Source organism: Coregonus clupeaformis, chromosome 8 (genome assembly GCF_020615455.1).
Source record: "Coregonus clupeaformis isolate EN_2021a chromosome 8, ASM2061545v1, whole genome shotgun sequence".
Classification (NCBI taxonomy): domain Eukaryota; kingdom Metazoa; phylum Chordata; class Actinopteri; order Salmoniformes; family Salmonidae; genus Coregonus; species Coregonus clupeaformis.
This window is the reverse complement of record NC_059199.1, coordinates 7,088,943-7,159,364: the sequence shown is the minus strand read 5'-3', so window position 1 is coordinate 7,159,364 and position 70,422 is coordinate 7,088,943.

Here is a 70,422-nt window from a genome sequence, read left to right as displayed (position 1 = left end):
GTGTATAGGGGATAGATTGGAGTGGCACCAACTTCCAAACTTTAATGGTTGAGCATTTTGGCCAAGTGTCCTTTGGTCTGTTTTGTTAATGTCCTTTGGTCTGTTTTGCCATGTCCTTTTGGTCTGTTTTGCCATGTCCTTTTGGTCTGATTTTGCCCTGTTGTCATGGCTAAGGTTTGGAAGCCGCTGTTAAAGCCTCTAGAAGTGAAAGTGATATAATAATAATAATAATAATAATGCTATAGCAGGACGCTTTATCCAAAGCGACTTCCACAGTCATGTGTGTATACATTTTTTTGTATAGATAAACCCAGGTTCACCTACAGAGGTTCACCTCTCTGTAGGTGATGGCTTTGTTATGGAAGGTTTGGGAATCACTTCCTTTTAAGTGGTTATAGAATGTAACGGCACCTTTCTGGATATGGATAATTAGCGGGAATCTGCTTCAATTCTGGTCCGCGATGCATTATTTTGTGTTTTTTTGTTGTACAAGGAGGATATTTTTGGCATAATTCTGCATGCAGAGTCTCTTGATACACATGGGAAACTGTTGTGTGTGAAAAACCCAGCAGCGTTGCAGTTCTTGGACACAAACCTACTACCATACCCTGCTCAAAGGCACTTAAATATTTTGTCTTGCCTATTCACCTCTGAATGGCACACATACACAACCCATCTCTCAATTGTCTCAAGGCTTAAAAATCCTTCTTTAACCTTTTCACCTCCCTTTCGCCTCTCCCCTTAATCTACACTGATCTACCTGATTCCCCTGGTCAGTGCTATGTCATGGAAAGAGCAGGTATTCCTAATGTTTTGTACACTCAGTGTATGTCTCTAATATTGTCATACATTTGGAGGTTATGAAGTGTGCAGCTCATTTTCCACCTCATTTTGTGGGCAGTGTGCACAGAGTCTGTCTTCTTTGAGAGCCAGGTCTGCCCACGCTGCCATACTCACTAGCGAGGCTATGCTCACTGAGTCTGAACATGGTCAAGAATTTTCATAATTTTGGGTCAGTCACATTGGTCAGTGCAGTAGAGTACAGTGGTCAGGTACACCATCTCCCATCCTCTCAACCCTCTCTCTCCGTTTCATCCATCTCCCCTGTATGTGTGTGTGTGGGGTTTGATGTTAGCCACTGTGGGGATGAGTGCCTCTCACTCTCTCTCTCTCTCTCTCTGTCTCTCTCTCTCTTCTCTCTGCTCTCTCTCTCTCTCTTTCTTTCTCTCACTTTCTCTTCTTACTTTCTCTTACTCCTTCTCTTTCTCTCTCTCTCTCTCTTTTCTTTCTTCTCTTCTCTCTTCTCTCTCTCTCTCTCTCTCTCTTTCTTTGTTTCTCTCTCTCTTTTTTTTTTTCTTCCTTCTCTCTCTCTCTCTCTCTCTCTCTCTCTCTCTCTTTCTCTCTCTCTCTCTCTCTCTCTCTCTCTCTCTTCTCTCTTTTGCCCCTCCCTACTACTAGCTAACATTAAGCAACTCTTCATGAATCTACCATATTACACTCTTGCGTAAAAAAAACAATTCACAAGCATGTGCAGACAATTAAATAGTTTATTTTCACGTCTGTACACCCATTACATTTTAGCTTCAAGACAAAAGCACAGAGTTCCTGGGCACATACACACACATTCACAATCCTATGTCTCAATTGTCTCAAGCTTAAAATCCTTCTTTGACTCCGTTTCCTCCCTCTCATCTACACTGGCTGAAGTGGAATTAACAAGTGACACCGGTAAGGGATCATAGATTTCACCTGGATGCACCTGGTCAGTCTATGTCATGGAAAGAGCAGGTGATATAATGTTTTGTCCACTCAGCCTCTTTTATAAATAAGGAAACCAACAAAACAAAACAGAAACACATGAAAGAGAGAAATAAACTGAGGTATGGTTTTAAAGCTGATGTTGTTATATAAAAAAGATGGGGAGATATATGTTACAGCGGGAACAGACAGTATCCTGTGGAGAGAGGGGGGGGGTGATGGAGGAGGAGGAATGGGGGGGGGGGGAGGGGGGTAGAGACAGGAATAGATGAATGGATTTTTCACTGTCTCTTTTAGCGAGAGATGATGGGAGGGAAGGGTGGAGGGCGGGAGGCACACGGCGGGATAGGGTTCTTATTACTCCCTCTATTGTGAGGGAGATGGAGAGATAAAAGCTGGAGAGATGAGAGATGGATGGATGGAACAACACAGCGGGGGGAGAGAGGGAGACAGTGATGGAGTGGTAGATCGACAGATACGCTGGATCAGCCCTCTCCTTGTCACATAGAGATTGTAGCCAAGACTGATGAACATAGATATGTACAGTCGTGGTCAAAAGTTTTGAGAATGACACAAATACTCAATTATCACAAAGTCTGCTGCCTCGGTTTTGATGATGGCAGTTTGTATAATACTCCAGAATGTCATGAAGAGTGATCAGATGAATTGTACCAATTGTAAAGTCCTCTTTGCCATGAACATGAACTTAATCCCCAAAAACCTTCCACTGCATTTCAGCCCTGCCACAAAAGGGACCAGCTGCCATCATGTCAGTGGGATTCTCTTGTTAACACAGGTGAGAGTGTTGACGAGACAAGGCTGGAGATCACTCTGTCATGCTGATTGAGTTAGAATAACTTTTTTCTCTCTCTTTCTTCTTCTTTTCTTTTCTTTCTCTCTCTCTGTTCTTCTCTCTCTCTTTCTTTTTCTCTCACTTCTCCCCTTTTTTTTTTCCTTCTTTCTTCTGTCCCTCTTTCACTTCTGTCTCACTCACTCCTTCACTCCCTCCATCTCAATCCTTCTCCTCATATGTGAGGGAGGGGGGGGGGAGGGAGGGAGGAGGAGGGAGGGAGGGAGGGAGGGAGGAGGGAGATAGAGGGATATATGTAATATATCCATGTTACAGATCTGTATCTATGGTCGACCTAAACTATACATAAACAACACTAGACACTATGGAACACATCTCATCCTGGAATATACAAGGTCTGAGGTCATCTGCCTTTGGCATAAAGACAGGAACCCAGACTTCACAAAGAAATTGGAAATACAGACATTGTCATCCTACAAGAAAAATGGTATAGAGGAGATGGACCCACTGGTTGCCCTCTAGGTTACAGAGAGCTGGTAGTCCCATCCATCAAACGACCAAGTGTAAAACAGGGAAGTGACTCCGGGGGTATGCTAATTTGGTATAGAGCAGACCTAACCCACTCTATTAAATTAACCTCTACGGGATCGGTGTCCCGTATACTGGAAGGTTGAGCTAATGTGTGTTAATGTGATTAGCATGACTGTTGTAAGTAACAGCAAACTCCCCCCCCCCCAATCCAAGTAACTGACCCCCCCCCCAATCCAAAAAAGTGGAAAATCCTCTGCATTACCATTAAATTGAGACTAGTACATGTCCTCAGTGAAAACAATGTACTGAGCAAATGTAAAATTGGCTTTTACCCAAATTACCGTATGACAGACCATATATTCACCCTGCACACCCTAATTGACAACAAAGAAACCAAAGCAAAGGCAAAGTCTTCTCATGCTTTGTTGATAAAAAAAGAAGCTTTTGACTCAATTTGGCATGAGGGTCTGCTATACAAATTGATAGAAAGCAGTGTTGTGGGGAAAACATACAACATTATAAATCCATGTACACAAACAACAAGTGTGCGGTAAAAACTGGCAAAAAACACACACACATTTCTTTCCACAGGGCCGTGGGGTGAGACAGGGATGCAGCTTTAACCACACCCTCTTCAACAAATATATCAACGAATTGGCGAGGGCACTAGAACAGTCTGCAGCACCCGGCCTCACCCTAAAATAATCTGAAGTCAAATGTCTACTGTTTACTGATGATCTGGTGCTTCTGTCCCAACCAAGGAGGGTATACAGCAGCACCTAGATCTTCTGCACAGATTCTGTCAGACCTGGGCCCTGACAGTAAATCTCAGTAAGACAAAAATAATGGTGTTCCAAAAAAGGTCCAGTTGCCAGGACCACAAATACAAATTCCATCTAGACACTGTTACCCTAGAGCACACAAGAGGAGAGGTGAGGGAGAGGAGAGGAGAGAGGAGAGGAGAGAGGAGAGGAGAGAGGAGAGAGGAGAGGAGAGGAGAGGAGAGGAGAGGAGAGGAGAGGAGAGGAGAGAGAGAGGAGAGGAGAGGAGAGGAGAGGAGAGGGAGAGGAGAGGAGAGGAGAGGAGAGGAGGGAGAGGAGAGGGAGAGGAGAGAGAGGAGGGAGGGAGAGGAGGAAGAAGAGGAGAGAGAGGGGAGAGAAGAGAGGAGGAGGGAGAGGAAGAGAGAGAGGAGAGGAGAGGAGGAGGGAGAGGAGAGGAGAGGGAGAGGAGAGGAGGGAGAGAGAGAGGAGAGAGGAGAGGAGGGAGAGGAAGAGGAGGGAGAGGTGGGAGGGAGAGGGAGGTGGGAGAGAGAAGAGAGAGGAGGAGGGAGAGGAGGAGGAGGAGAGGAGGTGGAGAGAGGGAGAGGAGAGGGGAGAGGGAGAGGAGAGGAGAGGTGAGGGAGAGGAGGAAGGAGAAGAGTTGGAGGGAGAGATGGAGCGGTGGAGAGGTTGCGTTAGAGTAGATGTGGAGGGAGAGGAGAGCTGGAGGGAGAGGGAGGTGGAGGGAGAGGAGGGAGAGGAGAGGAGGACAGAGAGGAGAGGAGAGGTGGAAGGAGAGGAGAGATGGAGGGAGGGAGAGGAGAGGTGGGGGGAGAGGAGTGGAGAGCTGGAGGGAGAGGAGGAGAGGAGGAGAGTTAGAGGGAGAGATGGAGAGGTGGAGAGGTTTCGTTAGAGGAGAGGTGGAGGTAAAGGAGTGATCGGGAGAGGAGAGGTGGAGGGTGAAGTTAGGTGGAGGGAGAGGTGGCGTGAAAGGAAAGGAGAAGTGGATGGAGAGAAGAGGTGATGGGAGTGGAGAGGTGGAGGGAGAGGAGAGGTTGAGGGGGAGGTGAGGTGGAGGTAGAGGAGAGGTGGAGGGTGAGGAGTGGAGAGGTGGTTGGAGAGGAGAGCTGGATGGAGAGGAGAGGAGAGGTGGAGGGAGATGGGAGATGGGGAGAGGAGAGATGGAGGGAGATGAGAGGAGAGGTCGATGGAGAGGAGAGGTGGAGGGAGAGGAGAGGAGAGGTGGAGGGAGAGGAGAGATGGGGAAGAGGAGCTGTGGAGGGAAAGGTATGATGGGAGAGAGGAGAGTTGGAGAGTGAGGTTTAGGGCGAGGTGGAGTGAAGGAGAGGTAGGGGGACAGGAGAGGAGAAGAGGGAGGGAGAGATGGAGGGAGAGGAGACGAGAGGTGGAGGTAGAGGAGGTGAGGAGAGGTGGAGGGAGAGGAGGTGGAAGAGAAGTGGAGGGAGAGGAGAGGTGGAAAGGAGATGGAGGAGGGAGAGAAGAGATCAGGAGAGAGAGGTAGAGAGGGAGGAGAGGTGGAGGGAGAGGAGAGGTGGAGGGAGAGGAGAGGTGGAGGGAGAGGAGAGGTGAGGGAGAGGGAGAGGAGAGGAGAGAGGAGAGGTGGAGGGAGAGGAGAGGGAGAGATGGGGGAGAGGAGAGGTGGAGGGAGAGGAGAGAGGGAGAGGATGAAGAGTGAAGAGGAGAGAGTGGGTGAGGAGAGGAGTGAGGAGAAGAGAGGTGGCGGGAGAGTAGTGGTGGAAGGAGAGGATGAGAGGTGGAGGGAGAGGAGAGGAGGAGTGAGAGGAGAGGAGGAGACTTGGATGGAGAAGAGAGTAGAGGTGGAGGGAGAGGAGGAGAGGAGGTGAGGTGGAGGTAGAAGTGGAGAGGTGGAGAGGTGGAGAGGTGGGAGGTAGAGAGGTTGCGTTAAAGGATTGTGGAGGGAGAGGAGAGGTGTAGGGAGAGGAGAGGAGAGGGGAGAGGTGAACAGAGGAGGAGACGTGAAGGGAGAGGATAGAAGGGTAGAGGAGATGTGAGGGAGATGGAGAGGTGGAGAGGTGGAGGGAGAGGAGAGGAGGAGACTTGGACGGAGAGGAGAGAGGAGAGTTGGAGGGAGAGGAGGAGAGGAGGAGAGTTGGAGGGAGAGATGGAGGGGTGGAGAGTTTGCATTAGAAGAAATAAGAGGTAGGGAGAAGAAGTGGGATTGAGAGGAGAGGTGGAGGGAGAGGAGAGGAGAGATCAGGGAAGAGGAGAGGTGGAGGTAGAGGGGAGGAAAGGTGGAGGGAGAGAAGAGGTGGAGGGAGAGGAGAGGTGGACTGAGAGGAGAGGAGAGGTGTAGGGAGGGAGAGGAGAGGAGAGGGGGAGAGGAGAGGTGGAGGGAGAGGAGTGGTGGAGAGAGAGGAGAGGAGATGAAAAGTGAAGAGAGAGGAGATGAGGGGTGGAGGGAGAGGAGAGGTGGAGGAGAAGAGGGGTGTCGGGAGAGTAGTGGGGAAGGAGAGGAGAGAGGAGGAGGGAGAGGAGAGGAGGAGGAGAGGAGAGGAGGAGATTGGATGGAGAAGAGAGAGAGTTGAGAGGAGAGGAGGAGGAGGAGGAGAGGTGGAGGTAGAAGTGAGAGGGTGGTGAGAGGGGAGAGGTTGGGAGTTAAAGGATATGTAGGGAGGGTGAGGAGAGGAGAGGAGAGGAGAGGTGGAGGGAGTGGAGAGGTGGAAACAGAGGAGGAGACGTGGAGGGAGAGGATAGAAGGGTAGAGGAGATGTGGAGGGAGATGAGAGGTGGAGAGGTGGAGGGAGAGGAGAGGAGGAGACTTGGACGGAGAGGAGAGGAGAGTTGGAGGGAGAGGAGGAGAGGAGGAGACTTGGAGGGAGAGCTGGAGGGGTGGAGAGTTTGCGTTAGAGGAGAGATGGAGGGAGAGGAGAGGTGGAGGGAGAGGAGTGGTGGAGGAAGAGTAGAGATGGGGAAGAGAAGAGGTGGAGGTAAAAGAGTGATGGGGAGAAGATGAGATGGAGGTTGAGGTTAGGTGGAGGGAGAGGTGGAGTGAAAGGAAAGGAGAGGTGGATGGAGAGAAGAGGTGACAGGAGAGTAGAGATGGAGGGAGAGGTGAGGAGAGGAGAGGTGGAGAGGAGAGGTGGGGAGGGGGGAGGGGTGGAGGGAGAGGAGGAGGAGGAGAGGTGGAGGGAGAGGAGACGTTGAGGGAGAGGAGATGTGAGACGGAGGAGAGGAGAGGAGAGATTGAGGGAGAGCACTGGAGAGGTGGAGGGAGAGGGGAGATGGGTAGAGGAGACATGGAGAGAGATGAGAGGAGAGGTGGATGGAGAGGAGAGGTGGAGGGAGAGGAGAGGAGAGGTGGAGGGAGAGGATATGTGAGGTGAGGTGGAGGGAGAGGAGAGGTTGAAGGAGAGAACAGGAGAGTTGGAGGGAGAGGAGAGGAGGGGAGAGGAGATATGGAGGGAGATAAGAGGTGGAGAGGTGGAGGGAGAGGAGAGGAGAGGTGGAAGGAGAGGAGGAGAGGAGAGGAGAGGAGAGGAGGGGAGAGGTGATGTGGAGGGAGAGGAGAGGAGGAGGGTGAGGAGAGGAGGAGACTTGGATGGAGAGGAGAGGAGAGGTGGAGGGAGAGGAGAAGAAGAGGAGAGGTGGAGGGAGAGGTGGAAAGGTGGAGAGGTGGAGAGGTTGCATTAGAGGGTGAAAACATTTAAGGTAAAGAGTGAAAAAATGTAATGTAAAAATCAATACATAATAGCATACGATAAACAACCTCATTTACAGACCGTCAACATTCCGATCCCCGTTGTGCTCCTTGTTGCTATTGACAACAGCGATTAATCACTATCATCACCATCATCATCATCATCATCACCACCACCATCATCATTATCATCACCATAGTCGTAATCATCATGATTATGGTTGGCAAAGCATCAAAGCAGGGAATAAATGCCTTGGAATCAGGTTACATCCTAAATGGAAAACTATTACCTATTTAGTGCACTACTTTCACCAAGGGACCATGGCGCACTACATGGGGAATATGCTACCATTTGGTGTGCATCCTCACAACAATGGGGGGTAACCCACAATAATACAACACTGTCAGGAGCGGAAGACAGAGGGAGGGAGTCATGCTGAGAAATGTTTACCGTATTTAGTGACTTGATGAATAAAGCAAGAGTCATAGAGGAAATAAGAGAGAGACTTGGAGACAGAGTTTCTTCTGTGTCTATCTCTCCCTCCATCTCTCCCTCCATCTCTCCCTCCATCTCTCCCTCCATCTCTCCCTCCATCTCTCCCTCCATCTCTCCCACCAGCTCTCCCTCCATCTCTCCCTCCATCTCTCCCTCCAGCTCTCCCTCCATCTCTCCCTCCAGCTCTCCCTCCATCTCTCCTTCCATCTCTCCCTCCATCTCTCCCTCCATCTCTCCCTCCATCTCTCCCTCCATCTCTCCCTCCAGCTCTCCCTCCATCTCTCCTTCCATCTCTCCCTCCAGCTCTCCCTCCATCTCTCCCTCCATCTCTCCCTCCAGCTCTCCCTCCATCTCTCCCTCAATCTCTCCCTCCATCTCTCCCTCCAGCTCTCCCTCCATCTCTCCCTCCATCTCTCCCTCCATCTCTCCCTCCAGCTCTCCCTCCATCTCTCCCTCCATCTCTCCCTCCAGCTCTCCCTCCAGCTCTCCCTCCATCTCTCCCTCCATCTCTCCCTCCAGCTCTCCCTCCATCTCTCCCTCAATCTCTCCCTCCATCTCTCCCTCCAGCTCTCCCTCCATCTCTCCCTCCATCTGTCCTTCTATTTCTCTTTCACCATATTTTCCTCTTTTCTCTGTCGCTCTTCTTTATCTTGTTATTATATTTGTTTTCCTTTTCTCCTTCTGTGCTTCACGTCTATTCTTATCGTTTCAATTATACCTCTGCTTCTCTGCCTGCCCCTTCCTTCGCTCTCTCTCTCCTCTCTCTCTCCTCTCTTCCTCCTCCCTCTCTCCCTCCTCTCTCCCTCCTTTCTCCCTCCTCCCTCTCTCCCTCCTCTCTCCCTCCTCCCTCTCTCCCCCCTCCACCCCTAGTTGTTGATTTGTCTTTGCAGTTTTTCCATTTTCCTCCACACAATGATTTCCAAACATTCTTATAGACCACAGCATTCCACCTCTCTCTCTCTGCCCTCCCTCTACCTCTCTCTCTCTACCTGTCTCTCCAATGTCTCTCTCTACCTCTCTCTCTCTACCTGTCTCTCCAATGTCTCTCTCTACCTCTCTCTCTCTACCTGTCTCTCCAATGTCTCTCTCTACCTGTCTCTCCAATGTCTCTCTCTACCTGTCTCTCTCTACCTGTCTCTCCAATGTCTCTCTCTACCTCTCTCTCTCTACCTGTCTCTCCAATGTCTCTCTCTACCTCTCTCTCTCTACCTGTCTCTCTACCTGTCTCTCCACGTGTCTACCTTCTCTCTACCTCTCTCTCTACTTCAATTCAATTTCAATTTCAATTCAATTTCAATTCAATTTCAATTTAAGGGCTTTATTGGCATGGGAAACGTATGTTAACATTGCCAAAGCAAGTGAAGTAGATAGTAAACAAAAGTGAAATAAACAATAAATATTAACAGTAAACATTACACTCAGAAGTTCCAAAAGAATAAAGACATTTCAATTGTCATATTATGTCTATATAGAGTGTTGTAACAATGTGCAAATAGTTAAAGTACAAAAGGGAAAATAAATAAACATAAATATGGGATGTATTTACAATGGTGTTTGTTCTTCACTGGTTGCCCTTTTCTTGTGGCAACAGGTCACAAATCTTGCAGCTGTGATGGCACACTGTGGTTTTTCACCCAGTAGATAAGGGAGTATATCAAAATTGGGTTTGTTTTCTAATTCTTTGTGGATCGCTCTAATCTGAGGAAAATATGTGTCTCTGACATGGTCATACATTTGGCAGGAGGTTATGAAGTGCAGCTCATTTTCCACCTCATTTTGTGGGCAGTGTGCACTTAGCCTGTCTTCTCTTGAGAGCCAGGTCTGCCTACGGCGGTCTCTCTCAATAGCAAGGCTATGCTCACTGAGTCTGTACATAGTCAAAGCTTTCCTTAAGTTTGGGTCAGTCACAGTGGTCAGGTATTCTGCCACTGTGTACTCTCTGTTTAGGGCCAAATAGCATTCTAGTTTGCTCAGTTTTTTTGTTAATTCTTTCCAATGTGTCAAGTAAGTATATTTCTGTTTTCTCATGATTTGGCTGTTTCTAATTCTGTTGCTGATCCTGTCCTCTCTGTTTAGGCCCGAATAGCATTCTAGTTTGCTCTAGTTTGTTCTTTCCAATATGTCAAGTAATTCTCTTTTTTTTTTCTCATGATTTGGTTGGGTCTAATTGTGTTGTTGTTGTTGTTGTTGTTGTTGTCCTGGGACTCTGTGGGGTCTGTTTGTGTTTGTGAACAGAGCCCCAGGACCAGCTGACTTAGGGGACTCTTCTCCAAGTTCATCTCTCTGTAGGTGATGGCTCTTCTCTCTCTACCTCTCTCTCTCTCTCTCTCTCTCTCTCTCTCTCTCTCTCTCTCTCTCTCTCTCTCTCTTTCTCTCTCTCGTTCTCTCTCTCTATATATATACCTCTCTCTTTACCCCTTTCTCTCCCTCTCTGTCCTCCCTCTACCTCTCTCGCTCTAACCTTTCTCTCTCTATCTCTCTCTCTACCTCTCTCTCCACCTCTCTACCCTCTCTCTACCCTCTCACTCTTCCTCTCTCTCTCCACCTCTTTCTCTACCTTCTCAGTCAACTTCTCTCTCTCTCCACTCCCCACTTCTCTCTCACTCTATCTCTTTACTTCTCTCTCAGTCCTTTTGCTTTCTGTCTCTGCCCCTCTCTCTCTCTCTCTCTCTCTCTCTGTCTCTCTCTCTCTCTCTCTCTCTCTCTCTCTCTCTCTCTCTCTCTGTCTCTGCCTCTCTCTAGCCCTCTCTATCTCTGTCTATGCCGGTCTCTCTCTCTACCTCTCTCTCTGTCTCTCTCTCTCTACCTCTCTCTCTCTCTCTCTCTCTCTCTCTCTCTCTCTCTCTCTCTCTCTCTCTCTCTCTCTCTCTCTCTCTCTTTCAATTTCAATTTCAATTTCAATTTCAATTTAAGGGCTTTATTGGCATGGGAAATGTATGTTAACATTGCCAAAGCAAGTGAATTAGATAGTAAACAAAACTTTGTCTCTCTGCATGTCTCTTTTGCTCTCGCCCTCTTCCATCATATTTTCTCCTTTCTCTTTTTTTATGTTCCCCATATCTTGTTATTGTTTTTGTTTTCTTTTTCTTTTTGTTTTTTTCCTTCTGTGCTTCCCTCTGTCTATTCTTATATTTTCAATTATACTGCTTCTCTGCCTGCCCTTCCTTCCATCTCTCCCTCCTCCCTCTCTCCCTCATCTCTCCCTCCTCCCTCTCTCCCTCATCTCTCCCTCCTCCCTCTCTCCCTCATCTCTCCCTCCTCCCTCTCTCCCACATCTCTCCCTCCTCCCTCTCTCCCTCATCTCTCCCTCCTCCCTCTCTCCCTCATCTCTCCATCCTCACTCTCTCCCTCATCTCTCCCTCCTCCCTCTCTCCCTCATCTCTCCCTCCTCCCTCTCTTCCTCATCTCTCCCTCCTCCCTCTCTCCCTCATCTCTCCCTCCTCACTCTCTCTGCTGTTTTGTTTTTGCAGTTTTTCAACTTCTGATTTTCCTCCTCACAATGATTTCCAAACATTCTTATACCCCACAGCTTTCCACCTCTCTCTACCCTCGTTCTACCCTTTCTCTACTTCTCTCTCTCCACCTCTCTCTCTCTCTACCCTCTCTCTTTACTTCTCTCTCTCCACCTCTCTCTCTCTCTCTCTCTCTCTACCCTCTCTCTTTACTTCTCTCTCTCCACCTCTCTCTCTCTCTCTCTCTCTACCCTCTCTCTTTACTTCTCTCTCTCCACCTCTCTCTCTCTACCCTCTCTCTTTACTTCTCTCTCTCCACCTCTCTCTCTCCCTACCCTCTCTCTACTTCTCTCTCTCCACCTCTCTCTCTCTCTACCCTCTCTCTACTTCTCTCTCTCTCTCTACCCTCTCTCTTTACTTCTCTCTCTCCACCTCTCTCTCTCCCTACCCTCTCTCTACTTCTCTCTCTCCACCTCTCTCTCTCTCTACCCTCGCTCTACTTCTCTCTCTCCACCTCTCTCTACCCTCTCTCTACTTCTCTCTCTCCACCTCTCTCTCTCCCTACCCTCTCTCTACTTCTCTCTCTCCACCTCTCTCTCTCTCTACCCTCTCTCTATCTCTTTCTCTCTTAATGGGTTTGTGAAATACATCACAAACCCATTAATTCCAAACAAGACTTTCCTTCCTTCCCCACCTGGCCCCTCTTATCCAATATACCTAATTTGTTTTTCCTCTTCTCTTTCATTTTATCACTTGCTCTACCTCTCTCTCTATCTCCTTTTGCTCTCTGTCTCTCTCTCTCTCTCTCTCTCTCTCTCTCTCTCTCTCTCTATCTCCTTTTGCTCTCTGTCTGGTCCACTCTCTCTCTCTCTCTCTCTCTCTCTCTCTCTCTCTCTCTCTCTCTCTCTCTCTCTCTCTCTCTCTCTCTCTCTATCTCCTTTTGCTCTCTGTCTGGTCCACTCTCTCTCTCTCTCTCTCTCTCTCTCTCTCTCTCTCTCTCTCTCTCTCTCTCTCTCTCTCTCTCTCTCTCTCTCTCTCTCTCTCTCTCTCTCTCTCTTCCTTTTGCTCTCTGTCTGGTCCACTCTCTCTCTCTCTCTCTCTCTCTCTCTCTCTCTCTCTCTCTCTCTCTCTCTCTCTCTCTCTCTCTCTCTCTCTCTCTCTCTCTCTCTCTCTCTCTCTCTCGATCTCTCTCTCGATCTCTCTTTGTTCCCCTCCTCTAAGACCCTCCTAACTCATTTGTTCTCACCTGGTTAGGGTTGATATTCTGTACTGTTTTCTTTATCAATCCCTATCTCTGTCCTCCCTCTCTCTAGTTCTCTTACCCTCTTCTCTCTCTCTCTCTCTCTCTCTCTCTCTCTCTCTCTCTCTCTCTCTCTCTCTCTCTCTCTCTCTCTCTCTCTCTCTCTCTCTCTCTCTCTGTCTCTCCCTCTCTCTCTCCCTTCTTCTCTCTAGTCCCTCTCTCTCTCCTCCTTCTTATCTCTATTCCCTCTCTCTCTCCCTCTCCCTTCTTATCTCACTCTCTCGCTCTCTCTCTGTCTCTATATATATATATATATATATTTATATATACTCCTTCTCTTTCTCCCCTCTCAGTTTTTCATAAGATCCTTCCCTGATGAGGTTTGTTTTTCATATGATTCCTCCCTGATGAGGTTTGTTTTTCATATGATCCCTCCCTGATGAGGTTTGTTTTTCATATGATCCCTCCCTGATGAGGTTTGTTTTTCATATGATCCCTTCCTGATGAGGTTCATTTTTCATCTGATCCCTGATGAGGTTTGTTTTTCATATGATCCCTCCCTGATGAAGTTTGTTTTTCATATGATCCCTCCCTGATGAGTTTGTTTTTCATACGATCCCTCCCTGATGAGGTTTGTTTTTCATATGATCCAGGATGAGGTTTGTTTTTCATATGATCCCTCCCTGATGAGGTTTGTTTTTCAAATAATACCTCCCTGATGAGGTTTGTTTTTCATATGATCCCTCCTTGATTTGGTTTGTTTTTCATATGATACCTCCCTTATGAGGTTTGTTTTGTCATATGATCCCTCCCTGATGAGGTTTGTTTTTCATATGATCCCTCCCTGATGAGGTTTGTTTTTCATATGATCCCTGAAAAGGTTTGATCTTCAAATGATCACTCCCTGATGAGGTTTGTTTTTCATATGATCCCTGATAAGGTTTGATTTTCATATGATCCCTCCCTGATGAGGTTTGTTTTTCATATGATCCCTGATGAGGTTTGTTTTTCATGTGATCCCTCCCTGATGAGGTTTGTTTTTCATATGATCCCTGGTGAAGTTTGTTTTTCATATGATCCCTCCCTGATGAGGTTTGTTTTTCTTATGATCCCTGATGAGGTTAGATTTGCATATGATCCCTCCCTGATGAGGTTTGTTTTTCATATGATCCCTCCCTGATGAGGTTTGTTTTTCATATGATCCCTGATAAGGTTTGATTTTCATATGATCCCTCCCTGATGAGGTTTGTTTTTCATATGATCCCTGATAAGGTTTGATTTTCATATGATCCCTCCCTGATGAGGTTTGTTTTTCATATGATCCCTGATAAGGTTTGATTTTAATATTATCCTTCCCTGATGAGGTTCGTTTTTCATATGATCCCTGATGAGGTTTGTTTTTCATATGATCCCTCCCTGATGAGGTTTGTTTTTCATATGATACCTCCCTGATGAGGTTTGTTTTTCATATGATCCCTGATGAGGTTTGTTTTTCATATGATCCCTCCCTAATGAGGTTTGTTTTTCATATGATCCCTCCCTGATGAAGTTTGTTTTTCATTTGATCCCTCACTGATGAAGTTTGTTTTTCATATGATCCCTCCCTGATGAGGTTTGTTTTTCATATGATCCCTCCCTGATGAGGTTCGTTTTTCATATGATCCCTGATGAGGTTTGTTTTTCATATGATCCCTCCCTGATGAGGTTTGTTTTTCATATAATACCTCCCTGAAGAGGTGTGTTTTTCATATGATACCTCCCTGATGAGGTTTGTTTTTCATATGATACCTCCCTGATGAGGTTTGTTTTTCATATGATCTCTGATGAGGTTTGTTTTTCATATGATCCCTGATGAGGTTTGTTTTTCATATGATACCTCCCTGATGAGGTTTGTTTTTCATATGATCCATCCCTGATGAGGTTTGTTTTTCATATGATCCCTCCCTGATGAGTTTGTTTTTCATACGATCCCTCCTTGATGAGGTTTGTTTTTCATATGATCCATGATGAGGTTTGTTTTTCATATGATCCCTCCCTGATGAGGTTTGTTTTTCATATGATACCTCCCTGATGAGGTTTGTTTTTCATATGATCCCTCCCTGATGAGGTTTGTTTTTCATATGATCCTCCCTGATGAGGTTCGTTTTTCATATGATCCCTGATGAGGTTTGTTTTTCATATAATACCTCCCTGTTGAGGTTTGTTTTTCATATGATCCCTCCCTGATGAGGTTTGTTTTTCATATGATCCCTGATAAGGTTTGATTTTCAGATGATCCCTCCCTGATGAGGTTCATTTTTCATTTGATCCCTGATGAGGTTTGTTTTTCATATGATCCCTCCCTGATGAGGTTTGTTTTTCATATGATCCCTCCCTGATGAGGTTTGTTTTTCATATGATCCCTCCCTGAAGAGGTTTGTTTTTCATATGATACCTCCCTGATGAGGTTTGTTTTTCATATGATCCCTCCCTGATGAGGTTTGTTTATCATATGATCCCTCCCTGATGAGGTTCGTTTTTCATATAATACCTCCCTGTTGAGGTTTGTTTTTCATATGATCCCTCCCTAATGAGGTTTGTTTTTCATATGATCCCTGATAAGGTTTGATTTTCATATGATCCCTCCCTGATGAGGTTCGTTTTTCATATGATCCCTGATGAGGTTTGTTTTTGATATGATCCCTCCCTAATGAGGGTTGTTTTTCATATGATCCCTCCCTGATGAGGTTTGTTTTTCATATGATCCCTGATAAGGTTTGTTTTTCATATGATCCCTCCCTGATGAGGTTTGTTTTTCATATGATCCCTCCCTGAAGAGGTTTGTTTTTCATATGATCCCTCCCTGATGAGGGTTGTTTTTCATATGATCCCTCCCTGATGAGGTTTGTTTTTCATATGATCCCTGATAAGGTTTGTTTTTCATATGATCCCTCCCTGATGAGGTTTGTTTTTCATATGATACCTCCCAGATGAGGTTTGTTTTTTCATATGATCCCTCCCTGATGAGGTTTTTTTTCATATGATACCTCCCTGATGAGGTTTGTTTTTCATATGATCCCTCCCTGATGAGGTTTGTTTTTCATATGATCCCTCCCTGATGAGGTTCATTTTTCATATGATCCCTGATGAGGTTTGTTTTTCATTTGAACCCTCCCTGATGAGGTTTGTTTTTCATATAATACCTCCCTGATGAGGTGTGTTTTTCATATGATACCTCCCTGATGAGGTTTGTTTTTCATATGATACCTCCCTGATGAGGTTTGTTTTTCATATGATCTCTGATGAGGTTTGTTTTTCATATGATCCCTGATGAGGTTTGTTTTTCATATGATACCTCCCTGATGAGGTTTGTTTTTCATATGATCCATCCCTGATGAGGTTTGTTTTTCATATGATCCCTCCCTGATGAGTTTGTTTTTCATACAATCCCTCCCTGATGAGGTTTGTTTTTCATATGATCCATGATGAGGTTTGTTTTTCATATGATCCCTCCCTGATGAGGTTTGTTTTTCATATGATCCCTCCCTGATGAGGTTTGTTTTTCATATGATCCCTCCCTGATGAGGTTTGTTTTTCATATGATACCTCCCTGATGAGGTTTGTTTTTCATATGATCCCTCCCTGATGAGGTTTGTTTTTCATATGATCCTCCCTGATGAGGTTCGTTTTTCATATGATCCCTGATGAGGTTTGTTTTTCATATAATACCTCCCTGTTGAGGTTTGTTTTTCATATGATCCCTCCCTGATGAGGTTTGTTTTCATATGATCCCTGACAAGGTTTGATTTTCATATGATCCCTCCCTGATGAGGTTCATTTTTCATTTGATCCCTGATGAGGTTTGTTTTTCATATGATCCCTCCCTGATGAGGTTTGTTTTTCATATGATCCCTCCCTGATGAGGTTTGTTTTTCATATGATCCCTCCCTGATGAGATTTGTTTTTCATATGATCCCTCCCTGATGAGGTTCGTTTTTCATATAATACCTCCCTGTTGAGGTTTGTTTTTCATATGATCCCTCCCTAATGAGGTTTGTTTTTCATATGATCCCTGATAAGGTTTGATTTTCATATGATCCCTCCCTGATGAGGTTCGTTTTTCATATGATCCCTGATGAGGTTCGTTTTTCATATGATCCCTCCCTAATGAGGGTTGTTTTTCATATGATCCCTCCCTGATGAGGTTTGTTTTTCATATGATCCCTGATAAGGTTTGTTTTTCATATGATCCCTCCCTGATGAAGTTTGTTTTTCATATGATCCCTCCCTGATGAGGTTTTGTTTTTCATATGATCCCTGATGAGGTTTGTTTTTCATATGATCCCTCCCTGATGAGGTTTGTTTTTCATATGATCCCTCCCTGAAGAGGTTTGTTTTTCATATGATCCCTCCCTGATGAGGGTTGTTTTTCATATGATCCCTCCCTGATGAGGTTTGTTTTTCATATGATCCCTGATAAGTTTTGTTTTTCATATGATCCCTCCCTGATGAGGTTTGTTTTTCATATGATACCTCCCTGATGAGGTTTGTTTTTCATATGATCCCTCCCTGATGAGGTTTTTTTTCATATGATACCTCCCTGATGAGGTTTGTTTTTCATATGATCCCTCCCTGATGAGGTTTGTTTTTCATATGATCCCTCCCTGATGAGTTTCACTTTTCATATGATCCCTGATGAGGTTTATTTTTCATATGATCCCTCCCTGAAGAGGTTTGTTTTTCATATGATCCCTCCCTGATGAGGGTTGTTTTTCATATGATCCCTCCCTGATGAGGTTTGTTTTTCATATGATCCCTCCCTGATGAGGTTTTTTTTCATATGATACCTCCCTGATGAGGTTTGTTTTTCATATGATCCCTCCCTGATGAGGTTTGTTTTTCATATGATCCCTCCCTGATGAGTTTCACTTTTCATATGATCCCTGATGAGGTTTATTTTTCATATGATCCCTCCCTGATGAGGTTTGTTTTTCCATTTTTATTCTAAATGTTCATCTTTATATGTTCTCTACCTCCTTTTCTTCCTCCCTCCCTTTTTCCCTCCTCTTTAGTGAAATGTGTTTCTGTGTATCTGTCCATCCCTGTGTATGTGTGCGTCTGTTCGTGTGCGTGTGCGTGTCCGTGTGTGTGTGTGTGGTGATATCTTTTTTAGCAGGGTAATATATTTAGAGACCTCTACTCCTTACTCAGCACAGAGCTCTATATAGGACAGGACTCACTTAGCGGAGAGTGTGTGTGTGTGTGTGTGTGTGTGTGTGTGTGTGTGTGTGTGTGTGTGTCCATCCTCCCCCCACTGCTTTATTCATCATAAGTGAGATGATGAGGCTGCAAGTGGGTCAGTGTGTGGGGCATTTGTGTGTGTGTGTCTATGTGTGAGTGTGTGTGTGATACTGATTTATTTAGTGTCAGAGTGCCTTAGACTAACTCTCCAAGGTTAGTACATGAACTTTCATCTCTCTCTCTCTCTCCTCTCTCCTCTCTCCTCTCTCCTCTCTCTCCTCTCTCTCTCTCTCTCTCTCTCTCTCTCTCTCTCTCTCTCTCTCTCTCTCTCTCTCTCTCTCTCTCTCTCTCTCTCTCTCTCTCTCCCCTCTCTCTCTCTCTCTCTCTCTCTCTCTCTCTCTCTCTCTCTCTCTCTCTCTCTCTCTCTCTCTCTCTCTCTCTCTCTCTCTCTCTCTCTCTCTCTATTGCTCTTTCTATCTCAATTAAATTAAATTTCAATTCAAAGGGCTTTATTGGCATGGGACACATATGTTAACATTGCCAAAGCAAGTGAAATTGATGATTAACAAAAGTGAATTAAACAATAAATAAAATGAAAAGTAAACATTACACTAACAAATGTTCCAAAATAATAAAGACATTTCAAATGTCATATTATGTCTATATACGGTGTTGTAATGATGTGCAAATAGTACAAAAAGGAAAATAAATAAACATAAATATGGGATGTATTTACAATGGTGTTTGTTCTTCACTGGTTGCCCTTTTCTTGTGGCAACAGGTCACAAATCTTGCTGCTATGATGGCACGCTGTGGTATTTCACCAAATAGATATGAGAGTTTATCCAAATTGGATTTGTGAATCTGTGTAATCTGAGGGAAATGTGTGTCTCTAATATGGTCATACATTTGGCAGGAGGTTAGGAAGTGCAGCTCAGTTTCCACCTCATTTTGTGGGCAGTGTTCACATAGCCTGTCTTCTCTTGAGAGCCAGGTCTGCCTACGGCGGCTCTCAATAGCATGGCTATGCTCACTGAGTCTGTACATAGTCAAAGCTTTCCTTAAGTTTGGGTCAGTCACAGTGGTCAGGTATTCTGCCACTGTGTACTCTCTGTTTAGGGCCAAGTAGCATTCTAGTTTGCTCAGTTTTTTTGTTAATTCTTTCCAATGTGTCAAGTAAGTATATTTTTGTTTTCTCATGATTTGGCTGTTTCTAATTGTGTTGCTGTTCCTGTCCTGGGCTATGTGGGGTCTGTTTGTGTTTGTGAACAGAGCCCCATGACCAGCTTGCTTAGGAGACTCTTCTCCAGGTTCATCTCTCTGTAGGTGATGGCTTTGTTATGGAAGGTTTGGGAATCGCTTCCTTTTAGGTGGTTGTAGAATTGAACGGCCCTTTTCTGGATTTTGATCATTAGCGGGTATCGGCCTAATTCTGCTCTGCATGCATTATTTGGTGTTTTACGTTGTACACAGAGGATATTTTTGCAGAGTCTCAATTTGGTGTTTGTCCCATTTTGTGAATTCTTGGTTGGTGAGCGGACCCCAGACCTCACAACCATAAAGGGCAAATGGGTTCTATAACTGATTCAAGTATTTTTTGCCTTATTGGTATGTCGAATTGTATGTTCCTTTTGATGGCATAGAAGGCCCTTCTTGCCTTGTCTCTCAGATCGTACACAGCTTTACTGTCAGGGCCCAGATCTGACAGAATCTGTGCAGAAGATCTAGGTGCTGCTGTAGGCCCTCCTTGGTTGGTGACAGAAGCACCAGATCGTCAGCAAACAGAAGACATTTGACTTCAGATTCTAGTAGGGTGAGGCCGGGTGCTGCAGACTGTTCTAGTGCCCTCGCCAATTCGTTGATATATTTGATGAAGAGGGTGGGGCTTAAACTGCATCCCTGTCTCACCCCACGGCCCTGTGGAAAGAAATGTGTGTGTTTTTTTACCAGTTTTTACCACACACTTTGTGTACATGGATTTTTTAATGTCGTATGTTCTTCCCCCAACCCCACTTTCCATCAATTTGTATAGCAGACCCTAATGCCAAATTGAATCAAAAGCTTTTTTGAAATCAACAAAGCATGAGAAGAATTTGCCTTTGTTTTGGTTTGTTTGTTTGTCAATTAGGGTGTGCAGGGTGAATATGTGGTGTGTCGGACTGTAATTTGGTAAAAAGCCAATTTGACCTTTGCTCAGTACATTGTTTTCACTGAGGAAATGTACGAGTCTGCTGTTAATGATAATGTAGAGGATTTTCCCAAGGTTGCTGTTGACGCATATCCCACGGTAGTTATTGGGGTCAATTTTGTCTCCACTTTTTTGGATTGAGGGGGGATCAGTCCTTGGTTCCAAATATTTGGGAAGATGTCAGAGCAAAGGATGATGTTAAAGTTTAAGTATAGCCAATTTGAATTTGTGGTCTGTATATTTTCTCATTTCATTGAGGATACCATCAACACCACAGGCCTTTTTGGGTTGGAGGGTTTGTATTTTGTCCTGTAGTTCATTCAATGTAATTGGAGAATCCAGTGGATTCTGGTAGTCTTTAATAGTTGATTCTAAAAACATAAAACATAAAACATACTGTGTCCATAATAAGTATATAGGTTATAGGTTAAGAATTTTTGTGAAATAACACAGTTTGAAAGATATGGCATATAGAAGCAAACCGGATGGACATTATGAAAATGATCGGAGAGGTTGAGGGTAGAGGAAGTTCAGGAGTAAAAACAAACAAAATAGAACTATTGTAAAATGGACTGTGTCCATAAAATGTATATAGTATAAGCTGGAAGTAGAGGCCTAAGCGTTGTTGTTCACTAGTTTACTCCAATTAGGGAAGGGTTGGTGGGGTTGGAAAGTAATAAATATTAGTTTTTTTGTTTTTTTAGGGATATGTGTATTTGTGTATGTATGTATGTATGTGTATGTATGTATACAGTGGGGAAAAAAGTATTTAGTCAGCCACCAATTGTGCAAGTTCTCCCACTTAAAAAGATGAGAGAGGCCTGTAATTTTCATCATAGGTACACGTCAACTATGACAGACAAAATGAGAAAAAAAATTCCAGAAAATCACATTGTAGGATTTTTAATGAATTTATTTGCAAATTATGGTGGAAAATAAGTATTTGGTCAATAACAAACGTTTCTCAATACTTTGTTATATACCCTTTGTTGGCAATGACACAGGTCAAACGTTTTCTGTAAGTCTTCACAAGGTTTTCACACACAGTTGCTGCTATTTTGGCCCATTCCTCCATGCAGATCTCCTCTAGAGCAGTGATGTTTTGGGGCTGTCGCTGGGCAACACAGACTTTCAACTCCCTCCAAATATTTTCTATGGGGTTGAGATCAGGAGACTGGCTAGGCCACTCCAGGACCTTGAAATGCTTCTTACGAAGCCACTCCTTCGTTGCCCGGGCGGTGTGTTTGGGATCATTGTCATGCTGAAAGACCCAGCCACGTTTCATCTTCAATGCCCTTGCTGATGGAAGGAGGTTTTCACTCAAAATCTCACGATACATGGCCCCATTCATTCTTTCCTTTACACGGATCAGTCGTCCTGGTCCCTTTGCAGAAAAACAGCCCCAAAGCATGATGTTTCCACCCCCATGCTTCACAGTAGGTATGGTGTTCTTTGGATGCAACTCAGCATTCTTTGTCTTCCAAACACGACGAGTTGAGTTTTTACCAAAAAGTTCTATTTTGGTTTCATCTGACATTCTCCCAATCCTCTTCTGGATCATCCAAATGCACTCTAGCAAACTTCAGACGGGCCTGGACATGTACTGGCTTAAGCAGGGGGACACGTCTTGCACTGCAGGATTTGAGTCCCTGGCGGCGTAGTGTGTTACTGATGGTAGGCTTTGTTACTTTGGTCCCAGCTCTCTGCAGGTCATTCACTAGGTCCCCCTGTGTGGTTCTGGGATTTTTTTGCTCACCATTCTTGTGATCATTTTGACCCCACGGGGTGAGATCTTGCGTGGAGCCCCAGATCGAGGGAGATTATCAGTGGTCTTGTATGTCTTCCATTTCCTAATAATTGCTCCCACAGTTGATTTCTTCAAACCAAGCTGCTTACCTATTGCAGATTCAGTCTTCCCAGCCTGGTGCAGGTCTACAATTTTGTTTCTGGTGTCCTTTGACAGCTCTTTGGTCTTGGCCATAGTGGAGTTTGGAGTGTGACTGTTTGAGGTTGTGGACAGGTGTCTTTTATACTGATAACAAGTTCAAACAGGTGCCATTAATACAGGTAACGAGTGGAGGACATAGGAGCCTCTTAAAGAAGAAGTTACAGGTCTGTGAGAGCCAGAAATCTTGCTTGTTTGTAGATGACCAAATATTTATTTTCCACTATAATTTGCAAATAAATTCATTAAAAATCCTTCAATGTGATTTTCTGGATTTTTTTTTCTCATTTTGTCTGTCATAGCTGATGTGTACCTATGATGAAAATTACAGGCCTCTCTCATCTTTTTAAGTGGGAGAACTTGCACAATTGGTGGCTGACTAAATACTTTTTTTCCCCACTGTATGTATGTATATATAAATATATACATATGAGAGAAAAAATATATATGGGGATTGGAAGTGATGCAGACAATTACATTGATGGAAGTTACAATCTATCTGCAATATTAAAGCTGATCTACCTCCTACAAAAAAAAAATTAATAATAATAATGCTAAGATTGGTACTTGATCATGTATATGTTTTTGTTTTTTGTTCTTTGTTATAGGGCCAAAAAGATTGGAGAAGTGGTTTATCTCCGTTTTGGATAGATAGCTCTTCGTGTTGTTGTTTGTTTAGTGTTTTCCAATTTTCCCAGAAGTGGTTAGAGTCTATGGATTCTTCAATTACATGGAGTCTATGGATTGTCTCTACCACTCTCTCTCTCTCGCTCTCTCTCTGTCTCTCTCTCTCTCTCTACCTCTCTTTATCTCTCTCTCTTTCTCTCCCTATCTCTCTTGCTCTCTCTCTCTCTACCTCTCTTTATCTTTCTCTCTTTCTCTACCTATCTCTCTGGCAAGATGTACATCACATTACCAAAAGTATGTGGACACCTGCTTGTCGAACATCTCATTCCAAAATCATGGCCATTAATATGGAGTTGGTCCCCCCTTTGCTGCTATAACAGCCTCCACTCTTCTGGGAAAGCTTTCCACTAGATGTTGGAACATTGCTGCGGGGACTTGCTTCCATTCAGCCACAAGAGCATTAGTGAGGTCGGGCACTGATGTTGGGCGATTAGGCCTGGCTCGCAGTAGGCGTTCCAATTCATCCCAAAGATGGTCAATGGGGTTGAGGTCAAGGCTCTGTGCAGACCAGTTAAGTCCTTCCACACCGTTCTTGACAAACCATTTCTCTATGGACCTCGCTTTGTGTACGTGGGCATTATCATGCTGAAACAGGAAAAGGCCTTCCCCAAAACTGTTGCCACAAAGTTGGAAGCAAAGAATCATCTAGAATGTCATTGTATGCTGTAGCGTTAAGATTTCCCTTCACTGGAACTAAGGGGCCTAGCCCTAAACACGAAAAACAGCCCCAGACCATTATTCCTCCTCCACCAAACTTTACAGTTGGCACTATGTATTCGGGCAGGTAGCGTTCTCCTGGCATCCACCAAACCCAGATTCGTACAGTGGACTGCCAGAGAACGCATTTCCACTGCTCCAGAGTCCAATGGCGGCGAGCTTTACACCACTCCAGCCGACGCTTGGCATTGCGCACGTTGATTTTAGGCTTACAGTTGACCGGGGCAGCTCTAGCAGGGCAGAAATTTGACAGACTGACTTGTTGGAAAGGTAGCATCCTATGACGGTGCCACGTTGAAGGTCACTGAGGTCTTCAGTAAGGCCATTCTACTACCAATGTTTGTCTATGGAGATTGCACGGCTGTGTACTGACATTTTATACACCTGTGAGCAACGGGTGTGGCTGAAATAGCCAAATCCACTAATTTGAAAGGGTGTCCACATACTTTTGTATATAGTGTATGTCTCTCTTTCTTCCTCTCTCTCACTCTTTCTCTCATTCTCTCTCTTCAGTGTTCTATCCATCTCTCGGCTCCTCATGTCATCTCTTCTCTCTTCCTCCTCTTATCAGTCTTACCTCCTCCTATGTCATCCACCTCTCTATTCCCTCCCTCTCTCTCCATTCCCTCCCCCTCTCTATTCCCTCCCTCTCTCTCCATTCCCTCCCCCTCTCTATTCCCTCCCTCTCTCTCCATTCCCTCCCCTTCTATATTCCCTACCTCCCTCCCTCTCTTGTCCCTCCCTCCCTCTCTTGTCCCTCCCTCCCTCTCTTGTCCCTCCCTCCTCTCTTTGTCCCTCCCTCCCTCTCTTGTCCCTCCCTCCCTCTCTTGTCCCTCTCTCTCTCTTATCCCTCCCTCCCTCTCTTGTCCCTCCCTCTCTTGTCCTCCCTCCTCTCTTGTCCCTCCCTCCCTCCCTCTCTGTCCCTCCCTCTCTTGTCCCTCCCTCCCTCTCTTGTCCCTCCCTCCCTCCCTCTCTTGTCCCTCCCTCCCTCCCTCTCTTGTCCCTCCCTCTCTTGTCCCTCCCTCCCTCTCTTGTCCCTCCCTCCCTCCCTCTCTTGTCCCTCCCTCTCTTGTCCCTCCCTCTCTTGTCCCTCCCTCCCTCTCTTGTCCCTCCCTCCTCACTTGTCCCTCCCTCCCTCTCTTGTCCCTCCCTCCCTCTCTTGTCCCTCCCTCCCTCTCTTGTCCCTCCCTCCCTCTCTTGTCCCTCCCTCTCTCTCTTATCCCTCCCTCCCTCTCTTGTCCCTCCCTCTCTTGTCCCTCCCTCCCTCTCTTATCCCTCCCTCTCTTGTCCCTCCCTCCCTCTCTTGTCCCTCCCTCTCTTGTCCCTCCCTCCCTCTCTTGTCCCTCCCTCCCTCCCTCTCTTGTCCCTCCCTCTCTTGTCCCTCCCTCCCTCTCTTGTCCCTCCCTCCCTCCCTCTCTTGTCCCTCCCTCCCTCCCTCTCTTGTCCCTCCCTCTCTTGTCCCTCCCTCCCTCCCTCTCTTGTCCCTCCCTCTCTTGTCCCTCCCTCTCTTGTCCCTCCCTCCCTCTCTTGTCCCTCCCTCCCTCTCTTGTCCCTCCCTCCCTCTCTTGTCCCTCCCTCCCTCTCTTGTCCCTCCCTCCCTCTCTTGTCCATCCCTCCCTCTCTTGTCCCTCCCTCTCTCTCTTATCCCGCCCTCCCTCTCTTGTCCCTCCCTCTCTTGTCCCTCCCTCCCTCTCTTGTCCCTCACTCTCTTGTCCCTCCCTCACTCTCTTGTCCCTCCCTCCCTCTCTTGTCCCTCCCTCCCTCTCTTGTCCCTCCCTCCCTCCCTCTCTTTTCCCTCTCCCCCTCCCTGCCATCCTCTCTTATCTTGTTTTCTAATACCCTACTCCCCATATCTATCTCTCCTCCACTCATTATTCCAAAGCGATGAGTTGCTTGCATGTTGGATGTTGGTGTGTGTGTGTCATGTTATTGTCTATTTCCTATTGTTTCTTAGATGTGTTTGGTGTCTAAGTGTGAGTTATAGCTTGTGTTTGTGCATGCTTGAATGGGCGTGTGACAGTGTGTGTGTGTGTGTGTGTGTGTGTGTGTGTGTGTGTGTGTGTGTGTGTGTGTGTGTGTGTGTGTGTGTGTTGTGGTTATCAGCTAGACCAGATGGGTCTCCGTATCTCCTCCTTTCCTCCTTCCTTCCAGAGAAATGGAGAGATCTCTCGGGGGAAAGAAAGGAGTGTGGTGAGCAGCAGAAGGAGAGATGAACGATCGAGGTAGTGGAATAGAGATACAGCCCATATTTACATTACATTTTAGTCATTTAGCAGACGCTCTTATCCAGAGCGACTTACAGGAGCAGAATGGAATAGAGATACAGCCCAGAGTGGAATAGAGATACAGCCCAGAGTGGAATAGAGATACAGCCCAGAGTGGATTAGAGATACAGCCCAGAGTGGATTAGAGATACAGCCCAGAGTGGATTAGACCCCAGAGTGGATTAGAGATACAGCCCAGAGTGGATTAGAGATACAGCCCAGAGTGGATTAGAGATACAGCCCATAGTGGAATAGAGATACAGCCCAGAGTGGATTAGAGATACAGCCCAGAGTGGATTAGAGATACAGCCCAGAGTGGATTAGAGATACAGCCCAGAGTGGATTAGAGATACAGCCCAGAGTGGATTAGAGATACAGCCCAGAGTGGATTAGAGATACAGCCCAGAGTGGAATAGAGATACAACCCAGAGTGGATTAGAGATACAGCCCAGAGTGTTGGTCTGTGCAGGCGTGTGTGTGGTTCCGTGTGCGTGTGTGGGGTTCCGTGTGCATGTGTGGGGTTCCGTGTGCGTGTGTGGGGTTCCGTGTGCGTGTGTGGGGTTCCGTGTCATGTGTGGGGTTCCGTGTGCGTGTGTGGGGTTCCGTGTGCGTGTGTGGGGTTCCGTGTGCGTGTGGGGTTCCGTGTGCGTGTGTGGGGTTCCGTGTGCGTGTGTGGGGTTCCGTGTGCATGTGTGGGGTTCCGTGTGCGTGTGTGGGGTTCCGTGTGCGTGTGTGGGGTTCCGTGTGCGTGTGTGGGGTTCCGTGTGCGTGTGTGGGGTTCCGTGTGCGTGTGTGTACAGAGGCTGTGACAGTCGGCTGGCAGTAAAAGGCAGCAGAGGCACTGTAGTGTTCCTGGGGGAAGTGGAGGTTTGACTATCCTCGGCCTAGTGACACACACACACAACTAAACAAACAGACACCAGCGGCAGGTAAAATACAAACAGAGACAGAGGACGAGAGTGAGCGAGACAGAGTGAGAGAGAGAGGAAAAGAGAGAGGGGGTAAGTGAACGGGGGGTGAACGAGGGAAAAGACAGCACTGCGTAGAAGGAAGTAATGTACCAGGCAGTGTTACAGCCTGAGAGCCTCTCGATGGTGCATCTTTAGAACTTCCTGAGGTAATGTACAGGGCGGTGTTCCAGCCTGAAAGCCTCTCGATGGTGCATCTGTAGAACTTCCTGAGGTAATGTACAGGGCGGTGTTCCAGCCTGAGAGCCTCTCGATGGTGCATCTGTAGAACTTCCTGAAGTAATGTACAGGGCGGTGTTCCAGCCTGAGAGCCTCTCGATGGTGCATCTGTAGAACTTCCTGAAGTAATGTACAGGGCGGTGTTCCAGCCTGAGAGCCTCTCGATGGTGCATCTGTAGAACTTCCTGAGGTAATGTACAGGGCGGTGTTCCAGCCTGAAAGCCTCTCGATGGTGCATTTGAAGGGGTGTCCAGATAGTTTTTATATATAGTGTAAGTCAGTATTTGACATCCATCCATGTCTAAGGACGTCATGAGATTATGTGGAAACCAGCCACTAGGGGCAACAGTGAGCACCGTTTCCTTCAAGTAGCTTTAGGTTTTGCTATGGGATGGGGAATGGGCGTAAGCATCTGCCTCTGATTCCAATGGATGCATGTTCGAATTCAGCGTTGGTAAGTTGTTTTGTATTTTTTTAAATTAAGCCTATCCCAAACATTAACCCTTACCTTAACCATTCAGAGTTAATCCCTAGCCTTAAGAATTTGGAGTTAATGCCTGAACTTAACCCTAACCTTTAAAATGTGGAGTAAATGCCTAAACTTATCCTTAAACTTATCCTTAAACACTTTGAAATGTAACAGTTGGAACAACTTTAAATTTGACGTTTGAGCTACGTGGATGAATGTCCAATTCTGATGTGAGACTGTGAGAGCTAGTAGGGATGCCGTCTTAAACGTCTTACTCACGTCGGCCACGGAAAACGAGAGCTCACAGTCCTCATGAGCGGAGAAGATGGTGTTTAGCTCGTCCGGGAGCGAGGCGTCGGTGTCCGCAACATGGCTGGCTTTTCCTTTATAATCTGGGATTGTCTGGAGTTCCTTGCCACATACGTCTCGTGTCTGAGCCGTTGAATTGAGACTCCACTTTGTCCCTGTACTGCCGTTTTGTCTCTTTGATTGCCTTACGGAGGTCATAGCTGGTCTTGTTCCCAGTCACCTTGCCGTGGTTAAATGTGGTGGTTTGACCTTTCAGTTTTACGTGAACACTGTCATCTGTCCCCGGTTTTTGGTTTGGATAAATTCTAATTGTCACAGTGGGAACGACATCCTCTTTGCACTTCCTGATGAACCCAGTCACTGAATAAGTGTACACGTCGATGCTATTCTCAGAGGCGACCAAGATCTGAATTGCCGAAAGGGGAGGGCAGGGGAGGGCCTTGTAGCAATGGTCAAGATTGCTCGATGTGCGAGTAGCACAGGACGTAGAATTTCTGTAGCGTTTTCTAGATTTCTAGATTTCCTTTATTAAAGTCACTAGCTACCATGAATATGGTGTTGGCTTGGTGGGATTATACACGGCAGAGACGATGACCTAAGAAATTCTCTTGGGAGGTAAGGCAGTCGGCATTTGATGTTGAGGTACTCCATATCGGGAGAACAAACGGACTTGAGTTCCTGTACCACATTCACACCATGAGTCGTTAATCATGAAACATACTCCTCCATCTTTCTTTTTCCCTGAGAGTTCTTTCTTCCTGTCTGCACCGTGGACGGAGAACCCCCGCTGGCTGAATTGACAGGGACAATATATCCGGACTGAGTCTCTAATAGCTTTCCATGCCCATTAAATTCCACGCCTCTGTCAAATTGCTTGTTGATCATTAATAGACAACCATTTTCAGGTCTTGCCATGGATCTTCAAGTAGATTTAAGTCAAAACGGTAACTCGGGCCACTCAGGAACATTCACTGTCTTCTTGGGAAGGGATTGGGTTGCTGACAGTGGAAGGAGGGAAACGGATTGGGTTGCGGACAGTGGGAGGATGGGAAGGGAGGGTTGCCGACAGAGGAAGGACGTGAAGGGATTGGGTTGTCAACAAAGGAAAGATGGGAAGGGATTGGGTTGCCGACACAGGAAGGATGAGAAGGGACTGGGTTGCCGACAGAGGAAGGAGGGGATGGGACGGGTGCCGACAGTGGAAGGAGGGGAAGTGATTGGGTTGCCGACAGTGGTAGGAGGGGAAGGGATTGGGTTGCCGACAGGGGAAGAATGGGAAGTGATTGGGTTGCCAACAGCGGAAGGATGGGAAGGGATTGGGTTGCCGACAGTTGAAGGTGGGGAAGGAATTTAGTTGCCGACAGTTGAAGGATTGGAAGGAATTTAGTTGCTGACAGTTGAAGGAGGGGAAGGAATTTAGTTGCCGATAGTTGAAGGATTGGAAAGAATTGAGTTGCCGACATTTGAAGGATTGGAAGGAATTGAGTTGCCGACAGTTGAAGGACGGGAAGGAATTGAGTTGTCGACAGTTGAAGGATTGGAAGGAATTGAGTTGCTGTCACGCCCTGACTCAGGGGACTCTTATATGTTGAGTCAGGGTGTGTATATTCTTTGTTGTGTATGTTCTATGTTGTTTTTCTAGTAGGTGTATATCTATGTTGGCCGGTGTGGTTCCCAATCAGAGGCAGCTGTCGCTCGTTGTCTCTGATTGGGGATCATACTTAGGCAGCCTATTGGCACTAGTGTGTCGTGGGATCTTGTTCCGGGTAAGGTTCGTTGTATGTACAACCTTAGGACTTCACGTTTCGTTTGTTTGTTGTTTTGTCGTGTGTTTATTCAGTGTAAATAAACATGTACGTATATCATGCTGTGCCTTGGTCTGACCCGTCTTTAAACGAACGTGACAGTTGCTGACAGGGAAAGGAGGGGAAGGGATTGGGTAGCTGACAGAGGTAGGAGGGGAAGGGATTGGGTTGCTGACAGAGGAAGGAGGGGAAGGGATTGGGTTGCTGACAGAGGAAGGAGGGGAAGGGATTGGGTTGCTGACAGGGAAAGGAGGGGAAGGGATTGGGTTGCTGACAGGGAAAGGAGGGGAAGGGATTGGGTTGCTGACAGAGGTAGGAGGGGAAGGGATTGGGTAGCTGACAGAGGTAGGAGGGGAAGGGATTGGGTTGCTGACAGAGGTAGGAGGGGAAGGGATTGGGTTGCTGACAGAGGAAGGAGGGGAAGGGATTGGGTTGCTGACAGGGAAAGGAGGGGAAGGGATTGGGTTGCTGACAGAGGAAGGATGGGAAGGGATTGGGTTGCTGACAGAGGAAGGAGGGGAAGGGATTGTCCAAAAATGATGCAGAAAAGATAATCCATGCTTTTGTCATTTCTAGATTAGTCTACTGCAATGCTCTACTCTACGGCTACCCGGATAAAGCACTAAATACATTTCAGTTAGTGCTAAACACGGCTCATAGAATCTTGACTAGAACCAAAAAAATTGATCATGTTACTCCAGTGCTAGCCTCTCTACACTGGCTTCCTGTTAAGGCTAGGGCTGATTTCAAGGTTTTACTGCTAACCTACAAAGCATTACATGGGTTGGCTCCTACCTATCTCTCCGATTTGGTCCTGCCGTACATACCTACACGTACGCTACGGTCACAAGACGCAGGCCTCCATATTGTCCCTAGAATTTCTAAGCAAACAGCTGGAGGCAGGGCATTCTCCTATAGAGCTCAATTTTTATGGAATGGTCTGCCAATCCATGTGAGAGACGCAGACTCGGTCTCGACCTTTAAGTCTTTACTGAAGACTCATCTCTTCAGTAGGTCCTATGATTGAGTGTAGTCTGGCCCAGGGGTGCGAAGGTGAATGGAAAGGCACTGGAGCGACAAACCGCCCTTGATTTCTCTGCCTGGCCGGTTCCTATCTCTCTATTGGGATGCTCTGCCTCTGACCCTATTACGGGGGCTGAGTCACTGGCTTACTGGTGCTTTCCATGCCGTCCCTAGGAGGGGTGCATCACTTGAGTGGGTTGAGTCACTGACAAAATCTTCCAGTCCGGTTTGTCGCTCCCTCTGGCTCGTGCAGTGGAGGAGATCTTCGTGGGCTATACTCAGCCTTGTCTCAGGATAGTAGGTTGGTGGTCTGTTGATATCCCTCTGGTGGTGTGGGGGCTGTGCTTTGTCAAAGTGGGTGGGGTTATATCCTGCCTGGTTGGCCCTGTCCGAGGGTATCGTTGGACGGGGCCACAGTGTCTCCCGACCTCCCCTGTCTCAGCCTCCAGTGTCTATGCTGCAATATTCTATGTGCCGGGGGGCTGTTATATCTGGTGTTATTCTCCTGTCTTATCCGGTGTCCTGTGTGAATTTAAGTATGCTCCGTCTAATTCTCTCTCTCTCCCTCCCATCCCGGAGGACCTGAGCCCTAGGACCATGCCTCAGGACTACCTGGCCTGATGACTCCTGGCTGTCCCCAGTCCACCTGGTCATGCTGCTGCTCCAGTTTCCACTCTTCTGCCTGCAGCTATGGAACCCTGACCTGTTCACCGGACATGCTACCTTGTCCCAGACCTGTTGTTTTCAACTCTCTCTCTCTCTACCGCACCTGCTATTACAACCTCTAAATGCCCGGCTATGAAAAGCCAAGTGACATTTACTCCTGATGTACCTATCTGTTGCAACCTCTACAACCACTGTGATTATTATTTGACCCTGCTGGTCATCTATGAACGTTTGAACATCTTGGAGAAAAATCTGGCCTTAATGACCATGTACTGTAATGTCCACCTGGCACAGCCAGAAGGGGACTGGCCACCCCTCAGAGCCTGGTTTCTCTCTAGGTTTCTTCCTAGGTTTCTGCCTTTCTAGGTAGTTTAACCTAGCCACCGCGCTTCTACATCTGCATTGCTTGCTGTTTGGGGTTTTAGGCTGGGTTTCTATATAGCACTTTGTGACATCTGCTGGTGTAAAAAGGGCTTTATAAATTAAATGTTATTGATTTAATTAATTGAATAATGGGTAGTGATTGGGTTGCTGACAGGGGAAGGAGGGGAAGGGATTGGGTTGCCGACAGAGAAAGGAGGGGAAGGGATTGGGTTGCCGACAGAGAAAGGAGGGGAAGGGATTGGGTTGCTGACAGAGGAAGGAGGGGAAGGGATTGGGTTGCTGACAGAGGAAGGAGGGGAAGGGATTGGGTTGCTGACAGAGGAAGGAGGGGAAGGGATTGGGTTGCTGACAGAGGAAGGAGGGGAAGGGATTGGGTTGCTGACAGAGGAAGGAGGGGAAGGGATTGGGTTGCTGACAGAGGAAGAGAGATGATAATGAAGTTGCTGCAACAGAGTGAGGGAGAGGAGAGGGTAGAGAAGAGGATGGAAGAGACTGGGGAGCGAGGGAGGGAGGGTAGAGGAGAGGATGGAAGAGACTGGGGAGCGAGGGAGGGAGGGAGGGTAGAGGAGAGGATGGAAGAGACTGGGGAGCGAGGGAGGGAGGGAGGGTAGAGGAGAGGATGGAAGAGACTGGGGAGCAAGGGAGGGAGGGTAGAGGAGAGGATGGAAGAGACTGGGGAGGGAGGGAGGGAGGGTAGAGGAGAGGATGGAAGAGACTGGGGAGGGAGGGAGGGAGGGTAGAGGAGAGGATGGAAGAGACTGGGGAGCGAGGGAGGGAGGGTAGAGGAGAGGATGGAAGAGACTGGGGAGCGAGGGAGGGTAGAGGAGAGGATGGAAGAGACTGGGGAGCGAGGGAGGAGGGTAGAGGGAGAGGATGGAAGAGACTGGGGGAGCGAGGGAGGGAGGGTAGAGGAGAGGATGGAAGAGACTGGGGAGGGAGGGAGGGTAGAGGAGAGGATGGAAGAGACTGGGGAGCGAGGGAGGGAGGGTAGAGGAGAGGATGGAAGAGACTGGGGAGCGAGGGAGGGAGGGTAGAGGAGAGGATGGAAGAGACTGGGGAGCGAGGGAGGGTAGAGGAGAGGATGGAAGAGACTGGGGAGCGAGGGAGGGAGAGTAGAGGAGAGGATGGAAGAGACTGGGGAGCGAGGGAGGGAGGGTAGAGGAGAGGATGGAAGAGACTGGGGAGGGAGGGAGGGAGGGTAGAGGAGAGGATGGAAGAGACTGGGGAGCGAGGGAGGGAGGGTAGAGGAGAGGATGGAAGAGACTGGGGAGCGAGGGAGGGTAGAGGAGAGGATGGAAGAGACTGGGGAGCGAGGGAGGGAGGGTAGAGGAGAGGATGGAAGAGATTGGGGAGCGAGGGAGGGAGGGTAGAGGAGAGGATGGAAGAGACTGGGGAGGGAGGGAGGGTAGAGGAGAGGATGGAAGAGACTGGGGAGCGAGGGAGGGAGGGTAGAGGAGAGGATGGAAGAGACTGGGGAGCGAGGGAGGGAGGGTAGAGGAGAGGATGGAAGAGACTGGGGAGCGAGGGAGGGTAGAGGAGAGGATGGAAGAGACTGGGGAGCGAGGGAGGGAGGGTAGAGGAGAGGATGGAAGAGACTGGGGAGCGAGGGAGGGAGGGTAGAGGAGAGGATGGAAGAGACTGGGGAGGGAGGGAGGGTAGAGGAGAGGATGGAAGAGACTGGGGAGCGAGGGAGGGAGGGTAGAGGAGAGGATGGAAGAGACTGGGGAGCGAGGGAGGGAGGGTAGAGGAGAGGATGGAAGAGACTGGGGAGCGAGGGAGGGGGGTAGAGGAGAGGAAGGAAGAGACTGGGGGAGCGAGGGAGGGAGGGTAGAGGAGAGGATGGAAGAGACTGGGGAGCGAGGGAGGGAGGGTAGAGGAGAGGATGGAAGAGACTGGGGAGCGAGGGAGGGTAGAGGAGAGGAAGGAAGAGACTGGGGAGCGAGGGAGGGAGGGAGGGTAGAGGAGAGGATGGAAGAGACTGGGGAGCGAGGGAGGGAGGGAGGGTAGAGGAGAGGATGGAAGAGACTGGGGAGGGAGGGAGGGAGGGTAGAGGAGAGGATGGAAGAGACTGGGGAGCGAGGGAGGGAGGGTAGAGGAGAGGATGGAAGAGACTGGGGAGCGAGGGAGGGTAGAGGAGAGGATGGAAGAGACTGGGGAGCGAGGGAGGGAGGGTAGAGGAGAGGATGGAAGAGATTGGGGAGCGAGGGAGGGAGGGTAGAGGAGAGGATGGAAGAGACTGGGGAGGGAGGGAGGGTAGAGGAGAGGATGGAAGAGACTGGGGAGCGAGGGAGGGAGGGTAGAGGAGAGGATGGAAGAGACTGGGGAGCGAGGGAGGGAGGGTAGAGGAGAGGATGGAAGAGACTGGGGAGCGAGGGAGGGTAGAGGAGAGGATGGAAGAGACTGGGGAGCGAGGGAGGGAGGGTAGAGGAGAGGATGGAAGAGACTGGGGAGCGAGGGAGGGAGGGTAGAGGAGAGGATGGAAGAGACTGGGGAGGGAGGGAGGGTAGAGGAGAGGATGGAAGAGACTGGGGAGCGAGGGAGGGAGGGTAGAGGAGAGGATGGAAGAGACTGGGGAGCGAGGGAGGGAGGGTAGAGGAGAGGATGGAAGAGACTGGGGGAGCGAGGGAGGGTAGAGGAGAGGAAGGAAGAGACTGGGGAGCGAGGGAGGGAGGGTAGAGGAGAGGATGGAAGAGACTGGGGAGCGAGGGAGGGAGGGTAGAGGAGAGGATGGAAGAGACTGGGGTGCGAGGGAGGGTAGAGGAGATGAAGGAAGAGACTGGGGGAGCGAGGGAGGGAGGGAGGGTAGAGGAGAGGATGGAAGAGACTGGGGAGCGAGGGAGGGAGGGAGGGTAGAGGAGAGGATGGAAGAGACTGGGGAGCGAGGGAGGGAGGGAGGTAGAGGAGAGGATGGAAGAGACTGGGGAGCGAGGGAGGGAGGGAGGGTAGAGGAGAGGATGGAAGAGACTGGGGAGCGAGGGAGGGAGGGAGGGTAGAGGAGAGGATGGAAGAGACTGGGGAGCGAGGGAGGGAGGGAGGGTAGAGAAGAGGATGGAAGAGACTGGGGAGCGAGGGAGGGAGGGTAGAGGAGAGGATGGAAGAGACTGGGGAGCGAGGGAGGGAGGGAGGGTAGAGGAGAGGATGGAAGAGACTGGGGAGCGAGGGAGGGAGGGTAGAGGAGAGGATGGAAGAGACTGGGGAGCGAGGGAGGGAGGGAGGGTAGAGGAGAGGATGGAAGAGACTGGGGAGCGAGGGAGGGAGGGAGGGTAGAGGAGAGGATGGAAGAGACTGGGGAGGGAGGGAGGGAGGGTAGAGGAGAGGATGGAAGAGACTGGGGGAGTGAGGGAGGGAGGGAGGGAGGGTAGAGGAGAGGATGGAAGAGACTGGGGAGCGAGGGAGGGAGGGTAGAGAAGAGGATGGAAGAGACTGGGGAGGGAGGGAGGGAGGGAGGGTAGAGGAGAGGATGGAAGAGATTGGGGAGCGAGGGAGGGAGGGTAGAGGAGAGGATGGAAGAGACTGGGGAGCGAGGGAGGGAGGGTAGAGGAGAGGATGGAAGAGACTGGGGAGGGAGGGAGGGAGGGAGGGTAGAGGAGAGGATGGAAGAGACTGGGGAGCGAGGGAGGGAGGGTAGAGGAGAGGATGGAAGAGACTGGGGAGCGAGGGAGGGAGGGTAGAATATGGAAGAGACTGGGGAGCGAGGGAGGGAGGGTAGAGGAGAGGATGGAAGAGACTGGGGAGCGAGGAGGGAGGTAGAGGAGAGGATGGAAGAGACTGGGGAGGGAGGGAGGGTAGAGGAGAGGATGGAAGAGACTGGGGAGCGAGGGAGGGTAGAGGAGAGGATGGAAGAGACTGGGGAGCGATGGAGGGAGGGTAGAGGAGAGGATGGAAGAGACTGGGGAGCGAGGAGGGAGGGTAGAGGGAGAGGATGGAAGAGACTGGGGAGCGAGGGAGGGAGGGAGGGTAGAGGAGAGGATGAAAGAGACTGGGGAGCGAGGGAGGGAGGGTAGAGGAGAGGATGGAAGAGACTGGGGAGCGAGGGAGGGTAGAGGAGAGGAAGGAAGAGACTGGGGAGCGAGGGAGGGAGGGTAGAGGAGAGGATGGAAGAGACTGGGGAGCGAGGGAGGGAGGGTAGAGGAGAGGATGGAAGAGACTGGGGAGCGAGGGAGGGTAGAGGAGAGGAAGGAAGAGACTGGGGGAGCGAGGGAGGGAGGGAGGGTAGAGGAGAGGATGGAAGAGACTGGGGAGCGAGGGAGGGAGGGAGGGTAGAGGAGTGGATGGAAGAGACTGGGGAGCGAGGGAGGGAGGGAGGGTAGAGGAGAGGATGGAAGAGACTGGGGAGCGAGGGAGGGAGGGAGGGTAGAGGAGAGGATGGAAGAGACTGGGGAGCGAGGGAGGGAGGGAGGGTAGAGGAGAGGATGGAAGAGACTGGGGAGCGAGGGAGGGAGGGAGGGTAGAGAAGAGGATGGAAGAGACTGGGGAGCGAGGGAGGGAGGGTAGAGGAGAGGATGGAAGAGACGGGGGGAGCGAGGGAGGGAGGGAGGGTAGAGGAGAGGATGGAAGAGACTGGGGAGCGAGGGAGGGAGGGAGGGTAGAGGAGAGGATGGAAGAGACTGGGGAGGGAGGGAGGGAGGGTAGAGGAGAGGATGGAAGAGACTGGGGAGCGAGGGAGGGAGGGAGGGTAGAGGAGAGGATGGAAGAGACTGGGGAGCGAGGGAGGGAGGGTAGAGAAGAGGATGGAAGAGACTGGGGAGGGAGGGAGGGAGGGAGGGTAGAGGAGAGGATGGAAGAGACTGGGGAGGGAGGGAGGGAGGGTAGAGGAGATGATGGAAGAGACTGGGGAGCGAGGGAGGGAGGGAGGGTAGAGGACAGGATGGAAGAGACTGGGGAGGGAGGGAGGGAGGGTAGAGGAGAGGATGGAAGAGACTGGGGAGGGAGGGAGGGAGGAGGGTAGAGGAGAGGATGGAAGAGACTGGGGAGGGAGGGAGGGAGGGTAGAGGAGAGGATGGAAGAGACTGGGGAGCGAGGGAGGGAGGGAGGGTAGAGGACAGGATGGAAGAGACTGGGGAGGGAGGGAGGGAGGGAGGGAGGGTAGAGGAGAGGATGGAAGAGACTGGGGAGGGAGGGAGGGAGGGAGGGTAGAGGAGAGGATGGAAGAGATTGGGGAGCGAGGGAGGGAGGGAGGGTAGAGGAGAGGATGGAAGAGACTGGGGAGGGAGGGAGGGAGGGTAGAGGAGAGGATGGAAGAGACTGGGGAGCGAGGGAGGGAGGGAGGGGAGAGGAGAGGATGGAAGAGACTGGGGAGCGAGGGAGGGAGGGAGGGTAGAGGAGAGGATGGAAGAGACTGGGGAGCGAGGGAGGGAGGGAGGGTAGAGGAGAGGATGGAAGAGACTGGGGAGCGAGGGAGGGAGCGGCGGAGTTGTAGTGACCTACTTAGGAACAGAGGAATCATGTGTTTAATGGAAATGTATATATATATAGAGAGAGAGAGCGAGAGAGAGAGCGAGAGAGAGAGCGAGAGAGAAGAGAGAGAGAGAGAGAGAGAGAGAGAGAGAGAGAGAGAGAGTGAGATAGATAGATAGATAGAGAGAGAGATTGGTAGATGGTATATGAGCAGACACCTTGGTCTTACATTCTGACACTTACATGCCAGCAGATTTAAAACTGGTATTAATTCTCTGTCACCTGATCAGGTTTTGACACGACTGAGGCAGCATCCCTAATGGCACCCTTGTGCCTACACAGTGCTCTGGTCATTATGACTGAGTCCCACTGGCCAGACAGCCTGGTACGCATTATCCTGGTTACATCCCTGTGTGTATTGCTGCTCACCAACAGACAGACATCAAGCCTCCATCTTGCTACTCATATCTGATGACTGTTTATACACATAGCAAATTCTCCGGTGTCGAGTCAACACTGACATTGTTAGATTTTACACTGGGCCAGTGTGTATATGGGTCCATACTTTTCAGTGTTAAATTAACACTGTGCCTAGTGCTGACGCAATGACACTTTGTCAGTCCTAGGAAATCAACACTGTAGTGTTATGCAGTACCACCTCAAAGTTGTTGAACACTAGGATGTGTATATGCACTGAGTGTTGAGTACTGAGTATACCAATCATTTAGAACACCTTCCTAATGTTGAGTACTGAGTATACCAATCATTTAGAACACCTTCCTAATGTTGAGTACTGAGTATACCAATCATTTAGAACACCTTCCTAATGTTGAGTACTGAGTATACCAATCATTTAGAACACCTTCCTAATGTTGAGTACTGAGTATACCAATCATTTAGAACACCTTCCTAGTGTTGAGTACTGAGTATACCAAACATTTAGAACACCTTCCTAATGTTGAGTACTGAGTATACCAAACATTTAGAACACCTTCCTAATGTTGAGTACTGAGTATACCAAACATTTAGAACACCTTCCTAATGTTGAGTACTGAGTATACCAAACATTTAGAACACCTTCCTAATGTTGAGTACTGAGTATACCTAACATTTAAACACCCCATGTGAGTACTGAGTATACCAAACATTTAGAACACCTTCCTAATGTTGAGTACTGAGTATACCAAACATTTAGAACACCTTCCTAATGTTGAGTACTGAGTATACCTAACATTTAGAACACCTTCCTAATGTTGAGTACTGAGTATACCTAACATTTAGAACACCTTCCTAATGTTGAGTACTGAGTAACCAAACATTTAGAACACCTTCCTAATGTTGAGTACTGAGTATACCAAACATTTAGAACACCTTCCTAATGTTGAGTACTGAGTATACCAAACATTTAGAACACCTTCCTAATGTTGAGTACTGAGTATACCAAACATTTAGAACACCTTCCTAGTGTTGAGTACTGATTATAGTACGGTTTCAAGTGACTGAAATGCACCAGAAAGGTATTGGGAAGTTCAGACAATCATCAGACAATCATTTTTTTATAATCATCATCGATTATGTTATTTTTCCCCCTAGTCTGATTTAGTTCCTGGTCTTGTCCACTCTGTTCTAATGAGTCCTGCTCGGCTTGTGGGGAAACAGACATACGTGTTCCTTATCTTTCAGTGATGGGGTCATAATATGTTGTATGCTTAACCCGCTCAAAAGACAGAGCCACATTTGTAAGAAGAAAAACAGAAACCGCTCTGTTTATTACAAACTTCGTCTATGAACCAACATTTCTCGCGACCCCGTTTTCAAATCAGGTGACCCCACACGGGGTTGCAACCCCTAGCTTGGGAAACGCTGTGTAATAACACCTCATATAGTATTTTTTACCATTACGCCAAGAGGTCTGTATCTCTTGACAAGGTCCCTCAGTGTTGGGTTAAGGACATTACAATAGTATTTACAACTCTTTGCCACGTGCTCTTGTGTAAGCATTTACAAAGACTTCAAAACTGGCAAGCAGACTTGAATTAACATAACCGTGGACCAGAGTTCAGGTGGGCGTTTCAGGAAACAAAGGAAAGGAGAGTCAACAACAATGACAAAAATCATGAGAAAAACGTCCAAAATGACGAATTAAGGTAAAAAGGAGTTGGAGCGGTCAACAACAAAAGATGGAGATGTATTTATTTTTGCTCACGTCAGCTTGATGTCGAAACATCAGTCATCTGTTTTGCATCCTGTACAATGGATTAAAGTGACCAAAAATAAATTAATCTCTGCCTTTTTTTATTTCCTTGGTGAGCCATTCTTATAACCATAGATCACTTAAACTGGTACAGCACTTCCACTCACCGGTGGCCGAAAATAACAAACTGAAAGCCACGCCCACACCAAGCCAAGCCACGCCTCCAATATAATTTCCCAGAGTGCCTTGCCTTTTTGAGTGAATTGTAGAGTTACCACCCCATGACTGTATTTGTTAGTGATAATTGTGGAATTTGTTTATTTTCAGTCCTATGTCCATCACCAAGTGAGGTCCTAGGCAAATAATATAATTACAATTAAACTCTTAATGAGAATAGATTACTTATCTCGTAGATTACTTATCTCGTAGATTACTTATCTCGTAGATTACTTATCTCGTAAGGCAGCAGCTACTCTTCCTGGGGTTTATTATGGATCCCCATTAGTTCCTGCCAAGGCAGCAGCTACTCTTCCTGGGGTTTATTATGGATCCCCATTAGTTCCTGCCAAGGCAGCAGCTACTCTTCCTGGGGTTTATTATGGATCCCCATTAGTTCCTGCCAAGGCAGCAGCTACTCTTCCTGGGGTTTATTATGGATCCCCATTAGTTCCTGCCAAGGCAGCAGCTACTCTTCCTGGGGTTTATTATGGATCCCCATTAGTTCCTGCCAAGGCAGCAGCTACTCTTCCTTGGGGTTTATTATGGATTCCCATTAGTTCCTGCCGAGGCAGCAGCTACTCTTCCTGGGGTTTATTATGGATTCCCATTAGTTCCTGCCGAGGCAGCAGCTACTCTTCCTGGGGTTTATTATGGATCCCCATTAGTTCCTGCCAAGGCAGCAGCTACTCTTCCTGGGGTTTATTATGGATTCACATTAGTTCCTGCCGAGGCAGCAGCTACTCTTCCTGGGGTTTATTATGGATCCCCATTAGTTCCTGCCAAGGCAGCAGCTACTCTACCTGGCATCCAGCAAAATTAAAGCAGTTATATACAATTTTTCAAAACATGACAATACATTTCACAACACATTAAGTTTGTTCCCTCAGGTCCTTACTCTACTACCACATATCTACAACACAACATCCATGTGTACGTGGGTGTAGAGTGCGTATGTTTTCATGTTTGTGTGTGTATACGTGTATCTCTGCCTGTGTGTCTGTCTCTTCACAGTCCCTACTGTTCCATAAGGTGAATCTTATTTTTATTTATTTATTATTATTTTTATTTATGTTTTACTGCTGGCATGAGTTACTTGATGTGGAATACAGTTCCATGTAGTCTTGGCTCTATGTAGTACTGTGCGCCTCCCATAGTATTTTATTCCTGGTGGCATGTCTTGTGGGGTATGCATGGGTGTCTGAGCTGTGCATTCAACATGTCAATACTTCTTACAAATACAAGTAGTGATGAAGTCAATCTCTCCTCTACTTTGAGCCAGGAGAGATTGACATGCATATTATTAATGTTAGCACTCCGTGTACGTTTAAGGGCCAGCCGTGCTGCCCTGGTCTGGGCCAATTGTAATTTTCCCTCTTTGTGGCACCTGACCACATGACTGAACAACCTTTTTTCCAAAGGTTTACTAAGGGTTGGTAACAGGCTGATTGGTCGGCTATTTGAACCAGTAAAGGGGCTTTACTATTCTTGGGTAGCGGAAATATTTTTGCTTCCCTCCAGGCCTGAGGGCACACACTTTCTAGTAGGCTTAAATTGAAGATATTGCAAATAGGAGTGGCAATATCGTCCGCTATTATCCTCAGTAATTTTCCATCCAGGTTGTCAGACCCCAGTGGCCTGTTTATTGTTGATAGACAAAATCATTTTTTCACCTCTTCCACACTCACTTTACAGAATTCCAAATTACAATGCTTGTCTTTCATAATTTGGCCAGTTATGCATGGATGTGTAGGTTCAGAATTTCCTGCTGGCATTTCATACCTAAGTTTGCTAAACTTGCCAATGAAAAAATCATTAAAGTAGTTGGCGATGTCAATGTTTTTTTGTGATGAATGAGCTATCTGATTTAATTAATGATGGAATTTCATTTAAGGTGCTCCAAAGCTTTTAACTATCATTATTTATATAATATATATTTGTTTCATAGTATAGTTTCTTTTTCTCTTTGTTCATTTTAGTCACTTGATTTCTCAACTGTCAGGGTTATAAACATTGATAAAGCAGACTGACTACCTAAACCATTTAAACTGGAACAACCATTTTAGTAAACAGGTGCAATAAATCCAATTAACTGATTAGGATTAGTTTAGAAAAATGCATATTATTTATCCTTGAATAGCATAAGATAAATCAATCAATGTAAATATGCAAAAACACAGAAAAGAAAAAATATCCTAAAAAAAAATCTAGCTGATAATGATGGCCGTGGTTTTGATGGGACTGTTTTACTCTTACACTCAACTCTGGTTACCCTGTTAGTTACCCTAGTTACCACTGGTTATTAACACGAACATTGGGGTTATTTTACACCAAATGAGTGTTAATTTAAGACTTACAGAGTTACTTGAACTCCTGAATCAACACTAGAAATGTTACACTGAAAAATCAACACTGTATAATCTAGAGTAGAATGTTTTTTTTGAGAGTTTAATACCACTCTACCGTTAGTATAATGATGCTTTATGAGAAAACAGATGGGAGACACAGGAGATTGAACCTGGTGGGTAGGCATATACAGTGCATTCGGAAAGTATTCAGACCCCTTCACTTTTTTCTACATTTGGTTACGTTACAGCCTTATTCTAAAATTGATTAATTTTTTTTTTTTATCAATATAACCGGTTGCACCTGAGCTCAATTTCGAGTCTCATAGTTAAGGGTCTGAATAGTTATGGGTCTGAATAGTTATGTAAATGTGATAAGTCCGTTTTTATTTGTATTACATTTGCAAAAAAAAGAAAGAAAAGTGCCTCCAGAAAGTATTTGCAAATGTATTAAAATACAGAAACATCTCATTCCATCAGTATTCACACCACTGAGTCAATACAACTAGAATCAACGATTACAGCTGTGAGTCTTTCTGGGTAAGTCTCTAAGAGCTTTGTACACCTGGATTGTACAATATTTGCACATTATTTTTTTTAAATTCCTCAACCTCTGTCAAATTGGTTGAAGAAACTTATTATGTGACTTGTTAAGCAAGTTTTTACTCCTGAACTTATTTAGGCTTGCCATAACGAAGGGGTTGAATACTTATTGACTCAAGACATTTCAGCTTTCCATTTTTAATTAATTTGTCAAATTTTCAAAAAAAAACATAATTCTACTTTGACATTAGGAACATGGAGAGGAGTAGAGAGAGAGAGGGGGGGGGAACATGGAGAGAAGTAGAGAGAGAGAGAGAGAGGGGGGAACATGGAGAGGAGTAGAGAGAGAGGGGGGGGACATGGAGAGGAGTAGAGAGAGAGAGAGGTGGGGGAACATGGAGAGAAGTAGAGAGAGAGAGAGGGGGTAGGGGGGGACATGGAGAGGAGCAGAGAGAGGGGGAATGGAGAGGGGGGACATGGAGAGGAGTAGAGAGAGAGAGAGGTGGGGAATGGAGAGAAGTAGAGAGGAGGGGACATGGAGAGGAGTAGAGAGAGAGAGAGGGGGACATGGGAGGGAGGGGGATGGAGGGGGTGGAGAGTAGAGAGAGAGGAGGGGGAACAGGAGGAGAAGAGGGGGGGAGGGGGAAACATGAAGAGGAGTAGAGAGAGAGAGAGGGGGGAACATGTAGAGGAGTAGAGAGAGAGAGAGGGGGGGGGGAACATGGAGAGGAGTAGAGAGAGAGAGAGGGGGGACATGGAGAGGAGTAGAGAGAGAGAGAGGGGGGGACATGGAGAGGAGTAGAGAGAGAGAGAGAGAGAGGGGGGAACATGGAGAGGAGTAGAGAGAGAGAGGGGGACATGGAGAGGAGAGAGAGAGAGAGAGAGAGGGGGAAACATGGAGAGGAGTAGAGAAGAGAGTGGGGGAACATGGAGAGGAGTAGAGAGAGAGAGAGAGAGAGGGGGGAACATGGAGGAGTAGAGAGAGAGAGGGGGGACATGGAGAGGAGTAGAGAGAGAGAGGGGGGAACACGGAGAGGAGTAGAGAGAGGGGGACAAGAAGAGGAGTAAAGAAAGAGAGGGGGAACATGGAGAGGAGTAGAGAGAGGGGGGACATGAAGAGGAGTAAAGAAAGAGAGGGGGGAACATGGAGAGGAGTAGAGAGAGAGTGGGGGACATGGAGAGGGGTAGAGAGAGAGAGAGAGGGGAACATGGAGAGGAGTAGAGAGAGAGAGAGAGAGGGGAACATGGAGAGGAGTAGAGAGAGAGAGGGGGGAACATGGAGAGGAGTAGAGGAAGAGAGAGGGGGGGAAACATGGAGAGGGAGAGTAGAGAGAGAGGGGGAAACATGGAGAGGAGTAGAGAGAGAGAGGGGGGAAATATGGAGAGGAGTAGAGAGAGAGAGAGAGAGAGAGGGGGGAACATGGAGAGGAGTAGAGAGAGAGAGGGGGGGAACATGGAGAGGAGTAGAGAGAGAGAGAGAGAGAGAGGGGGGAAACATGGAGAGGAGTAGAGAGAGAGGGGGGAAACATGGAGAGGAGTAGAGACAGAAAGAGAGGGGGGAACATGGAGAGGACTAGAGAGAGAGGGGGGGGACATGGAGAGGAGTAGAGAGAGAGAGGGGGGAACATGGAGAGGAATAGAGAGAGAGAGGGGGGACATGGAGAGGAGTAGAGAGAGAGGGGGGGGAACATGGAGAGGAGTAGAGAGAGAGGGGGGGATGGAGAGGAGTAGAGAGTTAGAGAGGGGGGAACATGGAGATGAGTAGAAAGAGAGAGGTGGGGGAACATGGAGAGGAGTAGAGAGAGAGAGGGGGAGAACATGGAGAGGAGTAGAGAGAGAGAGAGGGGGGACATGGAGAGGAGTAGAGAGAGAGAGGGGGGGGACATGGAGAGGAGTAGAGAGAGAGAGGGGGAGAACATGGAGAGGAGTAGAGAGAGAGAGAGAGGGGGAGAACATGGAGAGGAGTAGAGAGAGAGAGAGGTGGGGGGAACATGGAGAGGAGTAGAGAGAGAGGGGGGAACATGAAGAGGAGTAAAGAGAGAGAGAGAGGGGGGGCGACATGGAGAGGAGTAGAGAGAGAGAGAGAGAGAGAGAGAGGGGGAACATGGAGAGGAGTAGAGAGAGAGAGAGGTGGGGAACATGGAGAGGAGTAGAGAGAGAGAGGGGGGGAACATGGAGAGGAGTAGAGAGAGAGAGAGGGGGGACATGGAGAGGAGTAGAGAGAGAGAGAGAGGGGGGAGAAACATGGAGAGGAGTAGAGAGAGAGAGAGAGGGGGAGAACATGGAGAGGAGTAGAGAGAGAGAGAGAGGGGGGAGAACATGGAGAGGAGTAGAGAGAGAGAGAGAGGTGGGGGAAACATGGAGAGGAGTAGAGAGAGGGGGGGAACATGAAGAGGAGTAAAGAGAGAGAGAGAGGGGGGACATGGAGAGGGAGTAGAGAGAGAGAGAGAGAGAGAGAGAGGGGGAACATGGAGAGGAGTAGAGAGAGAGAGAGGTGGGGAAACATGGAGAGGAGTAGAGAGAGAGAGGGGGGGGGAACATGGAGAGGAGTAGAGAGAGAGAGGGGGGACATGGAGAGGAGTAGAGAGAGAGAGAGAGAGAGAGAGAAAGGGGGGAAACATGGAGAGGAGTAGAGAGAGAGAGAGGTGGGGAAACATGGAGAGGAGTAGAGAGAGAGAGGGGGGAAACATGGAGAGGAGTAGAGAGAGAGAGGGGGGGAGGAGAGGAGAGAGAGAGAGAGAGAGAGAGAGAGAGGGGGAACAGAGAGGAGCAGAGAGAGAGAGAGGGGGGAACATGGAGAGGAGTAGAGAGAGAGAGAGGTGGGGGTAACATGGAGAGAAGTAGAGAGAGAGAGGGGGGAACATGGAGAGGAGTAGAGAGAGAGGGGGGGGACATGGAGAGGAGTAGAGAGAGAGAGAGGTGGGGAACATGGAGAGGAGTAGAGAGAGAGAGGGGGGGAACATGGAGAGGAGTAGAGAGAGAGAGAGGGGGGACATGGAGAGGAGTAGAGAGAGAGAGGGGGGGAAACATGGAGAGGAGTAGAGAGAGAGAGAGGGGGGAACATGGAGAGGAGTAGAGAGAGGGCGGGGATCATGAAGAGGAGTAGAGACAGAAAGAGAGGGGGGAACATGGAGATGGCTAGAGAGAGAGGGGGGGACATGGAGAGGAGTATAGAGAGGGGGGGACATGAAGAGGAGTAAAGAAAGAGAGGGGGGAAACATGGAGAGGAGATAGAGAGGGGGGACATGAAGAGGAGTAAAGAAAGAGAGGGGGGAACATGGAGAGGAGTAGAGAGAGAGGGGGGACATGGAGAGGGGTAGAGAGAGAGAGAGGGGAACATGGAGAGGAGTAGAGAGAGAGAGAGGGGGGAACATGGAGAGGAGTAGAGTGAAGAGAGAGGGGGAAACATGGAGAGGAGTAGAGAGGGGCGGATCATGAAGAGGAGTAGAGACAGAAAGAGAGGGGGGAAACATGGAGATGGCTAGAGAGAGGGGGGGACATGGAGAGGAGTAGAGAGAGAGAGAGGGGGGAACATGGAGAGGAGTAGAGAGAGAGAGGGGGGACATGGAGAGGAGGAGAGAGAGAGAGAGAGGTGGGGAACATTGAGAGGAGTAGGAGAGAGAGAGGGGGGAACATGGAGAGGAGCAGAGAGAGAGAGGGTGGGGGAACATGGAGAGGAGTAGAGAGAGAGAGGGGGGGGGGAACACGGAGAGGAGTGAGAGAGAGAGAGAGGGGGAATATGGAGAGGAGTAGAGAGAGAGAGAGAGAGAGAGAGGGGGAACATGGAGAGGAGTAGAGAGAGAGAGAGAAGGGGGAAACATGGAGAGGAGTAGAGAGAGAGGGGGGGAACATGGAGAGAAGTAGAGAGAGAGAGGGGAATGAGAGGAGTAGGGGTGGAGAGGAGCAGAGAGAGAGAGGGTGGGGAAATGGAGAGGAGTAGAGAGAGAGGGGGGAAACATGGAGAGGAGCAGAGAGAGAGAGAGGGGGGACATGGAGAGAGCATGGAGGGGGGACACGAAGAGGAGTAAAGAAAGAGAGGGGGAACATGGAGGGAGTAGAGAGAGAGGGGGGACATGGAGAGGGGTAGAGAGAGAGAGAGGGGAAACATGGAGAGGAGTAGAGAGAGAGAGAGAGAGAGAGAGAGGAAACATGGAGAGGAGTAGAGAGAGAGAGAGGGGGGAACATGGAGAGGAGTAGAGAGAGGGGGGGACATGAAGAGGAGTAAAGAAAGAGAGGGGGGAACATGGAGAGGAGAAGAGAGAGAGGGGGGAACATGGAGAGGGCTAGAGTGAGAGGGGGGGAAACATGGAGAGGAGTAGAGAGAGAGAGAGGGGGAACATAGAGAGGAGTAGAGAGAGAGAGAGAGAGAGGCGAGGAACATGGAGAGGAGTAGAGAGAGAGAGAGGGGGGAACATGGAGAGGAGTAGAGTGAAGAGAGAGGGGGGAAACATGGAGAGGAGTAGAGAGAGGGCGGGGATCATGAAGAGGAGTAGAGACAGAAAGAGAGGGGGGAACATGGAGATGGCTAGAGAGAGAGGGGGGGACATGGAGAGGAGTAGAGAGAGAGAGAGGGGGTGGAACATGGAGAGGATTAGAGAGAGAGGGGGGGAACATGGAGAGGAGTAGAGAGAAAGAGGGGGGAACATGGAGAGGAGTAGAGAGAGAGGGGGAGAATGGAGAGGAGTAGAGAGAGAGAGAGGGGGAACATGGAGATGAGTAGAAAGAGAGAGGTGGGGGAACATGGAGAGGGGTAGAGAGAGAGAGAGGTGGGGGGAACATGGAGAGGAGTAAAGAGAGAGAGTGGGGGAACTTGGAGCGAGTAGAGAGAGGGGGGAACATGGAGAGAGTAGAGAGAGATAGAGAGAGGGGACTGGAGAGGAGTAGAGAGAGGGGGGGAACATGGAGAGGAGACAAAAGAAGAGAGAGAGGGGGGAACATGGAGAGGAGTAGAGAGAGAGAGAGAGAGAGGGGGACAGGAGAGGAGTAGAGAGAGAGAGAGGGGGAAACATGGAGAGGAGTAGAGAGAGAGAGGAACATGGAGAGGAGTAGAGAGAGAGAGAGGGGGAACATGGAGAGGGAGTAGGGAGAGAGGGGGGAACGTGGAGAGGATTAGAGAGAGAGAGAGAGGGGGATGGAGATGGCTAGAGAGAGAGGGGGGAATGGAGAGGAGTAGAGAGAGAGAGAGAGAGAGAGAGGGAAACATGGAGAGGAGTAGAGAGAGAGAGAGGGGGGAACATGGAGAGGAGTAGAGCGAAGAGAGAGGGGGAACATGGAGAGGGAGTAGAGAGAGGGCGGGATCATGAAGAGGAGTAGAGACAGAAAGAGAGGGGGGAACATGGAGATGGCTAGAGAGAGAGGGGGGGACATGGAGAGGAGTAGAGAGAGAGAGAGGGGGAACATGGAGAGGAGTAGAGAGAGAGAGGGGGGGGACATGGAGAGGAGTAGAGAGAGAGAGAGAGTGGGGGAAACACTGAGAGGAGTAGGAGAGAGAGAGGGGGGAAACATGGAGAGGAGTAGAGAGAGAGAGAGGTGGGGAACATGGAGAGGAGTAGAGAGAGAGAGGGGGGAAACATGGAGAGGAGCAGAGAGAGAGAGAGAGGGGGGGGGGAATATGGAGAGGAGTAGAGAGAGAGAGAGAGAGAGAGGGGGGGAAACATGGAGAGGAGTAGAGAGAGAGAGAGAGGGGGAACATGGAGAGGAGTAGGGAGAGAGAGAGGGGGGAACATGGAGAGAAGTAGAGAGAGAGAGGGGGGAACATGGAGAGGAGTAGAGAGAGAGGGGGGACATGGAGAGGAGTAGAGAGAGAGAGAGTGGGGAACATGGAGAGGAGTAGAGAGAGAGAGGGGGAACATGGAGAGGAGTAGAGAGAGAGAGAGGGGGGACATGGAGAGGAGTATGGAGAGGGGGGGACATGAAGAGGAGTAAAGAAAGAGAGGGGGGAACATGGAGTGGAGTAGAGAGAGAGGGGGGGACATGGAGAGGGGTAGAGAGAGAGAGAGGGGAACATGGAGAGGAGTAGAGAGAGAGAGAGAGAGAGAGAGGGAACATGGAGAGGAGTAGAGAGAGAGAGAGGGGGGAACATGGAGAGGAGTAGAGAGAGGGGGGGAGAATGAAGAGGAGTAAAGAAAGAGAGGGGGGAACATGGAGAGGAGAAGAGAGAGGGGGGAACATGGAGAGGGCCAGAGTGAGAGGGGGGAAACATGGAGAGGAGTAGAGAGAGAGAGAGGGGGAACATAGAGAGGAGTAGAGAGAGAGAGAGAGAGAGAGAGAGGGAACATGGAGAGGAGGAGAGAGAGAGAGGGGGGGGAAAACATGGAGAGGAGTAGAGTGAAGAGAGAGGGGGAACATGGAGAGGAGTAGAGAGAGGGCGGGGATCATGAAGAGGAGTAGAGACAGAAAGAGAGGGGGGAACATGGAGATGGCTAGAGAGAGAGGGGGGGACATGGAGAGGAGTAGAGAGAGAGAGAGGGGTGGAACATGGAGAGGATTAGAGAGAGAGGGGGGGAACATGGAGAGGAGTAGAGAGAAAGAGGGGGGAAACATGGAGAGGGAGTAGAGAGAGAGGGGGGAATGGAGAGGAGTAGAGAGAGAGAGAGGGGGAAACATGGAGAGGAGTAGAGAGAGAGAGAGGGGAATATGGAGAGGAGTAGGGAGAGAGAGAGGGGGGGAACATGGAGAGAAGTAGAGAGAGAGGGGGGGAACATGGAGAGGAGTAGAGAGAGAGGTGGGGGAACATGGAGAGGGGTAGAGAGAGAGAGAGGTGGGGGGAACATGGAGAGGAGTAAAGAGAGAGAGTGGGGGAACTTGGAGCGCAGTAGAGAGAGGGGGGAACATGGAGAGGAGTAGAGAGAGATAGAGAGAGGGGGACATGGAGAGGAGTAGAGAGAGAGAGAGGGGGAACATGGAGAGGAGTAGAGAGTGAGAGAGAGAGGAAGGGAACATGAAGAGGAGTAGAGAGAGAGAGGAGGGGAACATGGAGAGGAGTAGAGAGAGAGAGAGGTGGGGGAACATGGAGAGGAGTAGAGAGAGAGAGGGGGGGACATGGAGCGGAGTAGAGAGAGGGGGGAACATGAAGAGGAGCAAAGAGAGAGAGAGAGAGGGGGGAACATGGAGAGGAGTAGAGAGAGAGAGAGAGAGAGAGAGAGAGAGAGAGGAACATGGAGAGGAGTAGAGAGAGAGAGAGGGGGGAACATGGAGAGGAGTAGAGAGAGAGAGGGGGGGACATGGAGAGGAGTAGAGAGAGAGAGAGAGGGGGGAACATGGAGAGGAGTAGGGAGAGAGGGGGGGAACGTGGAGAGGATTAGAGAGAGAGAGAGAGAGAGAGAGAGAGAGAGGGGACATGGAGAGGAGTAGAGAGAGAGAGGTGGGGAACATGGAGAGGAGTAAAGAGAGAGAGAGAGGGGGAACATGGAGCTGAGTAGAGAGGGGGGAACATGGAGAGGAGTAGAGAGAGAGAGAGAAGGGGGACATGTAGAGGAGTAGAGAGAGAGAGGGGGAACATGGAGAGGAGTAGAGAGAGAGAGAGAGAGGGGGAACATGGAGGGAAGTAGAGAGAGAGAGGGGGAACATGGAGAGGAGAGCAGAGAGAGAGGGGGGACATGGAGAGAGTAGAGAGAGAGAGAGGTGGGGAAACATGGAGAGGAGTAGAGAGAGAGAGGGGGAACATGGAGAGGAGTAGAGAGAGAGAGAGGGGGACATGGAGAGGAGTAGAGAGAGAGAGGGGGGGACATGGAGCGGAGTAGAGAGAGGGGGGAAACATGAAGAGGAGTAAAGAGAGAGAGAGAGAGGGGGTAACATGGAGAGGAGTAGAGAGAGAGAGAGAGAGAGAGAGAGGAGAGGGGGAACATGGAGAGGAGTAGAGAGAGAGAGAGAGGGGGGGGACATGGAGAGGAGTAGAGAGAGAGAGAGAGAGAGGGGGGACATGGAGAGGAGTAGAGAGAGAGAGGGTGGGGGAACATGGAGAGGAGTAAAGAGAGAGAGAGAGAGGGGAACATGGAACTGAGTAGAGAGGGGGGGAACATGGAGAGGAGTAGAGAGAGAGAGAGAGGGGGGGAACATGTAGAGGAGTAGAGAGAGAGAGGGGGGTGGAACATGGAGAGGAGGAGAGAGAGAGGGGGGGAACATGGAGAGAGTAGAGAGAGAGAGAGGGGAAACATGGAGATGAGTAGAAAGAGAGAGGTGGGGAACATGGAGAGGAGAGAGAGAGAGAGGGTGGGGGGATCTGGGGAGGAGTAAAGAGAGAGAGTGGGGGGAACATGGAGCGGAGTAGAGAGAGGGGGAACATGGAGAGGAGTAGAGAGAGATAGAGAGAGGGGGACATGGAGAGGAGTAGAGAGAGAGAGAGAGGGAACATGGAGAGGGAGTAGAGAGTGAGAGAGAGAGGAAGGTAAACATGAAGAGGAGTAGAGAGAGAGAGAGGAGGGGAACTGGAGAGGAGTAGAGAGAGAGAGGGTGGGGGAACATGGAGAGAGAGAGAGAGAAGGGGGAATGGCGGAGTAGAGAGAGGGGGGAACATGAGGAGGAGAAAGAGAGAGAGAGAGAGGGGGAACATGGAGAGGAGTAGAGAGAGAGAGAGAGAGAGAGAGAGAGAGAGAGAGGGGGAACATGGAGAGGAGTAGAGAGAGAGAGAGGGGGGAACATGGAGAGGAGTAGAGAGAGAGAGGGGGGACATGGAGAGGAGTAGAGAGAGAGCGAGAGAGGGGGGAACATGGAGAGGAGTAGGAGAGAGAGAGAGGGGGGGGGGATATGGAGAGAGTAGAGAGAGAGAGAGGTGGGGAACATGGAGAGGAAGAGAGAGAGGGGGGAACATGGAGAGGAGTAGAGAGAGAGAGAGAGAGAGAGAGAGAGAGAGGGGGAAACATGGAGAGGAGTAGAGAGAGAGAGAGGTGGGGGAACATGGAGAGGAGTAAAGAGAGAGAGAGGGGGGAACATGGAGCTGAGTAGAGAGGGGGGAACATGGAGAGGAGTAGAGAGAGAGAGAGGGGGGAACATGTAGAGGAGTAGAGAGAGAGAGGGGGAACATGGAGAGGAGTAGAGAGAGAGAGAGAGAGAGGGGGAACAGGGAGAGAAGTAGAGAGAGAGAGGGGGAACATGGAGAGGAGTAGAGAGAGGGGGGGACATGGAGAGGAGTAGAGAGAGAGAGAGGTGGGGAACATGGAGAGGGAGTAGAGAGAGAGAGGGGGGAACATGGAGAGGAGTAGAGAGAGAGAAAGGGGGGACACGGAGAGGAGTAGAGAGAGAGAGGGGGACATGGAGCGGGAGTAGAGAGAGAGGGGGAACATGAAGAGGAGATAAAGAGAGAGAGAGAGAGGGGGAACATGGAGAGGAGTAGAGAGAGAGAGAGAGAGAGAGAGGGGGAACATGGAGAGGAGTAGAGAGAGAGAGGGGGGACATGGAGCTATAGAGAGAGCGGGGAACATGAAGAGGAGTAAAGAGAGAGAGAGAGAGGGGGAAACATGGAGAGGAGTAGAGAAGAGAGAGAGAGAGAGAGGGGGGAACATGGAGAGGAGTAGAGAGAGAGAGAGAGGGGGAAATGGAGAGGAGTAGAGAGAGAGAGAGAGAGAGAGAGAGAGGGGGACATGGAGAGGAGTAGAGAGAGAGAGGGGGCATGGATATAGAGAGAGCGGGGAACATGAAGAGGAGTAAAGAGAGAGAGAGAGAGGGGGAAATGGAGAGGAGAAGAGAGAGAGAGAGAGAGAGAGGGGGGGAACATGGAGAGGAGTAGAGAGAGAGAGAGGGGGAACATGGAGAGGAGTAGAGAGAGAGAGGGGGGACATGGAGAGGAGTAGAGAGAGAGAGAGGGGGGACTGGAGAGGAGTAGAGAGAGAGAGAGAGAGGGGGACATGGAGAGGAGTAGAGAGAGAGAGAGGTGGGGGGAACATGGAGAGGAGTAAAGAGAGAGAGAGAGAGAGGGGAAATATGGAAACTGAGTAGAGAGGGGGGAAACATGGAGAGGAGTAGAGAGAGAGAGAGAGGGGGGGAAAGTAGAGGAGTAGAGAGAGAGAGGGGGGTGGAACATGGAGAGGGAGTAGAGAGAGAGGGGGAAACATGGAGAGGAGTAGAGAGAGAGAGGGGGGAAACATGGAGAGGAGTAGAGAGAGAGGGGGAAATGGAGAGGAGTAGAGAGGAGAGAGGGGGAACATGGAGATGAGAGAAAGAGAGAGGTGGGGGAACATGGAGAGGAGTAGAGAGAGAGAGAGGTGGGGATTATGGAGAGGAGTAAAGAGAGAGAGTGGGGGAACATGGAGCGGAGTAGAGAGAGGGGGGAACATGGAGAGGAGTAGAGAGAGATAGAGAGAGGGGGACATGGAGAGGAGTAGAGAGAGAGAGAGAGGGGGGAACATGGAGAGGAGTAGAGAGTGAGAGAGAGAGGAAGGGAACATGAAGAGGAGTAGAGAGAGAGAGGAAGGAAATGGAGAGAGAGAGGTGGGGGAACATGAGAGGAGTAGAGAGAGAGGGGGGGACATGGAGCAGAGTAGAGAGAGGGGGGAAACATGAAGAGGGAGTAAAGAGAGAGAGAGAGAGGGGGGAACATGGAGAGGAGTAGAGAGAGAGAGAGAGAGAGAGAGAGAGGGGGAACATGGAGAGGAGTCAGAGAGAGAGAGAGAGGGGGAACATGGAGAGGAGAAGAGAGAGAGAGGGGGACATGGAGAGGAGCAGAGAGAGAGGAGAGAGGGGGGAAACATGGAGAGGAGTAGGGAGAGAGAGAGGGGGATGGAGAGGAGCAGAGAGAGAGAGGGGGAACATGGAGAGGAGTAGAGAGAGAGAGGGGGGAACATGGAGAGGAGTAGAGAGAGAGAGAGAGAGAGGGGGAACATGGAGAGGAGTAGAGAGAGAGAGAGGTGGGGGGAACATGGAGAGGAGTAAAGAGAGAGAGAGAGGGGGGAACATGGAGCTGAGTAGAGAGGGGGGGAACATGGAGAGGAGTAGAGAGAGAGAGAGGGGGGGAACGTGTAGAGGAGTAGAGAGAGAGAGGGGGGAACATGGAGAGGAGTAGAGAGAGAGAGAGAGAGGGGGGAACATGGAGAGAAGTAGAGAGAGAGAGGGGGGAACATGGAGAGGAGTAGAGAGAGAGGGGGTTGACATGGAGAGGAGTAGAGAGAGAGAGAGGTGGGGAACATGGAGAGGAGTAGAGAGAGAGAGGGGGGAACATGGAGAGGAGTAGAGAGAGAGAGAGAGGGGGGACATGGAGAGGACTAGAGAGAGAGAGGGGGGGACATGGAGCGGAGTAGAGAGAGGGGGGGAACATGAAGAGGAGTAAAGAGAGAGAGAGAGAGGGGGAACATGGAGAGGAGTAGAGAGAGAGAGAGAGAGAGAGAGGGGGGGACATGGAGAGGAGTAGAGAGAGAGAGAGGTGGGGGAACATGGAGAGGAGTAAAGAGAGAGAGAGAGAGGGGAACATGGAACTGAGTAGAGAGGGTGGGAACATGGAGAGGAGTAGAGAGAGAGAGAGAGAGGGGAATATGTAGAGGAGTAGAGAGAGAGAGGGGGGGAACATGGAGAGGGAGTAGAGAGAGAGGGGGGAACATGGAAGGAGTAGAGAGAGAGAGGGGGGGAACATGGAGAGGAGTAGAGAGAGAGGGGGGGAATGGAGAGGAGTAAGGAGAGAGAGAGAGGGGGAACATGGAGATGAATAGAAAGAGAGAGGTGGGGGAACATGGAGAGGAGTAGAGAGAGAGAGAGGTGGGGGATCATGGGAGAGGAGTAAAGAGAGAGAGTGGGGGGAATATGGATTGGAGTAGAGAGAGGGGGAACATGGAGAGGAGTAGAGAGAGATAGAGAGAGGGGGACATGGAGAGGAGTAGAGAGAGAGAGAGGGGGGAACATGGAGAGGAGTAGAGTGTGAGAGAGAGAGGAAGGGAACATGAAGAGGAGTAGAGAGAGAGAGGAGGGGAACATGGAGAGGAGTAGAGAGAGAGAGTGGGGGAACATGGAGAGAGTAGAGAGAGAGAGGGGGGACATGGAGCGTAGTAGAGAGAGGGGGGAAACATGAAGAGGAGTAAAGAGAGAGAGAGAGAGGGGGGGAAACATGGAGAGGAAGGAGAGAGAGAGAGAGAGAGAGAGAGAGAGAGAGAGAGAGAGGGGGAACATGGAGAGAAGTAGAGAGAGAGAGAGGGGGGAACATGGAGAGGAGTAGAGAGAGAGAGAGAGAGAGGGGGAACATGGAGAGGAGTAGGGAGAGAGAGAGGGGGGGGACATGGAGAGGAGTAGAGAGAGAGAGAGGTGGGGGAAACATGGAGAGGAGTAGAGAGAGAGAGGGGGAACATGGAGAGGAGTAGAGAGGGGGGAATAATGGAGAGGAGAGAGAGAGAGAGAGAGGGGAAATATGGAGAGGAGTAGAGAGAGAGAGGGGGAAACATGGAGAGGAGTAGAGAGAGAGAGGGGGGGACATGGAGAGGAGTAGAGAGAGAGAGGGGGACATGAGGGAGTAGAGAGAGGGGGGAACATGAAGAGGAGTAGGAGAGAGAGAGAGAGAGAGGGGGAAACATGGAGAGGAGTAGAGAGAGAGAGAGAGGGGGAAACATGGAGAGGAGTAGAGAGAGAGAGAGGGGGAAACATGGAGAGGAGTAGAGAGAGAGATGGGGGACATGGAGAGGAGTAGAGAGAGAGAGAGGTGGGGGAACATGGAGAGGAGAAGAGAGAGAGAGATAGGGGAACATGGAATGAGGAGAGAGGGGGAACATGGAGGAGGAGTAGAGAGAGAGAGAGAGAGAGAGAGAGAGAGGGGGACATGGAGAGGAGTAGAGAGAGAGAGAGGTGGGGGGAACATGGAGAGGAGTAAAGAGAGAGAGAGATAGGGGAACATGGAACTGAGTAGAGAGGGGGGGAACATGGAGAGGAGGAGAGAGAGAGAGAGAGGGGGGGGACATTTAGAGGAGTAGAGAGAGAGAGGGGGAACATGGAGAGGAGTAGAGAGAGAGAGAGAGAGAGAGGGGGAACATGGAGAGAAGTAGAGAGAGAGGTGGGAAACAAGGAGAGGAGTAGAGAGAGAGGGGGGCATGGAGAGGAGTAGAGAGAGAGAGAGGTGGGGAAACATGGAGAGGAGAGAGAGAGAGGGGGGAAACATGAGAGGATTAGAGAGAGAGAAGCGGGACATGGAGAGGAGTAGAGAGAGGGGGGACATGAAGAGGAGTAAAGAAAGAGAGGGGGGAAACATGGAGAGGAGTAGAGAGAGAGGGGGGACATGGAGAGGGGTAGAGAGAGGAGAGGGGGAACATGGAGAGGAGTAGAGAGAGAGAGGGGGAAACTAGAGGAGGAGTAGAGAGAGAGAGAGGGGGAACATAGAGAGGAGTAGAGAGAGAGAGAGAGAGAGAGGGAAACATGGAGAGGAGTAGAGAGAGAGAGGGGGGAACATGGAGAGGAGTAGAGAGAGGGCGGAGTACATGGAGAGGAGTAGAGAGAGAGAGATGGGGGGAACATGGAGAGGAGTAGAGAGAGGTAGAGAGAGGGGGGACATGGAGAGGAGTAGAGAGAGAAAGAGAGAGAGGGGGGAACATGGAGAGGAGTAGAGAGAGAGAGAGAGGGGGAAACATGGAGCGGAGTAGAGAGAGGGGGAAACATTGAGAGGAGTAGAGAGAGAGAGAGAGAGGGGGGAAAATGGAGATGAGTAGAGAGAGAGAGAGAGAGAGAGAGAAAGAGGGGATAACATAGAGAGGAGTAGAGAGAGAGAGGGGGAACATGGAGAGGAGTAAAGAGAGAGAGAGAGGGGGAACATGGAGCGGAGTAGAGAGAGGGGGGGAACATTGAGAGGAGTAGAGAGAGAGAGAGAGAGGGGGGGGGAACATGGAGATGAGTAGAGAGAGAGAGAGAGAAAGAGGGGATAACATAGAGAGGAGTAGAGAGAGAGAGGGGGAACATGGAGAGGAGTAGAGAGAGAGAGAGTTGGGGGACATGGAGAGGAGTAGAGAGAGAGAGAGGGGGAACATGGAGAGGAGTAGAGAGAGAGAGGGGGGACATGGAGAGGAGTAGAGAGAGAGAGGGGGGAAACATGGAGAGGAGCAGAGAGAGAGAGGGGGGACATGGAGAGGAGATAGAGAGAGAGGGGGGAACATGGAGAGGAGAAATAGAGAGAGAGAGGTTGGGGGGACATGGAGAGGAGTAGAGAGAGAGAGAAAGAGGGGATAACATAGAGAGGAGTAGAGAGAGAGAGGGGGAACATGGAGAGGAGTAGAGAGAGAGAGAGTTGGGGGGACATGGAGAGGAGTAGAGAGAGAGAGAGAGGGGGGAACATGGAGAGGAGTAGAGAGAGAGAGGGGGGGACATGGAGAGGAGTAGAGAGAGAGAGGGGGGGAACATGGAGAGGAGTAGAGAGAGAGAGGGGGGGATATGGAGAGGGAGTAGAGAGAGGGGAGGTTGGAGAGGAGTAGAGAGAGAGAGAGGGGGAACATGGAGAGTGAGAGAGAGAGAGAGAGAGAGAGAGAGAGAGAGAGGGGGGAAACATGCAGAGGAGTAGAGAGAGAGAGAGGTGGGGGAACATGGAGAGGAGTAAAGAGAGAGAGAGAGGGGGGAACATGGAGAGGAGTAGAGAGAGAGAGAGAGAGGGGAAACATGGAGAGAAGAGAGAGAGAGTGAGAGGGTGGGGGAAACATGGAGAGGAGTAAAGAGAGAGAGAGAGGGGGAACAGGAGCAGAGTAGAGAGAGAGAGAGGGGGAAACATGGAGAGGAGTAGAGAGAGAGAGGGGGGACATGGAGAGGAGTAGAGAGAGAGAGGGGGGAACATGGAGAGGAGTAGAGAGAGAGAGAGGGGGACATGGAGAGGAGTAGAGAGAGAGGGAGGTAACATGGAGAGGAGTAGAGAGAGAGAGAGGGGGAACATGGAGAGGAGTAGAGAGAGAGAGAGAGAGAGAGAGGGGGAACATGCAGAGGAGTAGAGAGAGAGAGGGGGGTGGAACATGGAGAGGAGTAGAGAGAGAGGGGGGAAACATGGAGAGGAGTAGAGAGAGAGAGGGGGGGAAACATGGAGAGAGTAGAGAGAGAGGGGGAAATGGAGAGGAGTAGAGAGAGAGAGAGGGGGAACATGGAGATGAGTAGAAAGAGAGAGGTGGGGGAGCATGGAGAGGAGTAGAGAGAGAGAGAGGTGGGGATTATGGAGAGGAGTAAAGAGAGAGTGGGGAAACATGGAGCGGAGTAGAGAGAGGGGGGAACATGGAGAGGAGTAGAGAGAGATAGAGAGAGGGGGACATGGAGAGGAGTAGAGAGAGAGAGAGAGGGGGGAACATGGAGAGGAGTAGAGATGAGAGAGAGAGGAAGGAAACATGAAGAGGAGTAGAGAGAGAGAGAAAGGGAACATGGAGAGGAGTAGAGAGAGAGAGAGGTGGGGGAACATGGAGAGGAGTAGAGAGAGAGAGGGGGGGACATGGAGCAGAGTAGAGAGAGGGGGGGAACATGAAGAGGAGTAAAGAGAGAGAGAGAGAGGGGGGAACATGGAGAGGAGTAGAGAGAGAGAGAGAGAGAGAGAGAGGGGGAACATGGAGAGGAGTAGAGAGAGAGAGAGGGGGGAACATGGAGAGGAGAAGAGAGAGAGAGGGGGGACATGGAGAGGAGTAGAGAGAGAGAGAGAGAGGGGGGAACATGGAGAGGAGTAGGGAGAGAGAGAGGGGGGCAAGGAGAGAGTAGAGAGAGAGAGGTGGGGGAACATGGAGAGGAGTAGAGAGAGAGAGGGGGGAAACATGGAGAGGAGTAGAGAGAGAGAGAGAGAGGGGGGAACATGGAGAGGAGTAGAGAGAGAGAGAGGTGGGGAAACATGGAGAGGAGTAAGAGAGAGAGAGAGGGGGAACATGGAGCTGAGTAGAGAGGGGGGAAAACATGGAGAGGAGTAGAGAGAGAGAGGGGGGGGAACGGTAGAGGAGTAGAGAGAGAGAGGGGGAACATGGAGAGGAGTAGAGAGAGAGAGAGAGAGGGGGGAACATGGAGAGAAGTAGAGAGAGAGAGGGGGGAACATGGAGAGGAGCAGAGAGAGAGGCTGACACGGAGAGGAGTAGAGAGAGAGAGAGTGGGGAACATGGAGAGGAGTAGGAGAGAGAGAGGGGGAACATGGAGAGGAGTAGAGAGAGAGAGAGAGGGGGGACATGGAGAGGACTAGAGAGAGAGAGGGGGGGACATGGAGCGGAGTAGAGAGAGGGGGGAACATGAAGAGGAGTAAAGAGAGAGAGAGAGGGGGGGGAACATGGAGAGGAGTAGAGAGAGAGAGAGAGAGAGAGAGAGAGGGGGACATGGAGAGGAGTAGAGAGAGAGAGAGGTGGGGGGAACATGGAGAGGAGTAAAGAGAGAGAGAGAGAGGGGAACATGGAACTGAGTAGAGAGGGGGGGAACATGGAGAGGAGTAGAGAGAGAGAGAGAGAGGGGGAACATGTAGAGGAGTAGAGAGAGAGAGGGGGGTGGAACATGGAGAGGAGTAGAGAGAGAGGGGGGAACATGGATAGGAGTAGAGAGAGAGAGGGGGGGAACATGGAGAGGAGTAGAGAGAGAGGGGGGGAATGGAGAGAGTAAGGAGAGAGAGAGAGGGGGAACATGGAGATGAATAGAAAGAGAGAGGTGGGGGAACATGGAGAGGAGTAGAGAGAGAGAGAGGTGGGGGGATCATGGAGAGGAGTAAAGAGAGAGAGTGGGGGGAACATGGAGCGGAGTAGAGAGAGGGGGGAACATGGAGAGGAGTAGAGAGAGATAGAGAGAGGGGGACATGGAGAGGAGTAGAGAGAGAGAGAGGGGGAACATGGAGAGGAGTAGAGGGTGAGAGAGAGAGGAAGGAACAGAAGAGAAGAGAGAGAGAGGAGGGGAACATGGAGAGGAGTAGAGAGAGAGAGAGGTGGGGAACACGGAGAGGAGTAGAGAGAGAGAGGGGGGACATGGAGTTTGGAGTAGAGAGAGGGGGGAACATGAAGAGGAGTAAAGAGAGAGAGAGAGAGGGGGAAATCATGGAGAGAGAGTAGAGAGAGAGAGAGAGAGAGAGAGAGAGAGAGAAGAAAGGGGGAACATGGAGAGAAGTAGAGAGAGAGAGAGGGGGGAATATGGAGAGGAGTAGAGAGAGAGAGAGAGAGGGGGGAAACATGGAGAGGAGTAGGAGAGAGAGAGGGGGGACATGGAGAGGGAGTAGAGAGAGAGAGAGGTGGGGAACATGGAGAGGAGTAGAGAGAGAGAGGGGGAACATGGAGAGGAGTAGAGAGGGGGGAAACATGGAGAGGAGTAGAGAGAGAGAGAGAGGGGGGAAACATGGAGAGGAGCAGAGAGAGAGAGGGGGAACATGGAGAGAGGAGTAGAGAGAGAGAGAGGGGGACTGAGAGGAGTAGAGAGAGAGAGGGGGACATGGAGTGTAGTAGAGAGAGGGGGAAATATGAAGAGGAGTAAAGAGAGAGAGAGAGAGAGGGGGAAACATGGAGATGAGTAGAGAGAGAGAGAGAGGGGGAAACATGGAGAGGAGTAGAGAGAGAGAGAGGGGGGAACATGGAGAGGAGTAGAGAGAGAGATGGGGGGACATGGAGAGGAGTAGAGAGAGAGAGAGGTGGGGGAACATGGAGAGGAGTAAAGAGAGAGAGAGATAGGGGAACATGGAACTGAGTAGAGAGGGGGGAACATGGAGAGGAGTAGAGAGAGAGAGAGAGAGAGAGAGAGAGAGGGGGGACATGGAGAGGAGTAGAGAGAGAGAGAGGTGGGGGAACATGGAGAGGAGTAAAGAGAGAGAGAGATAGGGGAACATGGAACTGAGTAGAGAGGGGGGGAACATGGAGAGGAGTAGAGAGAGAGAGAGAGGGGGGACATTTAGAGGAGTAGAGAGAGAGAGGGGGGAACATGGAGAGGAGTAGAGAGAGAGAGAGAGAGAGAGGGGGGAACATGGAGAGAAGTAGAGAGAGAGGTGGGAACATGGAGAGGAGTAGAGAGAGAGAGGGGGGACATGGAGAGGAGTAGAGAGAGAGAGAGGTGGGGAACATGGAGAGGAGAGAGAGAGGGGGGGAACATGGAGAGGATTAGAGAGAGAGAGAGCGGGGACATGGAGAGGAGTAGAGAGAGGGGGGACATGAAGAGGAGTAAAGAAAGAGAGGGGGGAACATGGAGAGGAGTAGAGAGAGAGGGGGGACATGGAGAGGGGTAGAGAGAGAGAGAGGGGAACATGGAGAGGAGTAGAGAGAGAGAGAGGGGGAAACATGGAGAGGGAGGAGTAGAGAGAGAGAGAGGGGGGAACATAGAGAGGAGTAGAGAGAGAGAGAGAGAGAGAGGGAACATGGAGAGGAGTAGAGAGAGAGAGGGGGGAACATGGAGAGGAGTAGAGAGAGGGCGGAGTACATGGAGAGGAGTAGAGAGAGAGAGATGGGGGGAACATGGAGAGGAGTAGAGAGAGGTAGAGAGAGGGGGGACATGGAGAGGAGTAGAGAGAGAAAGAGAGAGAGGGGGGAACATGGAGAGGAGTAGAGAGAGAGAGAGAGGGGGAACATGGAGCGGAGTAGAGAGAGGGGGGGAACATTGAGAGGAGTAGAGAGAGAGAGAGAGGGGGGAACATGGAGATGAGTAGAGAGAGAGAGAGAGAAAGAGGGGATAACATAGAGAGGAGTAGAGAGAGAGAGGGGGAACATGGAGAGGAGTAAAGAGAGAGAGAGAGGGGGAAACATGAGCTGAGTAGAGAGAGGGGGGGAAACATTGAGAGGAGTAGAGAGAGAGAGAGAGAGGGGGGGGAACATGGAGATGAGTAGAGAGAGAGAGAGAGAAAGAGGGGATAACATAGAGAGGAGTAGAGAGAGAGAGGGGGAACATGGAGAGGAGTAGAGAGAGAGAGTTTGGGGGACATGGAGAGGAGCAGAGAGAGAGAGAGGGGGGAACATGGAGAGGAGTAGAGAGAGAGAGGGGGGGGACATGGAGAGGAGTAGAGAGAGAGAGGGGGGGAACATGGAGAGGAGTAGAGAGAGAGAGGGGGGGGACATGGAGAGGAGTAGAGAGAGAGGGGGGGAACATGGAGAGGAGTAGAGAGAGAGAGAGTTGGGGGGACATGGAGAGGAGTAGAGAGAGAGAGAGAAAGAGGGGATAACATAGAGAGGAGTAGAGAGAGAGAGGGGGAACATGGAGAGGAGTAGAGAGAGAGAGAGTTGGGGGGACATGGAGAGGAGTAGAGAGAGAGAGAGAGGGGGAACATGGAGAGGAGTAGAGAGAGAGAGGGGGACATGGAGAGGAGTAGAGAGAGAGAGGGGGGGGGGGAACATGGAGAGGAGTAGAGAGAGAGGGGGGGAATGGAGAGAGAGTAGAGAGAGAGGGGAGGTACATGGAGAGGAGTAGAGAGAGAGAGAGGGGGAACATGGAGAGGAGTAGAGAGAGAGAGAGAGAGAGAGAGAGAGAGAGAGAGAGGGGGGAACATGCAGAGGAGTAGAGAGAGAGAGAGGTGGGGGAACATGGAGAGGAGTAAAGAGAGAGAGAGAGGGGACATGGAGAGGAGTAGAGAGAGAGAGAGAGAGGGGAACATGGAGAGGAGTAGAGAGAGAGAGAGAGGGGTGGGGGAACATGGAGAGGAGTAAAGAGAGAGAGAGAGGGGGGAACATGGAGCAGAGTAGAGAGAGAGAGGGGGGGAACATGGAGAGGAGTAGAGAGAGAGGGGGGAATGGAGAGGATTAGAGAGAGAGAGAGGGGGAACATGAGAGGAGTAGAGAGAGAGAGAGAGAGAGAGAGAGAGAGAGAGAGAGGGAGGGAGCAGGAGGAGTAGAGAGAGTGAGAGGGGGGATGTAGGGAGTGAGAGAGAGAGAGGGGGATGGAGAGGAGTAGAGAGAGAGAGGGGGAAACATGAGAGAGTAGAGAGAGAGAGAGAGAGAGAGAGAGAGAGAGGAAGGACATGGAGAGGGAGTATGAGAGAGAGAGGAGGAGAACATGGAGAGGAGTAGAGAGAGAGAGGGGGGAACATGGAGAGGAGTAGAGAGAGAGAGAGGTGGGGGAACATGGAGAGGAGTAGAGAGAGAGAGAGAGAGAGAGAGGGGGAACATGGAGAGGAGTAGAGAGAGAGAGAGAGAGAGAGAGAGGGGGAAACATGGAGGTAGAGAGAGAGAGAGGGGGAACATGGAGAGGAGGAGAGAGAGAGAGAGAGAGAGAGGGGGAAACATGAGAGGAGTAGAGAGAGAGAGAGAGAGAGAGAGAGGGGGGAACATGGAGAGGAGTAGAGAGAGAGAGAGAGAGAGAAGGGGGAACATGGAGAGGAGTAGAGAGAGAGAGAGGGTGGAACATGGAGAGGAGTAGAGAGAGGGGGTGGGAACATGGAGAGGAGTAGAGAGAGAGAGAGGGGTGAACATGGAGATGAGTAGAGAGAGGGCGGGGAACATGGAGAGGAGCAGAGAGAGAGAGAGGGTGGAACATGGAGAGGAGTAGAGAGAGAGAGGGGGGAAACATGGAGAGGAGTAGAGAGAGAGGGGGAGGGATCGTGGAGAGGAGTAGAGAGAGAGAGAAGGGGGGATCATGGAGAGGAGTAGAGAGAGAGAGAGGGGGGGGGATATGATAGGAGTAGAGAGAGAGAGAGGGAGGGATCATGGAGAGGAGTAGAGAGAGAGAGAGAGGGGGACATGGAGAGGAGTAGAGAGAGAGAGGGGGGACATGGACTGAGTAGAGAGAGGGGGAACATGAAGAGGAGTAAAGAGAGAGAGAGAGAGGGGGAAACATGGAGAGGAGTAGAGAGAGAGAGAGAGAGAGAGAGAGAGGGGAACATGGAGAGGAGTAGAGAGAGAGAGAGGGGGGGAAACATGGAGAGGGAGTAGAGAGAGAGAGGGGGGGGGGACATGGAGAGGTAGAGAGAGAGAGAGGGGTGGAACATGGAGAGGAGTAGAGAGAGAGAGAGAGGGGGGACATGGAGAGGAGTAGAGAGAGAGAGAGGTGGGGGAACATGGAGAGGGAGTAAAGAGAGAGAGAGAGGGGAAATGGAACTGAGTAGAGAGGGTGGGAAACATGGAGAGGAGTAGAGAGAGAGAGAGAGAGGGGGGGAAACATGTAGAGGAGTAGAGAGAGAGAGGGGGATCGTGGAGAGGAGTAGAGAGAGAGAGAGGGGGGGATCATGGAGAGGAGTAGAGAGAGAGAGAGAGGGGGGATCATGGAGAGGAGTAGAGAGAGAGAGAGAGGGGGGGATCATGGATAGGAGTAGAGAGAGAGAGAGAGGGAGGGATCATGGAGAGGAGTAGAGAGAGAGAGAGGGGGACATGGAGAGGAGTAGAGAGAGAGAGAGGGGGTATATGGAGGGAGAGAGAGGGGGACATGAAGAGGAGTAAAGAGAGAGAGAGAGAGGGGGGAACATGGAGGAGTAGAGAGAGAGAGAGAGAGAGAGAGAGAGAGAGGGGGAACATGGAGAGAGCAGAGAGAGAGAGAGGGGGAACATGGAGAGAGTAGAGAGAGAGAGGGGGGACATGGAGAGGGTAGAGAGAGAGAGAGGGTGGAACATGGAGAGGAGTAGAGAGAGAGAGAGAGAGGGGGGGACATGGAGAGGAGTAGAGAGAGAGAGGGGGAACATGGAGAGGAGTAGAGAGAGAGAGGGGGGACATGGAGAGGAGTAGAGAGAGAGGGGGTGGAACATGGAGAGGAGTAGAGAGAGAGAGAGAGAGGGGGGACATGGAGAGGAGTAGAGAGAGAGAGGTGGGGGAACATGGAGAGGAGTAAAGAGAGAGAGAGAGGGGGAACATGGAACTGAGTAGAGAGGGGGAACATGGAGAGGAGTAGAGAGAGAGAGAGAGAGGGGGAACATGTAGAGGAGTAGAGAGAGAGAGGGGGGAACATGGAGAGGAGTAGAGAGAGAGAGAGAGAGAGGGGGAACATGGAGAGAAGTAGAGAGAGAGAGGGGGGAACATGGAGAGGAGTAGAGAGAGAGAGAGGGGGGACATGGAGAGGAGTAGAGAGAGAGAGGGTGGGGAACATGGAGAGGAGTAGAGAGAGAGAGGGGGAGAACATGGAGAGGAGTAGAGAGAGAGAGGGGGGACATGGAGAGGAGTAGAGAGAGGGGGGGACATGGAGAGGAGTAAAGAAAGAGAGGGGGGAACATGGAGAGGAGAAGAGAGAGGGGGGAACATGGAGAGGGGTAGAGAGAGAGAGAGGGGAACATGGAGAGGAGTAGAGAGAGAGAGAGGGGGAAACATGGAGAGGAGTAGAGAGAGAGAGGGGGGGAACATAGAGAGGAGTAGAGAGAGAGAGAGAGAGAGAGAGAGAGAGAGGGAAACATGGAGAGGAGTAGAGAGAGAGAGAGGGGGGAACATGGAGAGGAGTATTGAGAGGGCGGGGAACATGAAGAGGAGTAGAGACAGAAAGAGAGGGGAGAACATGGAGAGGGCTAGAGAGAGAGGGGGGGACATGGAGAGGAGTAGAGAGAGAGAGATGGGGGGAACATGGAGAGGAGTAGAGAGAGGTAGAGAGAGGGGGGGACATGGAGAGGAGTAGAGAGAGAGAGAGGTGGGGGAACATGGAGAGGAGTAAAGAGAGAGAGAGAGGGGGAATATGGAGCGGAGTAGAGAGAGGGGGGGACATTGAGAGGAGTAGAGAGAGAGAGAAAGAGAGGGGGGAACATGGAGATGAGTAGAGAGAGAGAGGGGGAACATGGAGAGGAGTAGAGAGAGAGGTCGGGGGGACATGGAGAGGAGTAGAGAGAGAGAGAGGGGGGAACATGGAGAGGAGTAGAGAGAGAGAGAGAGGGGGGAACATGGAGAGGAGTAGAGAGAGAGAGAGAGGGGGAACATGGAGAGGAGTAGAGAGAGAGAGGGGGAAACATGGAGAGGAGTAGAGAGAGAGGTCGGGGGACATGGAGAGGAGTAGAGAGAGAGAGAGAGGGGGGAACATGGAGAGGAGTAGAGAGAGAGAGAGAGGGGGGAACATGGAGAGGAGTAGAGAGAGAGAGAGAGAGGGGGGGAACATGGAGAGGAGTAGAGAGAGAGGGGGGAACATGGAGAGGAGTAGAGAGAGAGAGGGGGGGAACATGGAGAGGAGTAGAGAGAGAGGGGGTACATGGAGAGGAGTAGAGAGAGAGAGAGGGGGAACATGGAGAGGAGTAGAGAGAGAGAGAGAGAGAGAGAGAGAGAGAGAGAGGGGGGAACATGCAGAGGAGTAGAGAGAGAGAGAGGTGGGGGAACATGGAGAGGAGTAAAGAGAGAGAGAGAGAGGGGGACATGGAGAGGAGTAGAGGGAGAGAGAGAGAGAGAGAGAGAGGGGAACATGGAGAGGAGTAGAGAGAGAGAGAGGGGTGGGGGAACATGGAGAGGAGTAAAGAGAGAGAGAGGGGGAACATGGAGCAGAGTAGAGAGAGAGAGGGGGGAACATGGAGAGGAGTAGAGAGAGAGAGGGGGGGACATGGAGAGGAGTAGAGAGAGAGAGAGAGAGAGAGAGGGGGGACATGTAGAGGAGTAGAGAGAGAGAGAGGAGGAGAACATGGAGAGGAGTAGAGAGAGAGATGGGGGGAACATGGAGAGGAGTAAAGAGAGAGAGAGGTGGGGGAACATGGAGAGGAGTAGAGAGAGGGCGGGGAACATGGAGAGGAGTAGAGAGAGAGAGAGGGTGGAACATGGAGAGGAGTAGAGAGAGGTGGGGAACATGGAGAGGAGTAGAGAGAGAGAGAGGGGTGAACATGGAGAGGAGTAGAGAGAGAGCGGGGGAACATGGAGAGGGAGTAGAGAGAGGGCGGGAACATGGAGAGGAGTAGAGAGAGAGAGAGGGTGGAACATGGAGAGGAGTAGAGAGAGGGCGGGGAACATGGAGAGGGAGTAGAGAGAGAGAGGGGGTGGAACATGGAGAGGAGTAGAGAGAGAGAGGGGGGCATGGAGAGGAGAGAGAGAGAGAGGGGGGAACATGGAGAGGAGTAGAGAGAGAGAGGGGGGAACATGGAGAGGAGTAAAGAGAGAGAGAGAGGGAAAACATGGAGCAGAGTAGAGAGAGAGAGGGGGGGGAACATGGAGAGGAGTAGAGAGAGAGGGGGGACATGGAGAGGATTAGAGAGAGAGCTGAGAGAGGGGGAAACATGGAGAGAGTAGAGAGAGAGAGAGGGGGGAACATGGAGAGGAGTAGAGAGAGAGAGAGAGAGAGAGAGAGGGGGACATGGAGAGGAGTAGAGAGAGAGAGAGAGAGAGAGAGAGGGGACATGGAGAGGAGTAGAGAGAGTGAGAGGGGGAACATGGAGAGGAGTAGAGAGAGAGAGGGGGGAACATGGAGAGGAGTAGAGAGAGAGAGAGAGAGGGGGGAACATGGAGAGGAGTATAGAGAGAGAGAGGAGGAGAACATGGAGAGGAGTAGAGAGAGAGAGGGGGAAAATGGAGAGGAGTAGAGAGAGAGAGAGGTGGGGGAACATGGAGAGGAGTAGAGAGAGGGCGGGGAACATGGAGAGGAGTAGAGAGAGAGAGAGGGTGGAACATGGAGAGGAGTAGAGAGAGGGCGGGGAACATGGAGAGGAGTAGAGAGAGAGAGAGGGGTGAACATGGAGAGGAGTAGAGAGAGGGCGGGGAACATGGAGAGGAGTAGAGAGAGAGAGAGGGTGGAACATGGAGAGGAGTAGAGAGAGAGAGGGGGGAACATGGAGAGGAGTAGAGAGAGGGCGGGGAACATGGATAGGAGTAGAGAGAGAGAGGGTGGAACATGGAGAGGAGTAGAGAGAGGGCGGGGAACATGGAGAGGGGTAGAGAGAGAGAGAGGGTGGAACATGGAGAGGAGTAGAGAGAGAGAGGGGGGGGCATGGAGAGGAGTAGAGAGAGAGAGAGGGAGGGATCATGGAGAGGAGTAGAGAGAGAGAGGGGGGAACATGGAGAGGAGTAGAGAGAGAGAGGGGGAAACATGGAGAGGAGTAGAGAGAGAGGGAGGGATCATGGAGAGGAGTAGAGAGAGAGAGAGGGAGGGATCATGGAGAGGAGTAGAGAGAGAGAGGGGGAGGGATCATGGAGAGGAGTAGAGAGAGGGGGGGAACATGGAGAGGCGTAGAGAGAGAGGGGTGAACATGGAGAGGAGTAGAGAGAGGGCGGGGAACATGGAGAGGAGTAGAGAGAGAGGGGGTGGAACATGGAGAGGAGTAGAGAGAGGGCGGGGAACATGGAGAGGAGTAGAGAGAGAGAGGGGGTGGAACATGGAGAGGAGTAGAGAGAGAGAGGGGGGCATGGAGAGGAGTAGAGAGAGAGAGGGGGGGAACATGGAGAGGAGTAGAGAGAGAGAGGGGGGAACATGGAGAGGAGTAAAGAGAGAGAGAGAGGGAAAACATGGAGCAGAGTAGAGAGAGAGAGGGGGGGGAACATGGAGAGGAGTAGAGAGAGAGGGGGGGACATGGAGAGGATTAGAGAGAGAGCGAGAGAGGGGGGAACATGGAGAGGAGTAGAGAGAGAGAGAGGGGGGAACATGGAGAGGAGTAGAGAGAGAGAGAGAGAGAGAGAGGGGGACATGGAGAGGAGTAGAGAGAGAGAGAGAGAGAGAGAGAGAGGGGACATGGAGAGGAGTAGAGAGAGTGAGAGGGGGAACATGGAGAGGAGTAGAGAGAGAGAGGGGGGAACATGGAGAGGAGTAGAGAGAGAGAGAGAGAAGGGGGAACATGGAGAGGAGTATAGAGAGAGAGAGGAGGAGAACAAGGAGAGGAGTAGAGAGAGAGAGGGGGGAAAATGGAGAGGAGTAGAGAGAGAAGAGGTGGGGGAACATGGAGAGGAGTAGAGAGAGGGCGGGAACATGGAGAGGAGTAGAGAGAGAGAGGGTGGAACATGGAGAGGAGTAGAGAGAGGGCGGGAACATGGAGAGGAGTAGAGAGAGAGAGGGGTGAACATGGAGAGGAGTAGAGAGGGCGGGGAACATGGAGAGGAGTAGAGAGAGAGAGAGGGTGGAACATGGAGAGGAGTAGAGAGAGAGAGGGGGAACATGGAGAGGAGTAGAGAGAGGGCGGGGAACATGGATAGGAGTAGAGAGAGAGAGGGTGGAACATGGAGAGAGTAGAGAGAGGCGGGAACATGGAGAGGGGAGAGAGAGAGAGGGTGGAACATGGAGAGGGAGTAGAGAGAGAGAGGGGGCATGGAGAGGAGTAGAGAGAGAGAGAGGGAGGGATCATGAGAGGAGTAGAGAGAGAGAGGGGGAACATGGAGAGGAGTAGAGAGAGAGAGGGGGAAACATGGAGAGGAGTAGAGAGAGAGAGGGAGGGATCATGGAGAGGAGTAGAGAGAGAGAGAGAGGGAGGGATCATGGAGAGGAGTAGAGAGAGAGAGGGGGAGGGATCATGGAGAGGAGTAGAGAGAGGGGGGAACATGGAGAGGCGTAGAGAGAGAGGGGTGAACATGGAGAGGAGTAGAGAGAGGGCGGGGGAACATGGAGAGGAGTAGAGAGAGAGGGGGGCATGGAGAGGAGTAGAGAGAGAGAGAGGGAGGGATCATGGAGAGGAGTAGAGAGAGAGAGGGGGGGAACATGGAGAGGAGTAGAGAGAGAGGGGGGGAACATGGAGAGGAGTAGAGAGAGAGAGAGAGAGAGAGAGAGGGGGGTGAACATGGAGAGGAGTAGAGAGAGAGAGAGAGAGAGAGAGAGAGAGAGAGAGAGAGAGAGAGAGAGAGAGAGAGAGAGAGAGAGAGAGAGAGAGAGAGAGAGAACATGGAGAGGAGTAGAGAGAGAGAGAGGGGGGGAACATGGAGAGGAGTAGAGAGAGAGAGAGAGGAACATGGAGAGGAGTAGAAAGAGAGAGGGGGAAACATGGAGAGGAGTAGAGAGAGAGAGAGGGGGGAACATGGAGAGGAGTAGAGAGAGAGAGAGGGAGGGATCATGGAGAGGAGTAGAGAGAGAGAGAGAGAGAGAGGGGGGACATGGAGAGGAGTAGAGAGAGAGAGAGAGAGAGAGAGAGAGGGGGGTGAACATGGAGAGGAGTAGAGAGAGAGAGAGAGAGAGAGAGAGAGAGAGAGAGAGAGAGAGAGAGAGAGAGAGAGAGAGCGAGAGAGGGGGAACATGGAGAGGAGTAGAGAGAGAGAGGGGGGAACATGGAGAGGAGTAGAGAGAGAGAAGAGTCCCCTAAGTAAGCTTGTCCTGGGGCTCTGTTCACAAACACAAACAGACCCCACACAGCCCCAGGACAACAACAACAACAACACAACTAGACCCAACCAAATCATGAGAAAACAAAAAGAGAATTACTTGACACATTGGAAAGAACAAACAAAAAAACAGAGCAAACTAGAATGCTATTTGGCCCTAAACAGAGAGTACACAGTGGCAGAATACTTGACCACTGTGACTGACCCAAACTTAAGGAAAGCTTTGACTATGTACAGACTCAGTGAGCATAGCCTTGCTATTGAGAAAGGCCGCCGTAGGCAGACCTGGCTCTCAAGAGAAGACAGGCTATGTGCACACTGCCCACAAAATGAGGTGGAAACTGAGCTGCACTTCCTAACCTCCTGCCAAATGTATGACCATATTAGAGACACATATTTCCCTCAGATTACAGCGATCCACAAAGAATTCGGAAAACAAACCCAATTTTGATAAACTCCCTTATCTACTGGGTGAAAAACCACAGTGTGCCATCACAGCTGCAAGATTTGTGACCTGTTGCCACAAGAAAAGGGCAACCAGTGAAGAACAAACACCATTGTAAATACAACCCATATTTATGTTTATTTATTTTCCCATTTGTACTTTAACTATTTGCACATTGTTACAACACTGTATATATACATAATATGACATTTGAAATGTCTTTATTCTTTTGAAACTTCTGAGTGTAATGTTTACTGTTAATATTTATTGTTTATTTCACTTTTGTTTACTATCTACTTCACTTGCTTTGGCAATGTTAACACACGTTTCCCATGCCAATAAAGCCCTTAAATTGAAATTGAATTGAATTGAGAGAGAGGAACATGGAGAGGAGTAGAAAGAGAGAGGGGGGGACATGGAGAGGAGTAGAGAGAGAGGGGGGAACATGGAGAGGAGTAGAGAGAGAGAGAGAGAGAGAGGAAGGGGAAACATGGAGAGAGAGAGAGAGAGGGGGAACATGGAGAGGAGTAGAGAGAGAGGGGGAAACATGGAGAGGAGTAGAGAGAGAGAGAGAGAGAGAGAGGGGGAACATGGAGAGGAGTAGAGAGAGAGGGGGAACATGGAGAGGAGTAGAGAGAGAGAGAGAGAGAGAGAGAGAGAGAGGGGAACATGGAGAGGAGTAGAGAGAGGGGGAACATGGAGAGGAGTAGAGAGAGAGAGAGAGAGAGAGAGAGGG